General features: G+C 46.8%; 17 protein-coding genes across 17 annotated transcripts; 4 read left to right on the top strand and 13 right to left on the bottom strand.

The window, feature by feature from the left end:
* Positions 1 to 2,628: 2,628 nt before the first annotated feature.
* On the bottom strand, positions 2,629 to 3,027 carry N7533_010624 (ankyrin repeat domain-containing protein; the record flags this gene model as incomplete). The annotated part of the gene is made up of 1 exon (XM_057107274.1): positions 2,629 to 3,027. The coding sequence occupies one exon, from the start codon at positions 3,025 to 3,027 to the stop codon at positions 2,629 to 2,631; it is 399 nt and encodes a 132-aa protein (XP_056956491.1).
* A 2,816-nt stretch (positions 3,028 to 5,843) lies between these two features.
* Positions 5,844 to 8,984, bottom strand: N7533_010623 (CheY-like superfamily; the record flags this gene model as incomplete). Its single annotated transcript, XM_057107273.1, has 2 exons — positions 5,844 to 7,344; positions 7,411 to 8,984. 2 exons carry the CDS (start codon positions 8,982 to 8,984, stop codon positions 5,844 to 5,846), a joined length of 3,075 nt encoding a protein of 1,024 aa, XP_056956490.1.
* Positions 8,985 to 11,569: 2,585 nt separating this feature from the next.
* On the bottom strand, positions 11,570 to 12,400 carry N7533_010622 (uncharacterized protein; the record flags this gene model as incomplete). Its single annotated transcript, XM_057107272.1, has 1 exon — positions 11,570 to 12,400. The coding sequence occupies one exon, from the start codon at positions 12,398 to 12,400 to the stop codon at positions 11,570 to 11,572; it is 831 nt and encodes a 276-aa protein (XP_056956489.1).
* A 6,660-nt stretch (positions 12,401 to 19,060) lies between these two features.
* Positions 19,061 to 19,471, bottom strand: N7533_010621 (uncharacterized protein; the record flags this gene model as incomplete). The annotated part of the gene is made up of 1 exon (XM_057107271.1): positions 19,061 to 19,471. The coding sequence occupies one exon, from the start codon at positions 19,469 to 19,471 to the stop codon at positions 19,061 to 19,063; it is 411 nt and encodes a 136-aa protein (XP_056956488.1).
* A 1,531-nt stretch (positions 19,472 to 21,002) lies between these two features.
* On the bottom strand, positions 21,003 to 22,686 carry N7533_010620 (oleate hydratase; the record flags this gene model as incomplete). The annotated part of the gene is made up of 2 exons (XM_057107270.1): positions 21,003 to 22,068; positions 22,130 to 22,686. The coding sequence occupies 2 exons, from the start codon at positions 22,684 to 22,686 to the stop codon at positions 21,003 to 21,005; spliced, it is 1,623 nt and encodes a 540-aa protein (XP_056956487.1).
* Positions 22,687 to 29,546: 6,860 nt separating this feature from the next.
* N7533_010619 (VOC family protein) lies at positions 29,547 to 30,081 on the top strand (the record flags this gene model as incomplete). The annotated part of the gene is made up of 3 exons (XM_057107269.1): positions 29,547 to 29,763; positions 29,854 to 29,996; positions 30,049 to 30,081. The coding sequence occupies 3 exons, from the start codon at positions 29,547 to 29,549 to the stop codon at positions 30,079 to 30,081; spliced, it is 393 nt and encodes a 130-aa protein (XP_056956486.1).
* Positions 30,082 to 38,358: 8,277 nt separating this feature from the next.
* On the top strand, positions 38,359 to 38,625 carry N7533_010618 (uncharacterized protein; the record flags this gene model as incomplete). The annotated part of the gene is made up of 1 exon (XM_057107268.1): positions 38,359 to 38,625. The coding sequence occupies one exon, from the start codon at positions 38,359 to 38,361 to the stop codon at positions 38,623 to 38,625; it is 267 nt and encodes an 88-aa protein (XP_056956485.1).
* A 766-nt stretch (positions 38,626 to 39,391) lies between these two features.
* Positions 39,392 to 40,513, bottom strand: N7533_010617 (mitogen-activated protein kinase HOG1; the record flags this gene model as incomplete). Its single annotated transcript, XM_057107267.1, has 5 exons — positions 39,392 to 39,592; positions 39,845 to 40,201; positions 40,250 to 40,349; positions 40,401 to 40,444; positions 40,499 to 40,513. The coding sequence occupies 5 exons, from the start codon at positions 40,511 to 40,513 to the stop codon at positions 39,392 to 39,394; spliced, it is 717 nt and encodes a 238-aa protein (XP_056956484.1).
* A 34-nt stretch (positions 40,514 to 40,547) lies between these two features.
* On the bottom strand, positions 40,548 to 40,840 carry N7533_010616 (uncharacterized protein; the record flags this gene model as incomplete). Its single annotated transcript, XM_057107266.1, has 2 exons — positions 40,548 to 40,716; positions 40,785 to 40,840. 2 exons carry the CDS (start codon positions 40,838 to 40,840, stop codon positions 40,548 to 40,550), a joined length of 225 nt encoding a protein of 74 aa, XP_056956483.1.
* Positions 40,841 to 43,320: 2,480 nt separating this feature from the next.
* Positions 43,321 to 44,418, top strand: N7533_010615 (uncharacterized protein; the record flags this gene model as incomplete). Its single annotated transcript, XM_057107265.1, has 1 exon — positions 43,321 to 44,418. One exon carries the CDS (start codon positions 43,321 to 43,323, stop codon positions 44,416 to 44,418), a length of 1,098 nt encoding a protein of 365 aa, XP_056956482.1.
* Positions 44,419 to 46,233: 1,815 nt separating this feature from the next.
* N7533_010614 (uncharacterized protein) lies at positions 46,234 to 51,336 on the bottom strand (the record flags this gene model as incomplete). The annotated part of the gene is made up of 1 exon (XM_057107264.1): positions 46,234 to 51,336. The coding sequence occupies one exon, from the start codon at positions 51,334 to 51,336 to the stop codon at positions 46,234 to 46,236; it is 5,103 nt and encodes a 1,700-aa protein (XP_056956481.1).
* Positions 51,337 to 52,123: 787 nt separating this feature from the next.
* Positions 52,124 to 52,399, bottom strand: N7533_010613 (uncharacterized protein; the record flags this gene model as incomplete). Its single annotated transcript, XM_057107263.1, has 1 exon — positions 52,124 to 52,399. The coding sequence occupies one exon, from the start codon at positions 52,397 to 52,399 to the stop codon at positions 52,124 to 52,126; it is 276 nt and encodes a 91-aa protein (XP_056956480.1).
* Positions 52,400 to 53,701: 1,302 nt separating this feature from the next.
* Positions 53,702 to 56,029, bottom strand: N7533_010612 (uncharacterized protein; the record flags this gene model as incomplete). Its single annotated transcript, XM_057107262.1, has 1 exon — positions 53,702 to 56,029. One exon carries the CDS (start codon positions 56,027 to 56,029, stop codon positions 53,702 to 53,704), a length of 2,328 nt encoding a protein of 775 aa, XP_056956479.1.
* Positions 56,030 to 58,791: 2,762 nt separating this feature from the next.
* N7533_010611 (uncharacterized protein) lies at positions 58,792 to 59,337 on the bottom strand (the record flags this gene model as incomplete). The annotated part of the gene is made up of 3 exons (XM_057107261.1): positions 58,792 to 58,896; positions 59,091 to 59,210; positions 59,311 to 59,337. 3 exons carry the CDS (start codon positions 59,335 to 59,337, stop codon positions 58,792 to 58,794), a joined length of 252 nt encoding a protein of 83 aa, XP_056956478.1.
* Positions 59,338 to 59,728: 391 nt separating this feature from the next.
* N7533_010610 (uncharacterized protein) lies at positions 59,729 to 61,957 on the bottom strand (the record flags this gene model as incomplete). The annotated part of the gene is made up of 1 exon (XM_057107260.1): positions 59,729 to 61,957. One exon carries the CDS (start codon positions 61,955 to 61,957, stop codon positions 59,729 to 59,731), a length of 2,229 nt encoding a protein of 742 aa, XP_056956477.1.
* A 1,131-nt stretch (positions 61,958 to 63,088) lies between these two features.
* Positions 63,089 to 63,868, bottom strand: N7533_010609 (uncharacterized protein; the record flags this gene model as incomplete). The annotated part of the gene is made up of 1 exon (XM_057107259.1): positions 63,089 to 63,868. One exon carries the CDS (start codon positions 63,866 to 63,868, stop codon positions 63,089 to 63,091), a length of 780 nt encoding a protein of 259 aa, XP_056956476.1.
* Positions 63,869 to 65,417: 1,549 nt separating this feature from the next.
* On the top strand, positions 65,418 to 66,818 carry N7533_010608 (VTA1 family vacuolar protein sorting-associated protein; the record flags this gene model as incomplete). The annotated part of the gene is made up of 4 exons (XM_057107258.1): positions 65,418 to 65,520; positions 65,585 to 65,685; positions 65,755 to 65,882; positions 65,942 to 66,818. 4 exons carry the CDS (start codon positions 65,418 to 65,420, stop codon positions 66,816 to 66,818), a joined length of 1,209 nt encoding a protein of 402 aa, XP_056956475.1.
* Between the last annotated feature and the right edge of the window lie 2,582 nt (positions 66,819 to 69,400).

Below are 69,400 nucleotides of genomic sequence, written 5' to 3'. Positions count from 1 at the left end.
CTTTTCTCGGCGGCCACCCCGACAATCTCCTGCCACGCCTTGACATGAAACATTTCCGTGACCACGATGCGATCGGGTTTTGATTGCATAAGTTCAGGGACCCTTTCATATCTTCTTCTAGAGCTTGTATCGAATGTCTGCTCTGAAACACATTTGCAGAGCTAGTGGCCAAATCACGAGTTGTGCAGTCGGCAGATGGCTTGATACCCAACGCAACCAGAGTGATTTTGGGGAGCAGGAGCAGATCTAAGGATAAGAATGTAATTACTGCTTGGAGCAGATGGCACAGGGAGTTTGTGTTCCCTCGCTCGATCGGGATACGTAATCAGAGATGAAAATCATGTGATTTACCTGCCGATGATAGTTATATCTAGAGCTTGCCAAACGCGGGTTTGAGTTGAGTTTTCAATTTCTTTACCCGCCCACGGGCAACCCACCGCAGTTTTTGACCTTGAAGAACCCGCAAAATCTAGTAAAAGATATATCTTTCACTAGTCTTTGTGTTTCAGCCAATGAGATAATGACGTCATTATGTCCAAATTATCGAAACGCGTCATACCTAAACTACAGGAAACTTGAAATGTGATGCGACCGGTGCCAAGAATAAGCGGTCTTCAAGAAGCCGAGAAAGACCATTCGTGAAAAGATCTTGGCCTGAAAAAGTTAAAGGAAGACGAATTCCACGATCATCGGAGTATGGACGTTGCTGATATCATGAATAGTCCGACACGGAAATCTTTTTCGCACGTTTATGAGTTAGATGGGCATGCAAACGTCTCAAATGAAAATAGATCTTACGAAGCAGCTGGCAACAAGCAAATCAGAGCAGAGATGACCAATGTCAGACCAGCTGAGCGAAATTTGAGCAAAATAGCGATCCCACGAGTAAGAGTGACTGCCACGAAAACGAGGTGCAGAATCTCTCACGCTTGCACATCGTGTCAAGGAGACAAAATCAAATGCGACGGTGACCAGCCTCGCTGCGAACACTGTGTGATGTCAGGAAAGCAGTGTCATTATCGCCCAAGAAAGCACCTGCGTATGAAGGGGTAAGGATCCACAGTATCTTTTCAGTCTGAGGGCTTACAATCTCACACAGGGAGCTCGCCAGGCTATCAGCGGAATTATATGATTATAAAGCTACTTTGCAAGCGTTATGCCATTGAGCTGATGACGAGGATTCTAAGCTCATAAAAGGAGTTTTGACCAAATACTCTACTTAATAAATTGTCAAAGTGTCAGTTACGGAATCGAAATATGTGGAAACTAGCATCAATACAGTTACATATATCGTACTTTTCAGGACTGGGAGAAAAGCTTCATTTTTAATACAGTCAGATGCAGTCTTATCTCACTGATATACGGGAGGATTTAGTCCGGCTCATTTCTTGCCATACGAATTTCTACCACTACAAACCAATATATTCTGGTTCTTCTCGGCAATATGCATCAGAAAGATTTAGTTTTATTCAAACTTGTCTTGAACAAACACTGTTTCCCTATAAACCTTCGGAGTAGAAGCCAGTATCGCTCTGATATGCTATACTTTTTATCGGCATTGATGCCATACACATACGAGGCTATGATTTGAAGGAGACTTCTTCACGCGACGGAAACTTGATCTAATATCTATGCGCTGTTTCTGACATTCTAAATTTGAGGCTTTACCGAAGTAACCCAGACTTCTTCGTTCTGGAATGCCTTTTGGAGGTTCATGAAGACCGACTGCAGCCGCCCCATTGAGAGAGCAGAGGGAAATATGGGCGACATTATTAAGTTCTCATTATAGTAGAGAAGATTACATCCAGGCATCCCCTGTATAATCTAATGTTTGATCCAACTACACAAATAGACAGGGTGATTCATCCATCTTTGAGAGGAGCAGCCGTCGCCTAGGGATGCAATCATAATGATGATGTATTATTCGGACTATGGCAGCAAGCCGATGCGCGCTTGTTTCTCCGTCATATCGGCGTGCAAGCGGTGGCTGTTGATGATGATACGCAAGAGGTCAAGTGGTGCAGAATGCACTACGCCAACCTCCGAAATCGATGGTGAAACTGCATTTCTCGAAGAATAAATTTGATTGCAAGCAGCCCGGGACTTTTTCCGATGTTGCGGTTTTGTTCCTGGCCTGTGCAATAGAGGGGGAGACAAGCATGAAAAACGCATAGATTAATGTTAATGGAATAGAAGAAGATGGATGTACAGGCTGCCAGTGCCTACGGTGACTGTTATGCAAATCGAACTCATCGACTTCCAATTGGGGGTGCCGCGCGGGCGCGCGGTCGAAAGCACGGCTCCGAAATCAATGCATTGGGAGTCATCCACGAGAATTGTCCATGACAATATTCTTTTAAATGAAGAGCTCGGACAAGCCTTGATTGTCCACTTTCACCGCTCTGTACTGAACTGTTGTCCAGCTTCAAGCGAACACGAACAGAACAGCAAAGAGACGGTTCTGTCTGGCTGAGCCATTATGTGTTATTCCTTCTCAACGCAGAAATACAATAACGTTAGTGGGTCTTCTGTGGAGTTGGCCACAACTGGAGCAAAGAAAACGTAACACTGAATCTCGGCAGCGCTGGTCAAGTCGGGTATTTAACTGCTTCGCATTGGCCCACTCATTTATGTCACATAGGAAGCGACGAGCAGTCCCGACTTAAATCCCTCGCCGAATGAAGACATGAATCTGTTAGCTTCGAGACCCTTGTATTGAGGACTACCGGCATGGATCCACCATGTAAGTGGCGAGCAGTACATTTCATCCAGGGAATTAACCTTGGCACCGTTCTTCAGCAGAATTCTGGTGGGTCCGAGAGAACCATCCTCTGCGGCCCAAGAGAGAGGTGTTCGTTTATTACGATCAAGATCGTCGACAGGAGCACCGATGTCCAGCAGACCTTGAAGAAGCGCGGTGCAACCTCCAATTGCGGCATAATAAATGAACAACTTCTTATACGGGCCTCTGGGGTTACATATGCCCCTGGGTTGAATCTCGTTGTGTGTTTTATGGATATAATCCATAATGTCTGTTCAATTTTGTTCTTGTCGATCTCTTTCAGATGCTCAAACTCTTTATCAATGATGTTCATGGTAGTGTGTGAGGCCATGGGAGCTTGATTATATTGTATTGTGCTGACTCTGTCGGCAAGAATGATATTCCAGACGGCACCCAAGCTGGGATCGAAAAATTATAAGTTTTGATTTATAGCCTCTAAGATTTGAATCTTGGCATTCACCCTCAAGTTTATGCCTTTTAACTATGCCTATCGGATCTCTGCCTTATTAAAATGGTGTCTGATCCAGGAATGGCTAAACGCACCCTTCAGTTGTACGGCCTACTTCCGAAGACTTCTTCGCCGTAGAATCTTGTTTCCGACTAATAAAGAATTCCTGGACGATGCTGTCAAAAGCCAAAAATTTGCGGAGGTCGAAATAATTATGGAAAGGTGACACTGCTCAACGTGGAAACAACATTGCCACACAAAAATTGAGTCTCGCATGATTGACTCCCGGGGTGATAATTAGGTTAGAAACCGATGCCGTAGAGGGCAGCGACTATTAGTGGCAAGACTCATTAGCAGGCTATATTAGAAGAATTCTGGAACCCGCATAATCATCAGCCAAGATATTGATCCCAGCATGACCGCGAGCTCATCGGTATTAATAGGACACCCAGTACCGATGCTTACAGTAATCTCTTCAGAAGCGGAATTCCAATTGCTACACTCCTACGTATTGATTCTATGAAATAAATGAGCTACGGGAATAAGGGACTGTATCGCTGAGAGGGTAAGTTCAAACTCATAACGCTAACTTTACGACCTAGATTCGCGACCTAGCCTATGGCTTCCCCTGACCTACCACTCGATGGGGACTTTCAGCGGTAAGAGTTCAAGGTACACGAGGAGATATAGTATGTATAGGTTCTAAGTTACGCACACATGGGAGATTTATGAAAACAGCTGAGTCCGAGAAGCACACCCTTTGCTTGCAAAACCTCCTAAGGGACGTTGATCAGACAAAAGATCGTGAAATCCTTTGTTGTTGGCTTTGACAACAAAGCCTTTCCTAAATAAATTTTAAATTTGCGATTACCAAGCTATTGTATGTGATGTTTGGATATTCCCCTTGAGCCAGCACGTGCAGTAAGGCTCTGCAGAAGCGTAACTATCTTGATGATCTCCCATTTCCTAGCTTGGTCTAAGGGAGACACGCCATCATTATCTGGAATCTCGGGCTCCAGATCCGGCAGTTGCGCCAGTTGAAGGATCAGTCTTTTGTTGCTAGTATTTGCTGCATGATACAGTACCAAACAGCCTCTCTGGTCTCACTGATTTACTAGAGTCTTCCAACTCGAACGGAAAAGATCTATGATCTTATTTCTCTTGGGATTCAGGCCGTCGTATGCCATGGTAGCTAGAATAAGTACACTATTTCCCGCGGAATCGAGCTGGTTGACGTTAATGTGTTTGTGATCCAAGAGGATTTGTATTGCAATGGGGCCGTCATATATCACAGCCGGATGAAGTGCATTGTATCCTCAGTCATCTCGAGTGTCTATACTGAGTCGCGGATCTTTCAGAAGGATCCTCAAAATCTCGTATTGTTGATTTCGAGGGGTGTCAGGATTAGAAGTTGGGCTTTCGAACTCCGACCATTTATATTAATGTCATGTCGACACAGTAGCTTTCGGACGGTTGGCGGGTTTCCTTACATAATAGTAAAGGACAGGGCGGCTGAGCCCATTGATCGAAGTGAGCGACATCTACAGAATTTTTGTATGGCAACTGACCAGCCAGAGTCGTAGCTCCTTGCAGGGCTAATATTATCAGACAGGTCAGTAGCTGCCTTGAGTCTTCCTTATGCTTGAATAAGTAGGGGTGACTTACAAATGACAGATGGGTGGTAAGCCATGTTTTCGATAATGATAAGATTATCTTGCTATTCTGTTGTCTCGATGATGAGGATTTGAAGAACGGAGCTCTCGTTGCTGTATTTTGCGATGATTTTTATCCAGCACAAAGACATATAAGGTAGTATTTGTAGCAAGACTTTATTGCGAGTAGCTTTGATCTCAAGAATATTTGATCTGCATTCACATATTTTCACATATGAGCTCCCATAGTTGGTTTGCTCCAATTTTCAGTTCTACTTAGAGCTCATGCCATACAATTATGGACCGCTGTGGTCCTCAAACGAAATTGATTCCGCGGAGCAAGCTGTCTGCTCCTGGGAATATAGCTGTCAAGGGCTCACGTATCTGAAGATGCGGATTGTGTTTTTCGGAGCATTCACAACCAAAAGTAGGAACCCACAAGGTGATCTTAGAGACAAGACTTAGCGCGAGAAAACAAAAAGAAATTAGCTTCCTCTTGTTCATAGTAGCACAGATGAGCCATGTGGGACGGTATCCTGCCCAAATCGTCTATACTGCATGCCAGCCCTGACGCATTTCAACATAGTTCCTAGGAGCTCGATGTAAATATATAAAGGTCTCACGTATCCGTTGATGAGGAGCTTGTCTTCCAAATGAATAATCAATATTAAAGAAAGCTGTAGTCGACTCTAGATACAAGACGTAGTGCGAGGAAGCAAAAGAGAGATGGCTTCCTCGCGTTCAGAGGAACCCAGATAAGCTATGTGGGTCCGTGTCCTCCGCTTAGTGTGTATGACATCCCTGACAGGGTTCCCAGGGCCGTCGCATTAGTCCATAATAGAAAACAGACGCCCATCAGCATCTCGGTGGCCTCTATTAGACGCGGCCCTGCATATCTGGCAAGACCAACACGAGGATGCTGGCATTCCTACAACAGACCCATTAATTCATAGACAAGCCGTTAAGACGCAACAGTCGGCGAGGACACGATGCTCACTGTGGAGCATTTCAGAATCGTCCGCATCATCATCTTCGAGTTCAGCGGCTTGGATAGGTAATCGTCCATGCCGGCCTGGATGCACTTGTCTCGATCACCAAGCATCGCGTGCGCAGTGAGAGCCACGATGGGCGTGCGAGGTAAGTTGTTTACTTCCTCGTATTGCCGGATCTTGCCCGTCGCTTGGAGGCCATCCATGATCGGCATCTGGACGTCCATGAGGATCACATCGTACCGGCGACGCTCGATCTCTGTGACGGCCTGCAGCCCGTTTTCCACGACGGTGACTTTGTGGTTGTACTTTTCCAGGATGCGGACGGCTACTTTCTGGTTGACGTCGTTATCTTCTGCCATAAGGATTTCCAGGCATCCAGGACATTCTGACGGGGCGTGATTCGTACAATCCCCTAGGGCGGGTAATATGCCATTCCAGAGATCGATAGATCGGCAGGGTGTGGTGATGTAGGATGTGATAGCAAGCTCCCTAGCGGATTTAAGTGATAGAGATACCACCGGGCCTATCATTACCAAAGGGATAGGCGAGGAATTTGTGTAGGCGCGCAACTTTGCCGCTATGTCAATAGTCGATACCAAGATCGCGTCGAAGCTGCAAACCCATTTTGCCTGGCATTGGCCCGAGATAAACTGTTTTTCGGTAACGACCACAGGCTCCAGACTAAAGTCAAGCAACATATGAGCAGCAGGGAACCCAGCCACATAACCATCATCAATAAACAGGATCCGGCGGCCTCGGTGGGGGAGTAATTGCTCTGCAAATCCCATTGGGGCTTCGGCAAGCTTCACCCGACAGGTGAAGGAAAATTTGCTGCCGCCACCCATACGCGAGGTGACCCAGATATCTCCTCCCATGAGAGAAACAAGATGCTTTGAAATTGGGAGGCCTAGGCCCGTACCACCGAAACAGCGAGCTGTTGATCCGTCAGCTTGCTGGAACTTGTCGAAGATAAGTCCCAATTTGCTCTCATTGATTCCAATGCCGGGATCCAAGACCGAAAATTCAAATACGGTTTCATCGAGCGGGTATTTGCTGTCCTCGGCGAGCTTGATCGAGACGTGGATTTCGCCACGGTCGGTAAACTTGACAGCATTACCCACCAGGTTCAGTATGATTTGACGCAGGCGATATGCATCCCCGACCAGATAATCGGGCACAGTGTTGTCGACTGTGTAGACCAAGCTCAATGCTTTCTCGCCAGTTTCCACCTCCAGGGCTTTCAACGCACTAAGAACGGTGGACCCCAAGCTAAACGGCATCTTCTCGATAATCACTTGGTTAGCCTCGATCTTGGATAAGTCGAGGATATCATCGATAATGGTCAGAAGGCTATTGGCAAGGCTCTGCACCATGTTAAGAGATTCTCGTACGGTTTGAGGAAGGTCATCTGTGTCCATAGCTAAGCTCGAAAGTCCGATGATTCCATTCATTGGCGTTCGGATCTCATGGCTGGCAATCCCCGTTAGCATCGGTCATGTATGTTTTAGCCAAGATTCCCAAAGGAAAACCACGTACCTCATACTGGCAAGAAACTCTGATTTGCTGCGATTTGCCAACTCTGCTGCCTCGCGGGCAGCGGTGTAGTGCTGGATGCTGTCGCGCAGGCTAGAGATCATCTTGTTGATCTTTTGTTTCAAGTCATCTATTTCGCCTGATGCTGACACGGTGATCAATTCAGTGAATTCACCACTCACTGCTGCTTCCGTAATTTCTCTGAACGCTCGAACCTGCGAGGTGAGGTTGTCTGCCATTGTATTAACATCTTCGCTGATTGACCTCCAAATTCCATAAGGCCCCTCTGCATTCGCCTGCCCGCCGAGCTTGCCTCGGACGCCAACATCCCTCGCCACGCCTTGCAACTCTCTGGTGAAACGCCCGAGGCTGTCAATCATACTGTTGATCGTTTCTTTCAAATTAAGGACTTCGCCTTGGGCGTGAATCTCGATCTTAGTGCTCAAATCACCTCGGGCGACGGCTTGAGTCACTTCGGAGATCTGTCGAACCTGCATCGTGAGGTTCTGAGCCATTGTATTTACATAATCTGTCAGTTCGCGCCAACGGCCTTCGACATTCTCTACTCGGGCTTGTCCGCCTAACACGCCGTCGGTGCCTACTTCACTGGCCACTCGGCTCACTTCGAACGCGAGTTGGTTCAGCCGGTCAACCATCGCATTGATAGTAAGCTTCAGATTCAAGATCTCGCCTTTCACATCAGCAGTCACCTTAATTGTGAGATCACCACGAGCAACGGCGGTCGTCACTTTGGCGATCTCACGGACTTGCTCTGTGAGGTTAGCGGCCATTCGATTAACGTTGGATGTCAGGTTCTTCCATACACCCTCCAGGCCATGAACGACCGCCTGATCACCTAGTGTGCCGTTGGACCCAACGTTGTGGGCGACACGGCTGACCTCAAAAGTGAACTCGCGCAGCTGGTCGACCATCGAGTTGAGAATATTCTTCAACAACAATACCTCGCCCTTGCAGTCCACTTGCACCTTGCGAGTCAGATCACCCTTAGAGACGGCAGTAGTCACCGCGGTGATGTCGCGAATCTGCGTGGTCAGGTTCTTAGACATGGCGTTCAAATTGACGCTGAGCTCCTGCCAGATGCCCTCCATGCCCTCGGTCTTGGCCTGGCCCCCAAGCTCCCCATCAGTACCGACCTTGAGAGTGACCTTGGAGACCTGGCTAAAAATCTGCAGCTGATCCACCATTGTGTTGATCGTCTGCTTGAAGGTCGTGATGTCGGATGACATCTCGAGTGGATCAATGCGCACTCTCTGCGAGAGGTCGCCACACGCCACTTTTGTGATGATATCCCCGATCCCACGCAGATCCTTCTGAAAAGCCTCACTGAGATGGGTCTGTTTGCGAAGTTCCTTTCGGAGATGGGAGTACTCATGTTCGATTTCCGCGACGGACGAATCTGACTCGCGACGATAGATGAGTTCTTCGAGGATGGGAGAGAAGAAATCTCGGGGGACCGAAATCTGGGGGCTCTGCTTGTGCTGCAGGGCTGCTTGAGCCTGGAGAAGGTTTTCATCGCTGACCAAAGCTGGCCAAGCTGACTTCCCCATGGCGTCCATTGTTGACAGTGCAGGACCGACTGAGATGGTAGGTGATCCACTGTCATCCGCTTCGAAGGTTCTTCGTTACACTGCAATGGGGTAGCGATGCATCGTAAAATGGGGGCAATTGTCGAGCCTCGCGCTGCTGGGCGGTCCCGCAGCAATTTGCAGTTGACAGCTGCAGCAGCACTAGACCTCGGATCGAGTCGCGACTTTCTAGGTCCGGTCCAGGTTTAGAACCGCCAAGACCGGTTCCGGTCCCAACTCTTTGAGGTCGCGATCCGGTTCCAACTTCTTTAGAACCGGACCTGCAGGTCCGGTTCGAACCTGCAGGTTCTTCAAACAGTGCAAAATCGGGGAACCTCGTGATATGCATTAATTATGCAGTTTTGCTCTGTATTTTTGAGTATTCATCTTACATTAAGTAGAAAGTTACCTCCTAACTCACAACGAGCAGGATCTAGGTTAAAAATACGTTAAAACTAATCTCTCGAGTACCTAGAACTTATTTACCGCCCGATTTTGTTTGATTTCATAAAGGAAGTAGTTAAACTTAGCTAAAAGAGCCTATTCGCAAGGATGAGGACCAAAACCTCTATAAATAACAGTACAAAACTAAGATGAATCAGCAAATTATCCATCTGAAATAGGAAGTGTCTTGGCGGAATTATGCAATTCAGGTTCCTACAGGTGTAAACCGGACCGGACCTAAGATTTCTAGGTCCGGTTCAGGTTCCAGATTTTTGGAACCTGGAAACCTCAGGTCCGGTTCCAGGTTCCAATTCTTCGAACCGGAGTCGGACCACGCCGAGGTCTAAGCAGCACTGGGACTGATCAAGTGCGCTTGTTCACAATATCGATATGCTCGAGTCCCACGATGCTTTCCTACCTAACTGTAACAGACTGTCATAAATGGAGTGGCTGTTCCTGTCAGCTTGGTATCCAGTGGTTTTGGATAACGCGGGTTGAGGGAAGAGACGAAGGTGAGGATCAGCAAAGTGCGCCGCTTTGGCTTCTAAACCCGCCGATGGTTTGGCACACGACTCACATTAACGACACCCAAACGCGGACTCGACAAAATTTAATTGACGCATGTATTTCAATTTTACATTTACTCTAATTATTGATTTATGGTGGTATTATGATTATATTAATACGTGAAATAAAATATGTACAAAATCATTCAACCCTACAGTAATTTCTTTTTTTTAAAAGTGGTGAATCGGGTGGTTTGGCTCTGCAGAGTGGGGCACGCGTTTGACCTACGTCATCACATAACTCCACCTGAATATGTGCCCTCATCGAACAAACCCCAGAAAATTACCACAGGGCTCCAATCAAGTAAAGATGATATGTTCTATTCGGGATTGTTGCAGAGAGCCCCTCCCCCTTGCGTCGGGTCCACAATATTCCGTGCTTATAGCTTCCGCATAGCTTTGCTTCCTCCTTAAATATACGGAGTGCTACGGGCCCGACTGCAGCCCTCGCGGCGCTGTAGTCTTCTGTCAAGGAGACCCACATCACCATGTTCAGACTGCAGGTGCCCCGTACGGGCCAAAAATATCTCACGCGTCTCCATTGTAGCAATGTAGCAATCGTTGGAATATATATATATATCCCTTAGCCAGTGCTATTATGTACACTATCGGCGGTAAAACCGGGAACGAACCACCATAATAACAACGATAGAGAACTTGATTTTTCTGAACATACTTCAGTTATCACTTTGTGTCGGCCCGATCGAATGAAATACACTAGGGAAGCGGGAAAAGCTGATCTTGCTGGATTAGTGCCCGAGGAACGGCGGACATGATTATTTGGAAAATCGTGGGTATGATTGAGTCAAATTCGTGCGGCGGCACCTCCCCGTAATGAATTTGCTGCATTGGCTTTTTCGTAACGGCCCGGGTTCGATTCCTGCGGGATACATTCTGATAACCTTTCATCGGAAAGACGGATCAAAACCCGCTGGATTGTTCGGGTGATTTCGTGTTTTCTACGGTTGATTTTTACCGCTTGGCCATCTCATGATTAAAACGAAACCAATTTTCCGTAGTCACCTGTAGGGGTGTTCACGGTACGATATCGTCGGATTTTTGGCATATCGTTATCGTTATCGTACCGTCCGATTTTTGACGATAATTATCGTTTATCGTATCGTCGCCCTAAAATCTTGACGATACGATAAACGATAATTATCGTCGCCTTAAAATCTTGACGATACGATAAACGATAATTATCGTCATATCGTTTATCGTATCGTTTATCGTCAAGTGGTAAGGCCCTCATGTTGGCCGTAGTCGCCACTCCAATGGCCTCAGCTTCGCTACGATACGCTGAATCGCTCAAAAATGCAATAAAAACCAAAGCAGCCTCTGTTTCCTATTTAGGACTAGCTCTGACGACTTCCACAAGTTGAACATTGGTAGTGGTTACGTGGGCGGCAATCTTCATGTCGGCCATAATTGCGACCACCACCACTACGCTTATTCATCAACCACCATCACTACCACGCCCATTCAGCGCTGAATCGCTCAAAAATACAATAAAAACCAAAGCAGCCTCAATTTCCTATCTAGGACTAGCTCTGACAACCTCCAGCCCTATATAATATCATCCATCAACATCAACATTCGCATAGTATCCGCGTTCAATGAGTGTCGTCGAAGCCCCAAAAGATCACGACCCCCGCTGGAAAGACGTTCAACATCTACTTCAGAAGCTGGAATTGCAAGATAATCCCGTGCAGCTGCAGCCATCTGAGGCATACTATTACGCTGAGTATACCACCATCTAGATAGCCACTCATGATGAGATGTATCAATAGGAACTCGTGGTGAAGAAAAGTAGTCATCTATATCAGATCCCGCTGGCTTCTGGACAATTGGTGTTAAACGCTGCAACATCCGCATCTCAATACTATTATGATGGTTATCCAATAGGACAGCATTGGTAGAAGAGGTTTGAGTATCTACCAACTCATGACGATACTGCTCATGGATATTCTCACGAATTGTATTGATAATCATCTGTCCAGCCTCATTATCAGATAGCTTATGAAGCAGAATGTCTCCCTTCACTCTTGGATCAAGAATCAATGCAGTGTAATAAGCATCAGTATTATCCATAAAGGTATAATACTTCTGATATTTGATAAGACCATGATGAATTGCATCCACAATATCATTGTCCAGATCTGCAAAGACACCTTTTTTCTGAGCTTCTTGATTAAGCAGATTATGAAGCTTATAGTAAATAGGTATCGCTATACTGATTTGAGGCCTTTTTTCAGATACAAGACCTGTCAATTCATAGAATGGAGCAAGAACTTGATGTAACTGTGAGAGACGACGCCAATCATCTCCAGTAAACTGAGGAAGATCAGACTGTGTATGAATATATTGATTGATCTGTGTCTTTGCCTTCAATGCCATATCAAGTATAAGATACGTTGAATTCCAGCGTATATCGATATCTTGTGGTATAAGTCGAGTAGGAAGCTTCATAAAATCACACATATTTCTCTATGCCTGCTGTCGTTGACCACTTCGACTAATCCATATTGCAAGGACTCGAAGACGTGATAGAGGAGTCTCAGTCTGTGCTAGAAGATCTTTATTCCAGTTCTTCATATGATCACAGAGTTTTGAAGCTTCTTGCGCAGTACCAGAGTCTAATACATGAAGGATATCCTTAACAATTAGATTCAGGATATGAGCAAGGCAGCGAATATAACTACTAAGGCTATGAAACTGGGAGCCTGGAGGTAGTAGATCATAAAGGAGTGGAACCATAGCTTTGTTATTACTGGCATTATCACCAGTGATTGTAAGAAGCTTTGTCTGAAGATCAAGCTCTAACAGCATATTAAAGACTGTATGGGCAAGGTTTTCACCACTATGAGCTCTGTCTAGCTCTGCAAATTCAAGGATCTTATATATATGCATGTTCTGGTAAGCATAGTTCACAATGTTCCTGGGAATAGAGAGACTAACCTTTTGCTTGTAGGTAAACTCTGGTGTAAGCCAATGGCTGATAATAGCGATAATAGAGATATTGTTCTTGCTTGTCCAGACATCTAGTGATAGAGCAATAGACTTGCATGTCAAGGCTAGCTCTGTCTTCAATTGTAGACGCTGGCGTTGAAATTCGGCCTTAATTCTTCGTTTCAGTGTATGTCGTGAAAATAGTGCTGTATCATGCCTAAGATCGGTGAATATTTGGTGGAATGAAGGTGATTCAATAGTTGTAAATGCTACTTTATCCTTAATAAACCACTATAAAAGGCTCTCCTGAAGCTGAGCTATTGTTGATAGTTTAGGCTTCTTGTTTAATGATTTGATAATAGAAAGCTGGGTAGAAGTAGAAGACTCGGAAGACGGTGCTGTAATATCATGTCTTTTCTTGAGATGATACTCCATATTGCTAGTTGATCCTGATCGGACTGAATCATAGGTTTCCCAATTGTATTGCTTGCATTGAATAAGACGATCATGTTGTACTTTCTTTTTGGCACGAGTTATCCAGGGTTGATTAATTATAGTGGTTGTGAAGTAGGTCCATAGCCATTGGGTTGCTGCTATAGTTTTGCGAGGTCGTTTCGACGGTTGGGGGACTATACTCAGTGGTGATATAGTATTAGGAGCAATACTCTGAGAAGCTGATTCAGATGGTAGGATTGAATCGGGTGTCTGAATAGTATTATCGTAAATATCAGAAAAAGATATCTTAGTTGGAGTAAAATCGGTATATCGATCTTCATCTGGGACATTGTCTTCAAATCCAAGGTTCATTGTCACGTAGTCGCGCTGTGTATTTGCACACTGAGGTCGTGAACTTGCAGCCATAGTCGTATTTGTACGCCAAGGTCACAAACTTGAGGTAATAGTTGTTGATCAAGACGATAGTTGTGGAAGATGAAAAACTAGGGTGAAAATGTATCTTGCCTAGGATGTGGGGTGATTTGTAGGCGAAGGTGTGGGTATAGAGAGCTAGTCCTAACTAGGAAACAGAGGCTGATTTATTCTTTATTGTATTTTTGTAACGGGCCAGGCCCGATTACATTTCGCAGCTTTGCCGCTCCTGTTCACTTCATCACGTGCTACCCCGCACCCCCCTTATCCCATGTCTGTTAGCTAGTCTCTCCTTCTTCTCTAAGCTTAATATAGACAGTTTGTGACATCGCCCTGTTGAATCTAAGCTCGGCCATAGCCCTTCACATTTTTGGGTGATTTAGCGATGAACAGGCGACGTGGTGGCCGTTGTTGTGGCCGCGATCGTAGCCTACCTGCAAACACGATCGCGGCCAATGTGCGGAGTATTTCTCTCCTAAATAGGCTTAGTACATCAATTTTTACAATATTTTCATGAATAACTTCAGCTACTACTAAATCAGGCAATTTTATTGTATTCAATTACTATGAATTCGATAAAATCTGTTGAATTGCAGGTTGTAGGAGATCAGCGAGTTCATAGATGCTCTTTAGGGTTTACTTTCCCCCATTTGCCATATAAATTTATATAGTACACAGTAGAAAGTTTCACTACAAAGACACAGTGGCACTCACTATTGGCAAGCAACACCAGATATATATATTGAACATGGAGATGGGTAGTGCTACAAATAGTGCTCTCTTATTGGCCAGCACTCGCACGTGACAATTATCGTAACGATAATATCGTATCGCACGATAATTATCGTTATCGTATCGTCGAGACAACGATATTGACGATACGATAGCGATAATTATCGTCAAAAAATCGAATGAACGGTACGATAACGATATCGTACCGTCAAAATTTTTTCTCGACGATAAACGATAATTATCGTCGATATCGATATCGTATCGCATTATCGTTTTATCGTGAACACCCCTACGGGATAGCAAGTTGGCAACGGTCCTTGGCTTTTCGATAAAGGAAGTATTAAGCGCCATACGTCCCGCGTTTGTTGTTACGTTGGGTGATGTTTGTTGTGAAACGGGTGGTGGGATCCTGATCGCAGCCGATCTTAGTCAGCACATGCGTCAGCGGGTTTTTGACGAATTATGATATCATCTAGGATCAATTGATATTCCTACGCCAACATACCCCTCCACCAAATCTCAACTGCTTCTACAATTCGCTAGATGCCCTAAGATTTCTATAAAATTTCCACCAGAATAGTATTTAATTCGTCAGCTGAAATTCAGTCGGTAAGCTGATAAACGGAGATTCCATCAACATCAGGGCTGTAAAAAATTTCGAATGTTAATGTCAGTATGAGGAATTAATGTACTGGCTAGTACTGAACATATCCGATAGAATCAGATTATTGATTGATTGTTAAGATCGGTTGAACGATCTCAGGGTCTCTATATTCGAACTATGGCGTGTTATGACACCATACTAGGAGCAAATTGGGTGAACGATGAATAAGCCGGTCCCGAAGGGTCTTAGTTGTATTCGACCACTTCTTCAGTTCGTCAGGAACGATAACCAGGCTTGCAAGAGGAAAGTTTTTCCAAGAGTAGCTATTAATCCCTTAACGGTTATGAATCATGACCCAAGTGAAAATATGGGTTTAATAAAGGTGAAGTAAAACTAAAATAATCACAGGCATCATTTTGGTCGAATGGGAAAGTCAATGAAACAAAGTAGGCCCGTATTGACGTCCTTAACCTCTGTCTTAATAATCGCTCTCCCTCTCATTATATTTTTCGCTTCAGCTTCATCCCTTCACGTACGCATACTGCATGCTTTCAATAATCCCATGAATAATTAACTCCGCACCGGGATCGCAACTACTATATTCCTCTCCGGGGATGTGAGTCCATATTGAACCATTCAAGGCTTTCCATATCTTGATCTTCAAAATCAACAGACTGCGATCAATCAGAAGCCGTCAGGAATATCCAAGGAGGAGAATTGTTTTCCTGAAATCTTACTCTGTCAAAATCTGTTAAGACATATGGCAGTCTTTCCTTTGTCAAGCTCGGCCAGTATGAATTTGAGAATTGCTCCTTCTGCACCCTGAGCATAAGATAAGAACCATCATAATTAAAACCCGGATTATCGGGTTTAATTTCACCGTAGAACTCAAAAGAGCAAGTGTATCCCTCGTTTGCTAAGGATAGAGTCGTAACGGACAAAGTAATATTGGAAGGCACAATATTTTCACCTTGGAACACCAGGGTAATCATATTTTGCTCAGGGTCCGATTCGTGGCTGGTTTGGGACCACAGGACTAAATTTGAGTCAGAAATGAATTTAGATAAACGGTAGACGCCAGAGATATTTTGGATTCTTCTCAAGGGCGTACTATTAAGTTTGTTACGCACCATAGGGAGGTCTTGGCATTGTTTGGTGATCGGAGCGTACAATTTAAGTATCCGCCTTGATTTCGCTTTAGGCAAATTTGAGTTCACTTAACAGATGATAGAACGAAGAATTTCAAACTGTCGCAAATCCTGAAGATATGACGCGGTATCTCAATCGTTTGACACGTTTGCCTTAGATATAATCACATGCTCACCGCATTGACCATTTGCTTTCTGCCCTCCTGAGGCTACTTTTCCGTCCTTGGGGCTAGTTCACAATTGAGACTCAGGTTATAATATATGAACGATCTACGTACTATCGACAAAAGTTGATAGCGTCATAGTTAATTTGTTTGGTACGGAGTAAGCAGTGAAAACGCGCATTCTCCTCAAGAGTATTCAATATTCCAACCTTACAAGGTTACGTATGAGTTTCTGCACTTGTCATTATTACTACACCCTGAATGAATTACAGTGGCCACTGGCTGGTAATTCGAGGGTATTGAGAGTAGCGAGAGACAGATAATCGGTGAAACTACATCATTATGACGATTCCGAAGATTTTGTCCAATAGACAGACTTCCGCGTGGCGGCAACATGGCCTAGATGTTTACCATGAGTGGAAGAGCAAGCTTCTATTCACATGAACCTTGGTTGGGTACAAACAAGAATACTATTTTCCCTGTTCTCAGTCACATGAACACGGCGTCTGAACTGTTTGGTGTAATTACGATGTATCCCATCCAGTCGGAAATCGTATAAGATTTGCGGGCATCTGTCTGTGCCTTAAATCTTACCCGCTGGGTTCGCATAATAAATTTTGTTCTCATATACACCTACAGCACCCCAAGCGTATTTCCCCCATGGCCATGCAAATAAAATTATTGGGGGTTGACACATGAATACAACATGCATTCCCTTTGAATGCTGTGCGAAAGCGGTGGTATGCGGACCGTGTGCTCAATGTACGGATCCGAAGGATGCATCAATAATGTTGACAATGTAAAGGATACGATAATACACAGTCTAGTCTGGAGTCCTCCATGGAGCCCGAAGAACCGAACGAATTCAAGAATCTCAACCACAGCTCGAGATACATGGTTGAAATTGGTAAATGGAATGAAATTGGTGCTATAGGAGCAGTCCCTTGTACTATTAAGGAGCAATCTTGATATTGATTGAAGCTGGTATCTTGTTAATAAACTTTGTGTTCACCAGAAGCCCGCTCTGATGTTGAGCAGCGAATGAGGAAAACAACCAAGCTCCTGAATTTTCATTTTATAAATCAAAAGCTAGATCCATAAAATCTCTTACAAAAGTCATCTTGTGCCGGCCATAATGTGCATTGTGGAATTGTTTGTTATGAAAGCAGCAAGTACCAACTAGCAGGAATTGTTGAGTTAAGTGTATCACCCCAGTGATGAGTCTGATTGGTAGTCCACTTCTAGGACATCACGCCCACCCCTTAACATCATAAGTGTCATTGTAGCCATTACATTATCTTTGTCAATTCGGGTTCTCTCTGGAAAAGGGCTCTGCTGGTCGTAGCGTTCCCAGCGAACCCAGAAACCCCTCGGGCTCTGTCCGCATAAATCTGTCTTCCCGAGATATGTGCTGACCACATCCGAAAGTTGTGTGTATGAAATATCTTCGTAGACAATAATGGGTGTCATAAATGTTCCAACTTCGAGCATAATTGGTATACTGTTGGGCATTGCGGCGTATTAAAATACAATTGTTGGGAGGCCGATGGGAAGCGTTAGGAAGCGTTAGGATTTGATAAGTTGTAAATTAACACTGGCCAACTGTAAACACGAACAGGTTAGAACTTGCAAAATATAAAAATGATCATTGGGCTATATAGGTAAGAGTAATTGTGAAAAGTGGATAGAGCAATGCGTGAGGGAACATGTGATCGTAATCCAGACGTCAGGATATTTATTGGGGGATGAGACCTCTTTCAGTATAGGTTGAAACTTTAATTTGATTACTCATTTATGGCATTATATAACGCATTTAGAATACCTGAAATTTCCATTTCCATGCAGCTTAGGCCTATTATTTTTCTGAGTTTCCTAACTAAACATAGCACCCAGTAATTTACACGTCTGGACGAGATTGCACATAATAAACTGACTTTACAGCACTCCACGCACCAGATCACAACGTATAGACACCATTTTGCATAATATCTCCTCGGGAAGCGCCCGAGACATGAAAGCTGACATATCGTCACTGTCTGTAACGTTGGCGGAAAATGACAAGGTATAGATTTCTCCATTATATTAGCGTTCAATGGTATTTTAATTTACTGGACTTCCCACGATTATTCCGCGAGGCAAAGTAATTATCTGTTACGTGGCATAGGAGCCAATACACACCGCAGCCATTGTAGCAACAGCTTACAGAAAAGGAACCACCCTGCGCAATACGGTTCTTCCATGCAACGAGAACCGATCAATTGAGCAGTACGGGGGAAGTTATTCTTTAATCACTCAATGATGCGTCGGATCTCTTAAGAAACCATGGGAATGAGTCCTATTTATCTTCAAACAGAACAGTCTTCCAATAACTGTCAACGCAGAAAGATTATCCGGATTTGTCACACCTAATCTCGTCTCTGTTGGTTGCCTGGCCAGTATTGTTCGTATTTCATCAATAATCCGCAGTAGTAGAGAACGGTAGCTGAGCGAAATTGCCGATTTATCGATTTTTCTAGTGTATTGCGGACTTGTTTAATCCGTATTTGCCACCAGCTAGGGGTACGATCTAACAACGAGAAGCTTTAATCGTTGATTAGTTGGCGAGATAATCTCCCACTGCTGTCAGACTCGACAGAGCGACGGTCCCTTGATTGGTCTTTTCACCAAGTACTATTGTGATGACACCGGACAGACCCTTCGGGTAAAGCTGCAAGCGCATATCGTACACATAAGGGTTGCTATGTGAGAGCTCTCTTTTGGATGAAGCTAGGGTCACTTGAATTGGAGTTGAAGCAGGCGCATCCAGGATGATATCGCAAACAGTTTCATCGCCTGATAGCTGCTTGGCCTTGAACATTGTTTGTGTATGTTCCGAGATGGTGGTTCCGGGGCGAGGAATCGCGTGTAGCTTGACGCCAGGGGAGCCAGTGGCTTCGCACCAGCTGAGGCGGTCAGTTGCCCCTGCGATACCTCTCACTTTGAATACTCCTGTAGTAGTTTGCATGGTCGATGATATTTAGGTTTTCCAAGCCTGAAAAGGGGAGATAGGAGTGTAATTTGATCCAAGAGAAATCCTCCTAGGCATACGTGGGCAGGCGGGATGAGAGATGTCATAGGCCGTCACCATCACGCCACCGTCACTCAGCGTCATCTTTCCCGACGGGCTTCTCTACCATTACGAACAAATTCATCGGGCAAATGAAACCAGGTAATGATCAAGGACTGGCGAAGAACACTGAGCAGTTACAGCTACCAAGTGTGACTGATTATCAATAAAGCATATAAATTGTTCATTTTCTCACACGATTCAAATTTACTCTAAATTTTGGCACATGTACTGAATTATAAGTATTTCATACTCAGCACACACCGATTCTTTTTTTCACGATGGTAAGAGGTCCAAATTATCATACGATATCCAACTCCTGCAACAACCCCCTCTATCAATCATTCAAAGACAATGCTGAACTTTCTGTAGCCCACCAATAAATCAGGATTGTACGAAAAATACGAACCTGAATGGTAAAGAAGGCCGGTGACGGTGTAGGTCATGGCTCAAACCTTGTGTAAGTTATTCACAGTCACTAAGCTTCCCATTTCAGAATGAAGAAAGTGACGGTTAGAAACCCTTCCAGCTCAGCCTTTCCGAATGTTGTGGCAAAAATATATGCGGATACTCATCACTGATAGGTATATTTACTTGGAATGAGTTCCAAAAGGTGCTTTCGGCTTTGGTTGTGAAAGAAAACGAGGCGAGAAGCCAATTTGAAAGGCTAGATGCTGATGGTGATGGGGCTATCAGTCGGAAAGGTATTTCGATCTACACGAAATCGACTCCATGCGATAAGAACTGGTTTTCTTCAGAAGATAACAGCTCTGTGTGACAGTTCAATTAGCTGTAATTATAGCTATGTGTTAGCCTTAGATGCTTCTTTCCAATACCCCATCTTATTTGTGATTTAAAATACCACCTCAGCACATGTTAAAAGCGACTTCTTGAAGATCTACTTGGGCAGTGATCCAAGGTATTCTGCTGTAGTTTCACAAAGGGGATTCAGACTGACAGCCAGAAGAGACGTACTTATTTCGACTTCAGTGATCCCGCACTTTCCGCCGCTCATCAAATCACCGATGACGGCGCTATTAAAATAGATATGCCTATCTCCGTCGCGAGAGCTTTTCCCATCCTTATGCCCGGTCCCCAATACCAGCAATGTTGATAGGATGCCATCGGGAACATGTATATGGGGGAAAGCGTGAGTCTTGAAATAAAAGGCTCTCTGGATCATAGAATACATATTGAGTATAACAGCTCAACTAAAAACGAGGAGTAAGGAGAGACTACATCACGCGTTGAGGAATAACACGGCTTTCGTTATTCAGTTGATTTTGAACAAAGCATCTGAAGTTCAGTAAGTAGATAGTATGCTGCTGCTATACAGCAGCTAAATTAGGACTGTTCATTTACGGTAGGGTGTTACTGTACTGTATTTTTTCAGAGAATGATGTTAGAACTGTATCTTTTGTCTGCTCCATCAAACCCACAAATTCAAGAAAGGAAAACTAGGTCTTTTCCTTGCCTCCTCTGGTTGCTTAGGAAGGCCCATCAAATGGCTCACTGCTAACTGGGCTCCTCGCACACCATAATCCATACTGACGGTTGTCTCATCTGGTATTTCCACAAATTGGCCTATCGCAGCGAGATTTGTCATCTCGTCTATTATTACCGTTGGCCGATCTCCACGAATTCGGGGCAACAGTGATGCTGTCCGTCGTGGCATCACAGATGGGATTGTGATGGAGTTGTTAAGAATTGGTTCCAAAGGGAAGCCCAGATGCCATAGCAGTTCGGCCATTATGTCCTCTCCAGAGCAAACAAGCATCGGCTTTTTCACGAGATTTCCCTCGTGTTCCGGAAAGAGGCCATAGCCCCAGAGGATTTGTACGTTGTCAGGTTGAGAAGAGAAAAATGGCTGGCGGGGTATGCAGACGCTGATCTTCCAATTGCTGTGTTTTAGAGATATCAAGTGCCCTGCCCCCGGCTTGTCGTATGTGAGTTTAACGAGACGATAGAAGAACTCAGCATCCCTGAGTGTAACCGTAAAGGTCTCCAGCCTAGACTCGGTGAGGCGAGTGCAGAAATTGTACGGATCTCCAAAGCTCGGATACTTTGTTCCCAGATTCAACCAAAGCGACCAGTTTTCATCTAGCTCATCTTCGGCTATCATTGTCTTCAGAGGTGGCGGGCTTGTGTTGGAACCACTCGACGAGCCTGATGTGACAGATCCGAGGGTGACGATGATGATGTCATCAGGACGAACATTTAATGTTTCCTGGGAGCTGTCACGCAATATACTAATCGCTGAAACAGTTTCTTTACCACGGTCTGAATGTGTTACAATATCCGTGACCTTGGTGCATAGTCGGAAATCAACGCCTTGGTTTTGAAGAAATTGGATCATTGGCATGATAATTGATTCAAATTGATTGAATTGAATGCAGTCTAGTGGCTTTTTAGTGTTTAAGTTTCGAAATTCGTGGAAGTATCTTCGAAGGCATCGGCGGAATTCGGCAGCACTGTGCCATGGCTGGAAGGTGAATCTGATATTTCATTCTTAGCATCTACGCGATCTCTTCGTCTTCTTTTCGTCAAGCAGCTCACATAGTAGAGAAAACAATCCAAAATATGCTGTCGAAAAAAGGCTTGTTGAAAAGTTGATCAATTCGCTTTCTGGTCAACCTTTCCTCGGATCGCAACATGAGCATCGTCAATTTCATTCGATCTTTTAGGCCGAGGCCGAGTTTCCGTATTTCCATTCTCTTCGGCCCGACATCTGCCTGAGCCAAGATGTGTGTGATAGGAACGTCTTGACAGTCTTCATCGTCATGCAACTTTTCGATATCCTCTTTGACTGTTCTTCCGGTGCCGCTGGGGGAAGGCACCAACGCAAGCAGCTTTTCCATGCAGACGTCATTGAAACTTGGCAAGCATCCTGGCCTATGATCGTATCCGTTCAATGGATTGCCAATACTGGTTAAGCCATCTCCAGGTGTGCTTTGAGACTCGAGTATATGGATATGAGAGGCAGGCACATTAGCATCCGAAATTAAATGAACTGCCGACGCTAATGATGCAAGACTGCTCCCTAGTATCCAAGCGTCGATCATGTTAGGCGTTCGATGGGTTTGGGCTAGGGTAGCGTGATGTTGTCGGACCATCGTAGACGCGAGTTTATTAAAGTGGGAGGCTCGGTCGTGATATTCTCTCAGAGATACCGTCATGTATTGGCCATCTGGTTGTCTCAATGATGTATTTTGGAGAGGAAAGTGATGACGCAAGATCTTGAACAAGCCGCCAGCTAGAAACCTTAAATATCTAGTGTGATGGGGAACAACCCGACATTTTTCAATGCCCGATGGGTAAGGCACCGTTTGATTTTGCATTATGATAGCATTGATTCTGTATCACAAGTTAGCATAGTTTAGCAACTTTCATATATCTGGCTCCTTCGAACGGTGTACAGCTCTTTCATAGTTCCACCCAAACCATATTCTAATGAAAATCCACAATATTTTGTGCTATCTAGTGCTGGGACAATACAAGAGACGTTCAGTCGTGTCAATCAGTATAAAGGACAAGGCAAGTTGGAGGAGAAAGTAGTCATGTCTTTCGCCCAGAGTCGAGTAGGGCATGTTTTCAGAGCGACTGCTGTGGTGGCGATAGTTCTGGACTCGAGTATTGATGGTGTTGCGGCCAGTCTTATTGCTTACACAGCTACAGTCACCTTTGGGTATTACGATGGTCCCCCGACGGAGCTAGCTCTCAGATTGTGGCCTCTCGATGTTTTTCACCATTGAGATTGTGCTGCTTTCGGTGGTACTGCGGTTTTTACAACCGGTGATCAACCATGCCAGGCTCATTTTGTTGCGTGTGGCAAAACCATTCCCACGTTAATCAACTTTAGAGCAAAATACCCATTGATCCAACACCACTACCCCCAGAACTGTTCCGCTCTTGGTGATCATATACATCCGATTAAAAGGTGATGGCTTCATTCGACATGTCCAACATTTCGAACCCTCACAGACATTCGTCACCGCTGGCCATATTATCAGATAGAATTGTCTAGGGTGTGTTACCTTCTATCCTTGCCCTTGCAAACCGAGGGCTAATTGTTCATTCACAAACAGCTTTCCTTGAGATCCTCCTGGGTCCGGATATTTTGTCAGCCGTGCGTCTTCTCGAACACCCTTTAGGTACGGACATGATCGGCCTTTTTTATTGGCTGATTGAGCTGACTGTACGCTTCCGGTTCCACTCCATAGGCTTGTACCACTCAGTGGTGACATCGAGAAGGAGGCATTCGGTCGGCTTGCGGCTGCATTGAGCATAATATGTTTGGGGTAAACGGTCATCTTCATATGAGCGATTTAGCAGCATGGTTAGTTGGCTCCCAGAATCTCTTGGTGACGAAAACGCACTTTGCCAGCTTCGGTTCATCAAGTAGGTCATGGTGGCAGCTTTGAATCGACGGTTGCATTGGGATAAGGCCAAAGCAGTTCTCCGCTGGATATCCTCGATCTACCATCAATCTTCAGTATCTGGCACACAATGGACCTCCGCAACCCACCGTGCTCACGGCTTTAATGGGATTCTAATGCCGGCTATGATGCATTATATCGATTGGATTCGTAGGAACGGCTGAAATAGGGCTGAACTTCACTGCTTCTCCACATCAGCATGATTTCCAGTGTCTGAGGGCGGTGCGTACTTGCCATCAATGTAGTTTGACATCGCGCATGGGCGAACTAGAAACGAGGTAGGCGTTAGCTCGAATATATGTATACGAGGGACCAGGATTAGTTTATACCGGGGGGGACTGGATGTGGCCATATCTTCCAATATCTAGCTTTATCGATTTTGCTGCTTGCGCGGACATATGCGGTGGCCAGGCGAATGTACAGTCATGCTAGGATAAAGAAACTCTAGTGGACGACAGGTTTTGATCTTTCGACTACCTCATGCTAGGAACTGACCTCAAAGCGACTGCTCTCGCGGCGAGAGGCCTGGGGTAATTCTGGCGCTGCGGCCTGCCATATTGCTTGCTCAGCTGCGACTGGGCTCTGACAGAGCTTGCCCTCAGACCGTGCCCAGTTACTAGATTCATTATTGGTTGATGCTGCCTCAGGAAAAACCGTGGTTTTTCTCGGTGGTATTCAATGCTAGGCTTCTCTTCGTTGCCGGCAGATGCTGCGATGGCTCACTCGGTCTAGCATGGGATTGGGCCATGGCTGCTGACGAGACTTCGGATCGGATGTGGGCAAGAGGTCCATAACCGTCGGAATACGGCAAGTTCCTAATGCAGTGACAGTTAACCCTCGATCGGACAGGATAATGCTGGAGAGATGAAAAAACTTTGGAGTGTTAACGTATGGCTAACCGGAGGGCATCAAGCCTTCCTGAATTGGTCCTGCTAAATACGCCAGGCGAAGTGGCCGTTTCAACCAAGTCTTTAGAAGCAACGAAGGCGCAAGCATACTGGGAGCCAGCGGCTTGGCCCATCAGGCTGGTGCACCTGGCTTAGTTTCAAGGACGTTTGGGGAATACGGCTCGGTCGTGTCTAGTGCAATATTGACATTCGCCCTATCACGAGAAAGAGACATCAGCGATATTTTCCGAAGAACGGAGAGCCACAAACAGATAGACTCTGCAGTCCCGGGCGTTGGGAATAGGCAGTGGCAACGCATGGGGCAACTTACAAGACATGGGCTGGCTCATGGTAAAACAATCAGCTTCCTGTACACAGAGTCGTCAGAACAGGCTAACTACTATCAAAACGGCCATACTGATCGAAACTTACTTTACCAGCTACTGCTGCGCACGGCATTCTATTTTGTCAAGTCGGCTTAGTAGTGGATGGTTTCGGTCTATGATAAACCATCAGTAGGTAGCTTATGGGGACCCTTCATAACTCACTGTCTTTGCAACCTGAATTTATTATCGAGACCATTCCAGGTACGTTGATTGAATTCCCAGATGAAAAGCCGAGACGGAACTGATATTACACATCTTCCACGTTAGCATGGTCTCAAATGATCGGACAACTAAACTTACCTGCCGTTAACAGATTCCAGTGTCGAGTTTAGACGCACTAGGAGCGATACAACAGGTCAGTTGGATCACAAGTACATCACAGTTTGGGGTCGGGTCAGTGCATACTGGAGGAGAGTAGCTGGCGAGGTCGAGAAATGTTCGATATTCTTTGTTCAAGGACGACAAGGGAATGCGTGAGAACTACCGTTCTGCTGGCGAGAGTTCGGGTACTTATAGCATTGCACCCAACCCTTACTCTCGAGTCGATGTAATAATCCTTGCGAATTGTGAGGGTCTCAACACCGCTGACCCTCAGATTTCATCTGGTTCAACATTTCACCATTGATCTGATGCAGTATTCGGAGGCATCGCTGCTTTTCCATGATGGTTGACTATATGAAAAACTCTTCCTCACTGTTGGCACCGTTTCAACACCCCCGGCGGTCCGCAGAAAAGCGCCGATGACGTGTTTTAACATTCATCAACATGGGTGTATACTTTATCGCTACCAGAGGTGGCACAACAGCGGCCACATTCAAATCTATTCACTGATCATGGGCAGTGTTTCGCCGATCAAAACGGTGAATGATGTTTACGTTGGCGTTGTCGTCGTCTTTTTCTTTCCTTTTTCTTTTGTTAGGGTTTCATGCTAGATCGAGGTCTGATTTGCATGTATGTGAGTGGCTATACGCAGTGACGGATCTGCCCATTTTGACAGCTTTTTTTTTTCAGGTTGCTTTCTGCTATCGCTACGGACCAGAACTGTGCTATATGCATTGCTTTTTGATATTGCTATTGTTTCTTGAAGACCAGAAAGTACCTGTTTCGCTCAGTTTCATTCCTGAGCGATAGACGAGGTTCCAAATTTTATTATTGTCCGGATATGATGTTCTAGTGCACTTTTCCAGCCCGGTCAAGCCATTGTCGAAGAAATATGGGTAATCTGTTATGGTGTTATGGGGCCTTTATTAGTACCAGGGCTTCTCAAGACTAAGAGCATCTTAAGACGGTCATCTCAAAATGAGAACTCTCTCAAAACAGGTCTCTCATTCCAGTACTTCTCCCAGGTACGAGTCATTCATATGAAGACTGATCAGTTCCACACCCACGACTGTCAATGTTGCTTCATCTGGTCACTGCCCCAACTACAACTGGTGAAGCCATTGAAACCAACTGTTTCTCCTTACCAAATCTTCTGTCAGCCACGAGCTAGTTCTCTTCGTGTGCGGAAATCAAGAAAATGGCATTGCTGCCATCGGCTGTGGCTGCACGATTACAGTGGCCTGGACGGAGGCTGTGTAGGCTCACATCATAGAGTGCATAGCCTTTGCATGAGTACTTCCGTGCCACCCGCTCCACGGGCGAGAGATCCGACCGGTCTACAAGGAGACAGTCTGATTGATTCCACTGACCTCGCTCGAGTGACCAGAATTTGGCTTCAATGTACTGTCCGAGTTCTTGGTCTGGTACATCTTGCATCGGAGGCTGGGGATTGTTGGGTAGACAACCCTATGTTTGTATGAGTATTACTTGCGCTGGCTGGTCACCAGAGGCTTGCAGTCACCAAATTTGTATAGTCTCTGGTCGATACCCTTCCCCGGGTGGAGGCTGATGATGAAGCGGATTGAGCTCTTCGTTGAGACGCTCGCTCTCCATCCCTTTTTCCAACCGCCCTTGCTCCTCATGGGCCTTCCTCAGGCCATCAAGGAAGTCCTGAAGACCTCTAGTTCTTCCGACCTGGAGGGACTGCACACCACTGGCAGACTGCTCGTCACTAAAGAATATCTGACTCTGCTACTCTCCAGTTAGGGGCCATATGGCTGATAGGGATCTCGGAGAGAGAGAGAGAGAGAAAGAGAGAGATAGAGAGAGAAAGAGAGAGAGAGAGAGAGAGAGAGAGAGAGAGAGAGAGAAAGAGAGAGAGAGAGAGTGCCGATGTTCCGAATAATCAGAAGATGCTGCAGTGGTTGCAGCCTGCACGCCCCTCGAATGTCAGCGCCAAACCCCTTTGGGAAAGGTTTGCCGTGGGGTGGGCTCTTGTGAGTTCGGGTATGCTCGGTTTGTCCACTGCCTTGGCACTCCCTTTCGGGCAGTTGTGATTCATATTTTCCCATACAGAGTTTTCTCTTGCTGTCCTTGCTGTCCTTGCTGTCGTGGGTCGAATGCAGGAAAGAGAGGTGAATCAAGAAATTTGGGGCCCAGCAACAACCATGCAACCTTTGCTATCGCTGCTAGAATATACGTGGCCAACTCTATCAGAGAGATCTTACTAAAGCATTATTACCAAAAAACTGGATTTTCAATTAATTGGGGCTGTGTCAAGTATACGGGCTAGCCAATGCCGCCTTTTACGGAGACCTGGTCGAATTCGTTCCAGGGCGATCCGCCAAAAGGATTTCCAAGAACAAAGTATTCCTCAACCCTGGTGGAGGGACTGGAGGGCCTAGAGTTTGCGGAATTGAAGGCAGGGGGAAAGGACAAGGGAAACAGGGGAGAAAGAGGTAGTAAAGGGAATCTCTCATTGTTGTACTTTTTGAGGCGGTCATGGCGTGACAGCTTTCGTGTCTCGCAGAAAGCATGGCCTGCTACCGGAAACTCAATCTCAAGGGCGACCAACTAGAACCACTGATCAGGCTATTTTGGTCCTCTCTAACGCTATTGACCGAGTGTAGTATACACACGGAGTTTTGACCTTAGCAGCTTTTAACTTGAAATGTGCCTTCAATGGAGTCCAGAAAGTGAGCCTGAATACCCACCTATGTGCAGGGCGAATCCCAGTCGTGGCCAAAAAATGAACTACGCGCTTCACGACTAACCGGCATGCTAGCATTGGATTCAATGATCTCCGGACCGAGGTCACGTTTCTGGCAAATGCAGCACTAGCACAGGGTCCACCCCTCTCGTCTATTCAATTTCTACTCTTCAACTATGACTAGTCAACCAACCCGTAACCTTCCACGTCGGCGGAGGGGCATTGCTAGGGCATCTCGATCAACACTGCAAGGTTTTGGCGTACGTACAGTCCTGAATGGGCAGTTTTTCCGGACATGTGAATGAAAGAAATCGTCAATTAATATGTTAACTCCATGGAATGGAAGCGAAACCCAAATGTATCTGAGTGTAAAACGGTGGTACAAACCGTCTCCGTGTTTTCCCATACATCCATATAGTTGCCTCAAACCTGGATACTCCACGCCAGGCATTGTATCAATGCTGCTAAACCCTTGAGAGCCTGCTAAATCAGAATGATCAGCTTGTTTCCATTTCATCGACAGAATAGCCAGTGCATCACTGTGGTCGTCTATGCGTTTCATCGAGCCTATAAAGTTTTATTCGAGAGTAGAATTCGGCATGCACTAACACGTCGCTTCTCGGCCCCTATCTGAGAAAACACTAGTCTGTATTGGGGTACTGTAGGACTGACCACAGCCCAAGTGCTTGGCGTCGTATAACGTAGAAATACCTGGCGCTCAATGAGTGATCGTTAAGTTACTGCTTAGGATATCCGAAGCATGGTTTCCGATTGGCTGGCGATCCGTGGATCTAATCCTCTCACTTTGGTTGACACAATTCCCTCCAGAGGTTCGATGGGGTTCGATGGTGTATAGATGTGAACGACAGCGCCCGTGAAGTCTATACATCACGAGCCTTGGTCAACCCGCTTACGGGCGCCGAATCCCCGCTCAGAAAACCCCTTTCTTCTGGGGGAAAGAGGGGAAGCTTTCTCCGTAATACCGTCTATGTGATGGGACGCTAGGACATTGTATCGTACTCTCCTTGTTATAGACAGGAAAGCTGGTAGCAACATTCACAGGGTTCATGCTGTTTGTGGCTAGTGGTGCTCGTATTGTCCAGGCAGCATTGTGGTCCGTGCTGTCCTTGGTTATATACCGAACCCATGTTCCCCTCCCTTGACATATAAAAAGATGGCGAAGGAATCTCCTCAAATATGACCTGACTTTTTCTAGATTACTCAACAGCCAGGATGTCCAGCAACATCGACCATCTCACTATCACTGCCCCGGAAGAACACTTCGAGCCTCTCATCGAGTGGTATAAGAAGGCTCTTTCTCCACTAGGTTATAAAGAAATCATGCGTTTCCCAAATATTGTCGGACTGGGCAGCGAGATCCCTGACTTCTGGGTCGCCCAGAAGGAGACACATATCCCGTCGGGGTTCCATTTTGCCTTCACTGCTCCTAGTACGGTGACCTCTCCTAGACATTCCTCCTATGGACGGCTTTCTTGCCAAGGCCCCAAGATATTTGTGTTCATGAACTGACCCGAGATAGACCGTGCTGCTGTTGATGCGTTTCACACAGCTGCTATCGATGCTGGGGGCACCTGCAATGGCAAGCCTGGGTTGAGACCAGAGTATCATGAGAATTACTACGGGGCTTTCGTTTTGGATTTATTGGGGAACAATGTGGAGCTTGTAAGTCCAGGTACCTTACTTCCGCATCTTCCTGGCTCATCTGGGGTTCTAGGTTGCCCATTCGCCTGAAGGACAGAATGAATAATGCTCTAGCGGAGGGGAGGGTTTGGTCGTGACACTACATAGTCGGAAAAAGAATGGATTGGTGTTTCTCGTCATTTTGCCCAGGATAACCAACCGGCTACTACGTGTTTATTTTCATATTAAGTTTAGAAAATGACATGACCTGGATGCAAACACCACTTTAGAAGAACGTGATGGGTCCGAGTATTAGGTCTCTTGTAGCTTGATGCACTGCAGTAAGTGAGGTATTGTGACTCAAAATCCAAGGCACTGTGAAGATTTTTTAAAAAAGAAAGAAAACTTGCGATTTAGCGCTTTACCCTTTGTCATTCTGGTGAGCGGGCTTTCTGGGCTAGCTTTTAGACTTTTAGACACGAGAACTCTAGTAACGTGTTTCACCACCGAATCGGCAGCCCCACCGAGTCGGCAGCACCTCAAAAAAATCGCGTCGCGCGTCGTATCTCCCTCTTTAAACCACCACTATGCCACCAATTCGTACCGCACGAACGCAAAAACGCGTTGAGCAAGAAGGCCGTATTGAACTTGCTATACAAGCGCTAAGAAAAAAGAAACTAGCTTCTGTCGCCGAAGCTGCGCGCGTTTATGAGGTACCCCGCTCAACATTGCAAGATCGCGCCCGGGGGCTCAGTTATCGCGAAACCACGCGCGCAAATTGCTCAAAACCCAATAAAATTGAAGAGAATTCGCTTGAACGATGGATATTGGACCTAGATATGCGTGGCAAGGCCCCTACCTTAGCCATGGCAAGAGAGATGGCCAATATTCTAATTGCTGAACGTTCAACCAATATCCCCCCCCCCCTTACCGGTCGGTAGAAACTGGATAACCAGATTTGTTGCACGTCGTGAGAAGCTTAAAATGCATTTTTCACGTCGTTATGCTGCGCAGCGTGCTGAATGTGAAGATCCGAATGTCATTCGTGAATGGTTCAACAAATATTCCAATATTATTGCTGAACATGGTATTCTTGACGACGATATCTACAATTTCGATGAAACTGGTTTTGCAATGGGGATTACTAGTACTTAAAAGGTTATTACTAGTCGAGAGTGGCAGGGGAAACGAAAACTCTTACAACCAGGCAACCGAGAGTGGGTTACTGCAATTGAGTGTATCCATTTGGATGGTGTTCTCCCGCCGACCATCATCTTCAAAGCAAAAGTATTGATGTCAGCATGGTGTAGTACTGTCCCGAGTGATTGGCGCTTCGAGGTCAGTGCTAATGGATGGACAACTGATGAAATTGGTATTTCGTGGCTCGAAAATTCCTTCATTCCATACGTCAAGAAGCGTCAACGTGGTGCCTGGTCTGCCTTGGTTATGGATGGTCATGGGAGTCATCTTACCCCCCAATTTGACGCTTTGTGCATGAAAAACAATATTGTGCCAATTTGCATGCCAGCTCATTCATCACATCTATTACAACCGCTAGATGTAGGTTGTTTTGGTGTATTGAAGCGCTACTATGACCAGGCAGTACAAGATCATGCACGTGTGGGCTCTACACATATTGATAAGCTTGACTTTCTCGATCTATACCCTACAACACGCGCAGCAACATATAAGACCTCTATAATTGCTAGCAGTTTTATGTCATCGGGTATTATTCCCTATTCACCAGAGAAAGTACTGTCAAAACTTGATATACGCCTCCTATCACCTACATCACCACCATCGCGTGGTAGCGCTAGTAGTCATGAATTTGTCCCTCATACACCGTCAAAAGCTATCAATTTTCAACGCCAAGCATCCTCGATCAAATGATTACTAGCGTATAGGAATATTTCGCCTGATAACGACATATATCAACAATTGGAGCAGATTGCCAGGGGCTCGCAATTACTGTCACATCAGGTGACAATGTTGACTACTACATATGAACGTGTAATGGCAGAGAATGGTCGGAAGCAGCGCAAAAAGGCCTTACCTAATAGGCAATTACCCTACGAAGGTGGTATAACCGCCGAAGACTTGCAATTGCGTGTACAAATTGAGCATGAGCACCAAATGGCAATAAACTGGTACCGCGGCGTGCTGCGGTTACTACAGAGACGACGGTTGAGAGGCCTAAGCAGCGCTGTACCAATTGCAGAGAGCCAGGGCACAAGCGCAATAGGTGCCCAGTTGTGAATAGTGCCTAGTTTTTGCAATATATTGTATGGTGGTTGTGTTATATTCAATATATATAGTGGTAATGTAGATAGGGTGCCGACTCGGTGGGGCTGCCGATTCGGTGGTGAAGCACGTTAGTTACTTACTAAGCGGCTGTGTTCCCCTCCCGCAGGCCCTCTATCCTTTCTTACCTTCGTGAAGTTTTGGCTGGCACCTAGTACAACCCTGTGAAACTTTTCTAGTACAGAGAAATTCGAAAACAGTTTCCCCTCTGGACACACACATGTTATTTCTCGGGTTTTACCCGTTACGAAGCTAAACCGGAATAGGATATACCTTCGAGATGATAGCCAATCATTGCTAGGATAGTTTATGGCTAGATCATTCCATTGTAAAAATCGGTTTAATTACATTCTGTGAGAGAAAGTCCGAGTCTCCGCAGGGGAAACTGTTTTCGAATATTAGTGTAAACAGATGAACCGAACCAGTATAGGCTCTTGACGACTGTATTCAATCTTAATCGTGAGCACCTGGAAGACCCTGTAACCAAAGTGGGAAGCGCTGTATCCATTGCGAAAAATGTCGGGACGGGCCGCGATGCGAACCCCTGAACCCTCTGACCGCGACGATCACGAAGACCCACCACCGCGACTGTTGAGACCGAGACGCACCACCAGACTACCTAACAACTATGCTTAAGAGCAGGAGAAATGCACTGAGCAGAGAGAGACGCGCTCCCAGTAGAGCAAGAGAACCCAAGACAAAACAGTAGCCTAACGTGACGCGGTAGCTTCGGACGACTCGACAGAGAGTGAGGACCTGAATACCGCCAAACTAGTGAAGGAGCTTGTCAAACTTAGGAGAGAGATCAGACAGCGAGATGATTTGTATAGAGAAGAGATCCAGAAAGTTCAAGAAGAACTTTAGAAAGTCAAGGAAGAATTTGGTGCTACCCTCGCAGAAGTTCAATATGAGCTCCAGAGCCTGACGAATATGCCCCAAACACCGCAATTGTACTGCGAATCATGCTTACAGAACAGCTACGATGAGATCCTCCGCGAAATTTATTCCCTGTGCGATGCCATCAGCCCTCCTGTTCCCACTGGTTCCCCGTCCTATGCAGATGTCGCCCGTACCCCTCCAACCAGTCAACCGAGTAACATACGAACTCTCTTATTATCGAATACGACACCGACCACCTTTACTGATACGTTATATTGTACGATAGATACCTCGAAGATGGCAGACAATGAAAACGAGAGAATGTCCGCAGGCTGAATTAGGGCGGTGGTTGAGACAGAGATCCGGACGATGGAAGGCCATATGTACTGGCGCTGTCGCGCTGTTACTGTGGACCCGAAGAACACTAACCGGATTAGGGTAGCTTGCCGAGACGAAGCTGAGTATCAGCTGGTTAAAAGGGTGGCGGAAGCAAAGATCGGCACAGGAGCTTGGGTGCTTTGTGACGAACTGTACCCGATCAAGGTGGACAGTGTCAACAAAGCCGTAGTGCTAGACGAAAAAGACGAGATCCGAGTTGGAGCTGTAGCCGCTTTTAGTGAGGAGAATGAGGTGGCCGTTGCGAAGATTGTATGGCTCAGTAGAAAGGGAAGTGCTAAGGTCTATGGGTCTATGATCGTTTACCTAACTAAAGGCACCGATGTATAGAGGCTGCTGGCCGATGGATTTTTTCACGCTGGGGGAGAATCTGGTGTGACCAGTGTCTTTGAATATCGACCACGACCGATGCAATGCTACAATTGCCAGGATATTGGCCACAAGGTATTTCAGTGTAAGAACGGCCAGAGGTGTGTAAGATGCGCTATGGAGGGCCACCGCCATAGTAACTGCGCCCAAACGGTTCCAAAGTGCGTTCTATGCGGAGGCCTATATGAATTATATAGCAAAAGTTGCCAGAAGCTGTATCCGCTACATTATGAATAAAACACTCCGAATAATCCAACTGAATATGAGGAAACAGGGAGCAGTATATGACAGTTTAATGAACGACGAAGAAACTCAGGGGGCAGTAGCACTAGCGATTCAGGAACTCTAAGCGAGAAGAATCTAAGGGCGGCTCCTAACAACCCCGATGGGACATCACAAATGGACTAAGGTGGTTCCCTCCACCTGGAGGGAGGGCTGATGGGCGATCCGAAGCATGCTTTGGATCAATAAGGAAGTGGAAGCAGAGCAAGTGCCGATCGAGTCGCTGGATCTGACAGCGGTGGTCATCCGCTTCCCCGAGCGACTGATTTTTATGGCATCGGTTTACGTAGAGGGAGGGGATGCCTCGGCGTTGGACGACGCATGCGATCACCTTAGAAAAGCAATCACAGAGGTACAGCAAGATTTAGGGACGGTGGTGGAGGTTATGGTTGTAGGGGACTTCAACCGCTATGATCAACTCTGGGGAGGAGACGACGTGTCTTTGACAAGGCAAGGAGAGGCGGAACTAATCATCGACATCATGAACGAATTTTCTCTGAGTAGCCTACTCAAACGAGGCACAAAGACATGGTACGGTGGAGGGCAGACTGGGGACTGTGAGTCCACGATCGACCTCGTCCTGGTCTCGGAAAACTTGACAGACTCGATGGTCAAGTGTGCAATACACGGAACAGAACATGGCTCGGACTACTGTGCCATTGAGACTGTTTTTGATGCGCTGTGGCAGACCCCCCAGCATGCGGAACGACTTCTGCTGAAGAACGCACCATGGAAGGAAATTAATGCCAGAATTACTAGTACTCTAGCCACCACTCCGTTAGAAGGCACAGTGCAGCTGAAAACCGACCGCCTCATGTTTGCGGTGTCGGAGGCAGTGCATACTTTGATACCGAGGGCTAAACCGTCGCCACACGTAAAGCGATGGTGGACGGGTGACCTAACACAGCTCCGTCAGATATACATATATTGGAGAAACTACGCCCGCTCGCAGCGACGTGTAGGGCGAAAGGTGCCATACCTGGAGAAAATGGCCGCAAGTGCGGCGAAACAATACCACGATGCAATTCGGAAACAAAAGAAGAAGCACTGGAATGAGTTTCTGGCTGATAACGATAATATATGGAAAGCCGCGAAATACCTGAAGTCGGGAGACGATGCAGCGTTCGGGAAGGTCCCGCAGCTCCTCAGGGCAGATGGAACTATTACCACTGATCACAAAGAGCAAGTAGAAGAACTACTGACCAAATTCTTCCCGCCCCTGCCGGAAAATATCGATGGGGAAGGAACTAGACCACAAAGAGCGCCGGTGGATATGCCGGCCATCACTATGGAAGAGGTCGAACGGCAGTTGTTGGCCGCAAAGTCTTGGAAAGCGCCGGGTGAGGACGGTCTACTGGTGATAGTGTGGAAGATGACGTGGCATGCGGTTAAATACCGGGTTCTAGAATTATTCCAGGTATCTCTGGACGAAGGCACGTTACCGAGGCAATGGAGACATGTGAAGATTATACCGCTGAAGAAACCGAACAAAGAGAACTATACCATTGCGAAGGCTTGGAGGCCGATCTCACTCCTGGCGACACTGGGGAAGATACTGGAATCAATTATCGCAGAAAGGATCTCACACGCGGTGGAGACCTATGGCCTGCTTCTAACTAGTCACTTCGGGGCCCGAAAGCAGCGGTCTGCGGAGCAGGCACTCTTACTCTTGTAAGAGCAAATCTACGCGGCGTGGCGTGGCCGGCGGGTCTTGAGCTTGATCAGCTTCGATGTCAAGGGGGCCTACAATGGGGTTTGCAAAGAACGACTGCTCTAGAGGGTGAAAGTGCGAGGGATACCGGAGGTCCTACTCCGGTGGGTCGAAGTGTTCTGCTCGGAGCGAACGGCGACTATCCAGATCAACGGGCAAGTATCTAAGGCGTGAAGCCTCCCACAGGCTGGTCTGCCTCAGGGATCACCCCTGTCCCCCATCCTATACCTCTTCTTCAACGCAGATCTCGTACAACGACAGATCGACGGCCAGGGAGGAGTGATTGCCTTCGTGGATGACTTTACTGTGTGGGTGACCGGACCGACTGTGCAGAGCAACCGGAACGGTATTGAAGCGATCGTCAATGAAGCACTCGACTGGGAAAAGAGAAGTGGAGCGACCTTTGAAGCAGAGAAAACTGCCATTATACACTTCGCCCCCAAGGCCCACAAATCGGACCCGGAGCTATTCATCATTAAGGGAGAGACCGTTGAACCTAAAGACTATGTTAAGATTCTTGGCGTGATAATGGATACAAGACTCAAATACAAGGAACATGTCGCGAGAGCGGCGTCCAAAGGCCTAGAGGCAGTGATGGAGCTTCGGCGACTCCGAGGTCTGTCCCCAGCGACAGCGCGGCAGCTCTTCACAGCTACTGTGGCCCCGGTGGTGGACTACGCCTCCAATGTCTGGATGCATGCTTTCAAGAACAAGAATATCGGGTCGATCAACCGGGTTCAACGAGTCGGAGCGCAGGCGATTGTAGGAACGTTCCTCACCGTTGCGACCAGCGTGGCGGAGGCCGAGGCTCACATTGCTACTGCACGATATCGGTTCTGGAGACGAGCCGTGAAGATGTGGACGGACATTCACACCCTACCAGTAACCAATCCCCTCCGCAGGAGTACAGCTCAGATCAGAAAATTCAGAAGATACCACCGGTCGCCATTGTATTAGGTCGCAGACGCGCTGAAGAGCATCGAGATGGAATCACTGGAAACTATCAATCTATTTACATTAGCGCCATGGGAGGAACGTATACACGGCGATAGACAGGATTCATCAGAGACATAGACCGAAACGGGCGGAGTCATGCGTATTGCGGTCAGCAGTTCAGCACGAAATGAGAAGGTAGGATTCGGCGTGGCGATCGAGAAGCAGCCACCTCGGTATCGTAAGCTGAGGCTGAAGACCTTCTCTGTCACACTGGGCGCAAGAGCAGAGCAGAACCCATACTCCGGCGAATTGGCAGCAATGGCATACGCACTGGGTACGCTACAGGGACTGAAACGGTGCAGGGTCACGCTGCTCACCAGCAACAAAGCGGCGGGACTTACACTGAGGAATCCTCGACAGCAGTCAGGCCAGGAACATATCTGCCAGATATACAAGTTGACCCAAAGACTACGGAGACACGAAAACCGAATGGATATCTGCTGGGTTCCGACCAGCGAGCATAACCAATTGTTGAGCCTGGCGAAAGAGCAGGCCAGAGTCGCGACACAAGAGGATGCTACCCCTCAAGCACAGGTCCACAGAATGAAGTCAACCACCCTGAACATCGCACGGTCCCAAGCAGTCACCAGCAAAGGCTTGTCAGAGAATATAGGGCGACATTCCAAACGAGTAGATGCAGCACTCCCAGGGAAACACACCCGGCAGCTGTATGATCAATTATCGTGGAAAGAAGCAAGCGTGCTGGCCCAACTCCGGACTGGCATGGCAAGACTTAACGGATATCTTTACCGAATCAGCGTCGCCGAGACAGATCAATGTGCATGTGGACAAGCAAGAGAGACCGTGGAACACTTCCTCTTTTGATGTCGGAAGTGGACCGCACACCGGACGGGAATGCTGCAATGTACCCATGCTCACCGAGGGAATATATCCTTCTTCCTGGGCGGAAAGTCGCCGTCAGATGATCAGAACTGGATACCGAATCTAGAAGCAGTGCGAGCCTCAATACGGTTTGCAATCGCCACGGGCCGACTGGATGCCACTTAGCCATGTCGACCAACATAAACGAACCCCTCCCCCCCGAACTAACCCCCACCCACCACCTCGTGCCAGAGACGGTAGACGCGCTTTAACTGCCGAGAATAGGATGTTGAACACTTGAAGAAGCGCCTTCAAGCCAGCCTACTAACAAAATTACTATCCCGCGAGGATCCACCACGATAATGACAGTTAAGATGACATATACAGAAAGTAACCATGTATGGGCTGCAAGGAGACACGGCATATACTAGGGACATGTATTGATAAAATAGTGATAGTTGCCCTTTCGGCTTCGCCGCCGGGCGTTAATGAATTGTGTGTGTGTGTGTGTGTGTGTGTAAACAGATGAAAAGATTAGGTCGATATGCCACCTCGAAGAGATATCCGACTCCGGCCCTATCTAGATGTTTCTCAAACACGACACCATGGTAATATATGGAAGTAGCTCGAAGAATAGAATGGCTATTCATGCTTTACTATTCAGGTGCTGGTAGTCGAGAAGACTGGATTGAGGTTGCTCTTGAGAGTATTGGATACGAATTCAGTATGCTCCAGCTTGAGAGAAACAATTTAGCCAGCATGCTTCAGCTCTATGAACAAGACATGGGCCACTTGGACGACTGCATTCAACATGTGGAAGAGATTGCAAAACAGCGGAATGGGACTTTGATTCATAAAATTGAGGATCTGGAAGCCAGACTCGCGGTTGGGGAAGTCCCAGGGAAAAATAGTTAAGTAAAAATAGTGGGCATGCACTACTGAAAGAATGTCTTCTTTGCAGTTTGCTTCTAACCGTGGCAACCATAGACGTGCCCTTTATGTGGAAAGTTAGCATTCTAGAGAGATAAAAACACTCTATTATCTTCGACGCAGGAGCCGGTGTCGCCCTTGTGGATCTTGTTGTGTCGTCGCAAGTTTGTGTACACGGAGACTTGTCGTCTGCAACGTTCCACGTCACATATGAATGCTGGAGTCGCGTCAATCGTTGGTCCTCCACTGCTTCATGCTGTCCCGGACTCACGCTTCTCGCCGCTGTAGCTTTAAATAGCTTGTGAGAGATCCTGAACTTGCGGTTCTTCTTCATTTTAAAGGGTATCTCGAGGCTAAACTAGTTCAGTATGAACTGCGGTATTGACGACACGCTGCCAGCAAGGAGCAATGGCTTAGTAAACCACGAAAGAGCAAATTTCTCGGACGATAAAGAGTTATAGTACGACACGGCTGCCCACAAGTAGTTAATAAATAAAGTGTTGTTTCGGCATGGGAGTCTGTATATCTAATATTTAAATCGAGGAATTTTAAGGCCCAAAAAGTTGGTATTCGTCTCCTCTTGCCTTTGCTGACGCAAGTAGGTTGCAACTCAATCACCTGCGCCTTATTGGCGATTAACCACTGAGGGACCAGTTTCACTGCCATGAAGCCATCGGTGGACGGCCGCTCTCAAGACCTCTTCCTTATGAAAATCGAGTATTTCGCAATGCCTTATGTCATGATCAGCATTTCAATTCAACATAAATTTAGATGGCCAGGCATACAACTCCGCTTTCCAAGCGTCAACTGAATGATCGGCGTTATTGAATGTCCAATCGACTTTTTCTTCAGCCTCCGGTTCATCTGTAGGATCGTGATAAAGAGCTAGGTAGGCAAATTCCAAAGATTCGGGCGCAGTAGCTCTCCCTTGGGGGTCAAAAACAAGCATATTCTCCAATAGTTCAGCGGCTGATATTATTAGCATCTAGGTTCACAAGAAACGGAGGGGTGTCCCTGGATAAATCAAAACGTACCTTTTGATCCAATGCCAGGAAGTTTTTCCGACAATGGTTGACCTTCATTGCTCGGAAGTGTCTGGATGAAATCGATAACCTATAACGCAGATTTGTTAGAGGATACTGCTATACCATAATGAACATCCCGTGCACTCGTGGCCACAACAAGATATAAAGCATAGACAAACATTTCCATTGGTCATCTTTTTCGTGACAGTTTCAGACGGTGTGCCTAGCAGCTCCGTGATCATATGAAATTGTTGAATATCATTTTGGCCAGGGAAAAGAACCTTTCCCTGTAACAACTCGGCAAATATACAGCCTGCACTCCAAATGTCAACTGGCTTGCCATATTTTTGGCCTTCCAACATAGCTTCGGGGGCCGTATAGTGTTGGGCAGAGGCATGGCGAGTGATCCAAGGACCGTAAACTCGCGGCTGTCCATATCCCTTGATTTTGAGGTCACAGTTATGGCTCACCATAATATTGCTTGGCTGCAGGTCACCATGAACGACGCCGGCCGAATGAATATATTTGAGTCCACGCTGGAATCTTATTAGCGACGAATGATTAGCAGTGGTTGACAGACGAACCATTATCTGGTACAAGAAGTACTGGACAAACTCTCCTTGCATGGGCTTTGTTCTCAAAAGTGTTTGAAGATTGATTTCCATTAGCTCCGTAACAAGGTAACTGGAGACTGTCAGACTTTGACTTTCAAGTTTATTTTCTGAAGTGGCATACACATCGTGCGAAGGAGAGATAAATATATCGACGACAGCGGCAACCTATTCTTTTAGTGGAAATCCTCAGGTGAATGTATAGAATCTTGCTCCACGAACATTTTCATGCTTCATATGTCTCAATAATTTAATTTCCCGCAATATATGCCTAGTCTTGCTTGCCGTTGAAAATGGGTCCAAATATTTTTGCACCGTGACACGCTGATGAGATTTCCGGTCCTCGGCAGAGCTTGAGTGATACCTTGGTGAGTTTCAGCTTTCGAGGTTCAAAGATAGAAGACCAACCAGACAAGCCCGAAGACACTACTTCGCAAAGGCTGTATTAAAGAATACCTAGGCCGTATTAGATTCAGTCGTCTTCTTTTGGGGAGCAAAACTTCCGTACCGCATCGTCGTCTCAAAGACTTCGCCCCGGAACTGATTTTGTATGAACTGTGCCATACGGGGAAAGGGCGCGGTTAGTGAAATTGCTATACGTTGTCGCTGAGACCAAGTTCAGGAGGTCGAGGTGCCGCCTCTGTCCCAGATATTCGATCTAACTTAGTACAGCAAACAAGGAAAGCAAGAGGCAACTGTTCGGGGAAAAGCTTCCAGCCATTGGGGACCGTCGCCAAGACTTTTAGTGGATCATGGTGCGGTAATGAAATGATTAGCTAATAAAGTCGCAAGCGAATACCACGTCCATCCTACGCGTTCGCGCACGTCCCGTCCCCTCATTCTTTATCCCAAGTCGCGTGAGGCAGGGCAAGATCCTCAAGGCTCAAATTCACAGAAGGGGTGTCTAACCCTTTGACGCGCTTTCCGATGGGTCGGTAGCTTCCGCACTAACCGACACGCTTCAATCACCGTCAAGACGTACTAGCAAGGGGATCTATCGTTCGTGCTGCGAATCCCTGTGGTAACCCGCTCTTTGTTTTGGTGACCGACCAAGAAGCCTTACTGAAAAGATCCTACCAACCGGTCTTCGGAGAGCTTTCGATGATAGTTGTAGTATTGAACCTTGATGCGGGGCTGCTTGGGGCGCGATCTGTCATACATTGTCACCAGAGAGGAGGGGGAGCTCTCTGTATCATTTCCTATTCTCCCCGCTGAAAAATATTCCCAAAAAGAGAGCAGGCACAGATATTGATTGGATTCGTTAGAAAGCTAGCAATAGGGCCAATTATCTAGGAAGCTATGAAGTCAGCGTGGTGTCAAGTGCCGGCATCGATGCACATACCTGCCATGAATGGAGCCCTCCATCAAGCGTCAGCAATCTAGAGGTGGTGTATCAGGCGTCAGTATAGTCACCAGTTGGAGGGATCAGGTCCCGTACCATCAGAATGAAATTCTAAGGTGAAGGTCAAACTCCGATGCAGATTTGTGCCACTCGGTGTTCTCTCGTTCTGTTAATATATAGAGGCCGAACTTGATATGTGGAATCGCATCAGCACAAAAACAGGCAAGGCGGAAGAGAAATTGCTTATGTCTTAGACTGGGCTGACTGGGGGTGTTTTTGAAATGATCGTTGTGCTGAGCCCAGGGACATCTTTATAGAGTTGCAACCACCACGTCGCTTGGGTAGCTGTGATCAAGTTTCTGAATGAATTGAACCTCATAGTGTGGCCTGTTGAACTGTTTCACTCTTGAGTGTATGTTGTTGTGGGTGGCACCATGATTTTCATCTCGATAAAGATCTATTCTGAGGTCATATTCCACGACATCAACGTCGCTTCAACATTCGTGACGCAGTCACCACAAGTCGAAACACCAATGAGGCGCCGTGTCAACATTCATAAACACCAATTTCTACCTTTCAAAATACACACTGGCTATTTCTTCTACATAAGGCAGTCCCAGTTAGCTTGTTCTCAACGATGATGATTGCTCGTTTCGATGATGAATCTCTGACGACCAACGTCGCATAAACTGATTCGGTATGCAGACTTGTCGGCCGGGCTACTTTCAATGATGTTGTTAAGTGTTTCACTTTTTCTGCCTACATTGGAATCAATTTATCGTCTCATGGGCTAAGTTACTAATAAAGGGTTGATTTTTAAGAAAGAAAGGAAAATCGTATTCCTGAGCCCTGTAAGTAACTCTGATTTACGAGGACAAATTTCCCAGCGATTAGCATGGTCAAGCCGAACGCAAGCGAGGACAAGTAAGCAAGAATTGACAGCTTGATGCAGCTATTTTGAGTGTCTCTTTGAACCTTCCATGGAACCTCTTCTGAAACAAGCAATTAATGAAGCTGCGATCTTTTTCCGCTCATCCCTTTTGCCGGTTAATTTTGGGTGATTATCCCGGGCCGCTTGCTAGACCGGTAATTACCTAGAAACACGATGTACCAAAACAGCCGCCTCAGGACCTACAGAAACATAACAGGCACAGAATGTCGCTCAAGAGCACGCGACAAAGCTCGAACCGAAAGAACGTCGCACAGAAGAGCGGCTGGAGTACAGATAAGGATACATTCTACTATACACTTCAACATAGTTTTTGAATTGGCAACCTAAGTTTATTGCACTTTCACGCAACCCTTGCTAATAGTCGAGTTGTTTCAGAAATGAGACTACAGACTAGCTCATTATCTCATTCGTGCGTGTTACTGAGGTTCCAAGCGCGTTCGAACAAATGAGGGAATCTCAGTGGCAAATCACAGCTCTAAAATCTATGATTCGTTAGCGCATGTCTCGACCATAGAACATATCAATTAAGCTTCATCCATGACTCATCAGGAGCAATAAATATATCGGGAGTAGACCTTCCCCAACACTGAAACAATATCGATGCCATACTTTATTTCCCATTCATGCATAATCTAAAATTGTGCATCATCATTATCCCAGGTAAAAGCTTTTCGAATGACCACTGTGATCACCGAGAAGTCAAACAGCCTTCAGAATACTTAGATCATCAGCCTGTCATCACTAGGTGATATGTCCCTCAATGACATTGGCAGTGCTCTTGATTCTGAGCTTCCCCTTCCAGTCACCTATATCGTCTCATCATTCTTGTCAGTCGCCATCTATAATGTAGTCGAGCTAACATTTACTCTTTTTTTAACTTTCAAACGACGAAACGGCCTCTATTTCTGGAGCTTCCTCGTGGCAACATGGGGAATTGCTATCTACTCCATCGGGTTCATTCTCAAGGATTTCAACCTTGCAAAGTCTATCTCATATTTTTACGTTACATTAATAATCACTGGTTGGTGTATGATGGTAACAGGCCAGTCAATGGTCCTGTACTCTCGTCTTCATTTGATCGTGCATAGTCACATCATCCTCTGGTTGGTTCTAGGCATGATTATCATCGATGCGATCATACTGCATATTCCGACTACAATCCTCTGCTACGGATCTAACTCTCCTCTCTTCGTCCGTTTCTCTGTACCATACGCGGTATACGAAAGAGTTCAAGTTTCAATATTCTTTGTTCAAGAGGTCATCATTTCGGGTCTCTACGTGTATGAGACAAACAAAATGCTTCATTCTGAGGAACCCATCAGCGAAATACACGACAACGCCGGCAAGAGACTTCTTCTACATCTTTTATTCATTAGCATCACAGTGGTAGTGCTGGACATCTGCATCTTGGTACTCGAGTTTGCGGGCAGATACGCGTCACAAACAGCAGTCAAAGGATTCATATACAGTGTGAAATTGAAGCTGGAATTCAATATTCTGAACCGATTGGTTGAGTTTGTGCAGAGGCCGAGCAACCCAAATTCAGATTTGATTTATGGGAGTGGTTCTCGACACTATTTGAACACGCGGCAGGAAGAGCAAGACACCAATGGAGTTCGTCATAATCGATGCCGTTATTCGTTGCTTCTTTTCGGCCGCAAGGTTCAGCATGAGCTTGGCATCTCTGCTGAGAAATATATGCGGAGGGTTCTTCACATTACGCAGAGGAGGGGTGTTGTCCAAGAATGTGCGGATTCGGGCTCCATTATGGAGCCAGAAACAATGATTCCAAATCTGGGTAATCAGCCAGCCGATGATTACAGGCTTCGAGGTCAAGCTGCCGAATGAGAGGAATCTAGTTTCGTTCAAGATGGTCTTGTAATGATGTTAATTTGATCTGCGGCATGCCAGACTTCATGAGTGTCTGGAGACAGCTTCTACTAGTCGACTTCCGCCAAGTCAAGTGATCCCGCGCTACAACCATTGGTTGATTCCCGAATGCCTAGCTACGCCTTTTCGGAAGACAATAATGCTGAGTTCACGGAATGTCACCACCAAAGAATGTCAAACCTCCCGTGTCTTCACAGTTCATTGCTGATTTAACGACCGCAATTGAAGTCACTGGGACCGCGCCGACATTATATTGTTGGCATTTGTTGAGAGCTTTGAAACTGAGAGAGACGCGCTAAGTGGCACCATTGACCCGGACCCGTACTTTTTGGGCTCGGCTTTAACTTTAACTGTCGAGAATACGGGTAAAGAATAGCAGCCGAACAGAGCTAATACGAGACGGAAAATTTGGCTTATGTAGTGATTCAATATACTTAAATTGTTTAGATTGTAACTATTGGGTACATTAAAATAGATAGGTACCATCAAGTTCCCTTCCGCACGGTCGAATGCCTGGTGACGGGATCTAAAGAAAGACGTCGGGCGCAAGCTAAATAGCAGGCGCACGTACTAGGCAATACTTTAAACCAACAAAATTTTTTCCTCCTCAAGAAATGCTCCCTGTTCGCTGGGATTATTCATGGGTAGGTTGGATTTTGCCGTAGGTTGTCGCCCGATAAATGATATGTTCTATTCGGGATTGTTGCGGAGAGTCCCTCCCCCTTGCGTCGGGTCCAAAATATTCCGTACTTGTAATCGCACACAGATGTTGCTCGTATATCCTCTCCTTCGAAAGGAACATCGCCGTTCCGAAGGAGAGTTGGGCTCTCTTCGCAGCGGTTTCTTCCCGCCACCGCAGAACCCCTCATGTATGTACTAAGTATGTAATCATATTTTATGCGCCTTAGTGGCTAGACTGGCACATGAAAATGTGTTGTATGGCTCTAGACTGTGGATTTCACCGTCTAAGTTCGTTGGAGGGCCACTCATAGCTCAATACTTATGGGGGACAATATTATGATAGCACACAAACAGCAACACTTATTTTCCCTGCTCCTTTACGTCGTCCATCTTAAAAAAGCCTTTGTGATTCTTCATAGCTATAGGAACGGGCTCGGGGCTCGAGGAAGCGCGACTTAAATCCTGGGAGTAGGATTGAAGGCATGCCGAATCATGGCATCCTGTGACTCCTCAGCCGGGGTATAAGTATCCAACGTGCAGTCAAATCAGTGACCATCATAACCCATCGGACTCTCGATTAACGTATACCCGCAAAAGAAGCCTGCTAAATGGCTGGCAAGACGAATCCCAGTTCGTATCTCAAATTTCATCTTCTTCCATAATGTATGAAGTCTTTTAGACTACAAGCTCTGGCAGCCTTGGACCTCGTAAAAGACTGTGTTGGTATCACCAGCTAGGTCCTGTGTACACAGTTAAGTGAACAGTTTATGCTTCTAAAGCAAATGTTGATTGATTCGTGTATGATAGATGTGTGTCCGGTCAAGGCCAAATACCCCTGAATCCATGCGGCGGGAGCCGCAGCTTAGCAAGATTACGTACAACATGTCTTTGCTTATTCTGACGGGAGGATATATCCCGACACTGGCAACTTTTCTTTTGTGCAAAGGCCCAGTGTCCCCAAGTAGGAAATGGACGAAGTAGGGAATGAACGAACGAACAAAACGAATAAAGCGAACGAGCAAAAGCGAACGAACAAAAACGACTTCGATCATACTGTACCTTCCTTGCATCTGTAGGTCTCACGATACCATCCTATTGTCTCTCCACCCACCCCTCAACTCGCACTCGTAAGGTGTTTGTGCTGATGAACTTCTCCAAGGCCTTGTTGGGGTCTGCTTTGGTCATTGCATCCGCTGGGTTGTCGCTCCCGTTGATCCACCTTATTTCCATTATCTCTCTTCGCTTGTATGACTGGCGAAGTGACATGATGTCGATCATGAGGCGCTTCTCCTTGGTGGTTCCGAGTTTGATGAGGCATTCGTAGAGAGAGTATGAATCCGTGCATACAATGGTAGGGATCTTCTCAAAACCAAGTTGGTCCATGATTATCTTGATTGTTGTGCCGATTGCAATTGCCATGTCGACACCTCCCACCATCCCATAGATCTCCAATGCTAGGACGCTCCTGGTGACGCGTTTGCTCTTGGTTGAGCTCCAATGGATTAAGTTTCCGGTGATCTCAAATTCCTCATTCTTTGTGGACTCGTTTGCGAGGATGATCTCATATCCGATCTGGGAGCTGAAATCTTTGTTGTTTGCGAATGATCCATCGACGAATACGAAGAGCTTCGCAGTTGATAGGTCTATCGCGATGTATTTGATGCCCCTGTCCAGGTTCTTCATTTGCCACATGATGCGTTTGTTCAACGCGTTGACGTCGGCTTCCGTAGGATCCTGGTGTTGGGCGGCAACGGATAGGTCGAATGCAGCTTCCGGCTGGCAGATCGTTGCAATGTACGCCCCGCGAGCACGTTGTTCTATGTATACGTGCTTGAAATCCGTAGATTTGTGGTCGATGGGCTTGAGTCTCTTACCCTGCTCCTTCTGGCGTAACTCAACGGCAACGTCTCCATCATTTTGTGTCAGGACGCAGCCATTGAATATCAGCGGGTCCTCTGGAGATAGTGTATCCTTGGGCTTAGCGCTGAACTTTGCCTCCACTAATTCCTTTTCTTCAAGTTTGGCAAAATCGTCGGACCCTAAAATCAGAGTGTCATCGGTTTGCATTCCGACAACACCGAAAGCTCCTTTCGCTGTTGAGATCAACAAGCATGGGTCGTAAGTAGATATGACCATCCCGAGCCTTTCCCGGTGGTGCTTGTGGTATGTTGCCCACCAATGGGTTCCGGCTTCAGGGATTCCATACAACGGCTTCCGCACTACCATGATTGTGCCTGTCGGGAACTCGCTCTTGGTCTCCTTAGGGAGATGTGCCAGAATCAGTCGGTTCAATGAGGTCGTTGACTGGACATATGCCTGTGTAATGTCCCGGATCGACAGACTGATGCCCTTCTCTCTCAGTGACGGGGCCAGTGCAACGATAACTCGTTGGCTGGCTCGCTGGATGGTTGGGGATTGTGTGAGAATCATCCCCTTTCCTTCATCATTGTAGGCCTGGATAACAAGTCGTGACTTCTCGAAGGGCGCACCCGTAGCCTTGCCCTTGATCTCGTTGACTAGGCGCGAATTGAAGATGCGTATGCCAGCGTGCTTGATTGGGTCGTATTGTACGAAGTCGAACACGCCTCTCGCTATCAGTCCATCAATCTCCTCGTTCCGAGATTGATCGAATGGTAATCCTGGGGTCGTGATGACCCCTTCGCCCCTCAACTTGATAGACAGTTCCATGTCGGCTCGTTCCTTGTTTGTCATGAGCGCCATTGAGACATCCTGTTCTTCCAGGATAGTATTGATGAACTGATCCTCGAGATCTTGATGATTAGCAGCATTCTGTCGAGTGCTCCGCCGCACGGTTACCTGCGGCTTCGGCTTGTTCTTCGATCCTGGCGGTCGTCCTCGGCCTCGCCGTTGGGTCTCAGTCGGTTTGTCGGGCTCTTCCGTGTTTTTCGCATCAACGGTTTTATCCTCTTGGTCACCGTCTTCCCTCACATGTCGTTGTCCTCTTTCCGCCTCTGGGCACTCTTCCCTGTAGTAGGGCTTGACAATGGTTGACCGGAAATTCGTAGGACCGTGTGGCATATCAACGGTGCAAGTCTCTCCATTCACCGCTAAGAGCTTGTATGGGCCCTTCCATCCACCTTTCTCGCGCCAGACTCGAACATCTGATTGTAATGGTAGGTTCAACGTAGTGATTATATTGGGCCCGTTGCGGATGGCAAGAGCATCATTCACCTGGCGTTCCGCATGTAGGCGACGGACCTCTTTGGTTGCAGCACGGATAGCCTCAGCTCTCTTGACTACCGAGGGTGATGGTGGATCCATTTCGGTCATTCTCGGGTATGCCCCAAAGACAAGCAATGTTGGAATAATTCCATCCGGTCCGGCTGAGTCGTTGACAGCTTTCACAGCCATCTGCAGAATCATTTCCCTGTCAATATTCTCGTCCTTGAGCTCTTCCCTGAGAATTTCGTAGGCGCGGCGCAGTGGTGCATGGTATCGTTCCACTTTCCCCACGCTGTTGTGGGCTTCCACGGGGACCTCCTTGACCTTGATCGACATTGAAGATGCAAGCTGCTTGAACTCTGTAGATATGAAGTTCTTCCCCGCGTCGTGTACAACATAGTCCGGTGGTCCCTGGTAGGTATCGATCCAGCATGCACGAAGTGTGTCCCAAGAATTGCGTGCAGACATATCTCTCAGAAATCTCGCAGCGCCAAACGATGTGGCTGCATCGATGACTTGTAAAACGGGTTTTCCTTCGAGGTATAAGACGTCGACGATAACTGAGTAGTTGAATTCATAGTCATCTTTCAGGGTAAACTTGAATCGTCCTGGGGATTTACCTTTCATCTGGCAATGGTGGCAGAATTTCGTGAGATAGTCCACGCACTGTGAATTTACGTCGTGCCCAGCGCGTTGAAGGATTCGAGTTAATCTCCGCACTGATGGGTGTCCGAAACGTCGGTGGAGTTGTCGTAGTTCCGTTTCGGTAAGGTGGCTCCATGCTGCTATCTCCTCTAGATTGTGCAGCAACATCCATGGGTGTCCCCATTTACGTACGATGGGTACTCTCTTGTCTCCTCTCTCGAGCACGTTTTTCTTGTTTCGGAGCTCCACCCCCATAGCATCCATGTCCTTGAGGCAGAAGAGGAATGGTGTGTTCGTGGGTAGGATATGAAACGTAATGGTGCCAATCGGGGTATCGACATCAGCGGTCCCTAAAGAGGGTTTTGGATCCCCGTCTCCGAATTTGATCTTCTGCTCCGCAGCCCGAAATGTATTGAGCTTGACTTTGGGGTCAAGCTTGCATAATGCCCTGAATTGAGGTTCTCCAGCGGACGAAACCCCAGAGGCTCCAGTGTCTGGCATGATGCCTTGGAACGTGTCGGATGAATATCGGTTATCGAGTGTGAACACTTCCATAGCCTGCCCGTCGGCTTGTCGCTGCTGAAAAATGTCGTCCTTGGTGAAGAAGTGGTATACTGCCTGATCGTTCAGGATGGATATCATTCTTGTTCCATCGACGTCTCCGAGTTCAGTCACGAACCCCTCGTGCTCATCATCCTCAATAGTTATAGTTGCAAGCATCTGGGTAGGGTCATGACTATCGCTGTCGTCTAGCCCTTCGATCTTCTCCGTGCCTTCAAAGTCGCTGATGAACATTTGGAAGTCCTGTGGGGTGGCTGTCTGGCCCGTCGTGAAGTAGTGTTGCTGGCGGAAATTGTCGAGGGATCGTTTTCGTTCTTCTCCGGTATGATACTTCGACCAGCATCCTGGTCGTCCACAGACATAGCATCTCCCTTGGCGGGATCCTTGATTGCCCCGTGGACTTCCGCGGTAGCCTCCTCGCGGTCCTGATCCACGAAAGGGAGTGAGTTCACGGTTGCTCCCGTATCCATAGCTTCCTCTGCGCTGGTTGTAACCTCCACGGCTGTACCCGCGACCTCTCCCTCCGTATGTGCGGTCAGTCCAATGTTGATCATGCACGTCGTACTCCTCATGAGCTTGAAATTGCCCCGACTGTGATGAAAGAGTCGCATTGGCAACTGCTGATCGCAGTTCAGCTTGTACTCCTTCCAAGGTGCTCGCCGGCCTATATATAGAGAATTTGCATTCCTCGACACCTCTGCAGGCATTTATAGTTTGTTCCCGTAGGGTCGTCTCCGACCGGTGTTCTGGGGGCAATCCTGGCTGGATCTTCTCGAGTGTTTCGAACAGTATCTCGAGGCATTCCGAGCGCGACTTCTCCGGATTCTGTGCAATTATTCTCGGAAAGGTGGCCTCTCTCCATTCAGTGATAGATCTTTGACGGTTTTCTTCTGTGTCAAAGTGGGCCCTCATCATCTCTACCATTGTCGGAAAATCTTTTGCCTTCCCCTTGATCCTTGTGAAATAAAACTTCTCTGCTTTCCCTTTGAGCATAAGCGAGAACGCAATATGGAATTGATGTTCCCGTAGGCCGATCTTTTCACAGATGTCGTAGAACCTGACCAATTTCGTGTTGAGGTCGTCATACAGTCCTCCACCGTACTTGTCGTCCGTATTACTATATTGCCTCGTGATTGCTTCGACCATTCTCGGTAGCGGCATATCTTGGGTATTTTGTTGGGCTCTGTCGTAACTAGGTTGTTGCTGTATGTGGCTGCCCGTATAGGCTGTGTCGAGCGTTGTGGATCTGGCTTCTTCCCATCCATGGTCGGTTCGCTCGACGTGTGGTTTCGCAATACTAGGTTGTGGGGTTTGGAGATCTGGTAGGTTTACCGAAATAGCTCGTGCTGCTGGGGCATTTAGGTGGATAGTCGATGATTGGCCGCGTGCAGGGTTCCATCTGGAGTTGAAGTTATCTGGGTGCTCTTTCAGATGGGCCTCGATGTCTTCTTTAGTCCATTCGTGTTGAGTGTCCTCCTGGAGACAGTCATACAATCCCTTCGCGTATGATACCCCTATAGCTATCTTGATCCATACTCCATTGGTTGTCAAATGAAGTCGAAGCATCTTTAATGCGGTTTTGCTTGCCACCTTCAATGTGTCCAGAGTCCATCCATCGAATTCTTCGCGAAAATCGTTCCATAGGGCACGGTTGGTAATGCGCATCATGTTCCATGCCCGTAGTACACAAGTTATATGGCCGTTTAGTATTCCTTCCGTTTGGTTCTTTTCATCCAGTGTATCGACGGATTTCCCCCATGTCTTCTCCTCGATGGGATACGGGAGGTTGTCCGGGATTGGCAGCATGGCTGTTCAGGCGAGGGTAACAGTGGGTGGAATGGATCAACGAATTGAGTGTTAGGTTGCGTGTCGTGACGGTACTGCAAGTGTTTCCCGTTAACGCCTTGTTCGCGTGATGGACGCAGATCTTCGTTGCGGTTTCAACTGTAGATCTTTTGGAAATCCTCCGTGTCTCAAAGATACTGCATCCGTTTCCCAGTGAGATACTTTGATATCCTTTAGCACACCTTCCGCAATGAGGGTACTGCAACCGTTTCCCCGTTCCCTTGCGGTCAATGCCTCTTCCAGGTCGTGTAAACCGAGCTGTTCTGTGGTTGTAATCAACCACTGATCAGTGTTGGTATCACCAGCTAGGTCCTGTGTACACAGTTAAGTGAACAGTTTATGCTTCTAAAGCAAATGTTGATTGATTCGTGTATGATAGATGTGTGTCCGGTCAAGGCCAAATACCCCTGAATCCATGCGGCGGGAGCCGCAGCTTAGCAAGATTACGTACAACATGTCTTTGCTTATTCTGACGGGAGGATATATCCCGACAGACTGTTTCCGACTATTTGTACTGTATCGCTGGAAACTTGAGGCTAAGAATGTCAACTGTGGCTTCAATCAGGACATATCATGGCCAGAAGACACCTTGGTAGCCTCATTCTCATCCTCAGAGGAGTCGCAATTTATTAAGTATCCATGCGCGTTTTGCACCCTTCGTAGTGGCCCCGTTCTCTTTGAGGTATGATCTGGTAGCATCAAGACCCTTGTATTGAGGACTACCAGCATGGATCAACCATGTAAGCGGCTAGCAGTACATATCATCCAGTGAATTAACCTTGGCAGTTTTCTTCAGCAGAATTCGGGTGGCGCCGAGCGAGCCATATTCTGCAGCCCAGGAGAGAGGTGTTCGTTTATTATGATCAAGATCGTCGACAGGAGCACCGATGTCCAGCAGACTTTGAAGAAGCTCGGTGCAATCTCCCATCGCGGCAAAATGAATGAGCGACTTCTTATACGGGCCTCTGGGGTTGAATATGCCCGTGAGTTGGATCTCGTTGTGAGTTTTATCGAGGTAATTCATAATCTCTTTGTTCCCGCATATTCTTCAGGCGCTCAAACTCCTTATCAATGATGCTCGTGGTAGTTTGCGAAGCCCTGTGATCCTGATTATATTGTATGGTGTCGACACTGACGTCAAGAATGACATTCCAGACGGCACCCAAGCTGGGATTGAAAAATCGTAAGTTTTTATTTATAGGCTCTGAGATTTGAATCTTGGCATTCACCTTCAACTTTATGCCTTTCTATGCCTATCAGATTTCTGCCTTCCTGAAATAGTGTCTAATCCAGGAATGGTTAAACGCACCCTTTGGTTGTACGACCTGTATCCGAAGACTTCTTTGCCACAGAATCTGTTGCCGACTAATAAAGCATTTCTAGATAATGCTGTCAAAAACCAAAGTTTTTCGGAGGTCGAAGTAATAATGGAAAGGTGAGACTGACCAATCTGGAAACAACATTGCCTCATAAAAAATGAGTCTCACATGATTGATCCTCGGGGTGATAATTAACTTAGAAACCGATGCCGTAGAGGTCAGCAAATATCAATGGTGAAATTCATTATCAGGCCACATTAGGAGAATTCTGGGACCTGCAAAATCATCAGACAAGATCTAAGTCCAGCATGACCGCGAGCTCGCCGGTATTCACGGAAATTTCATTCCCCGAGACGCGCCAGGTCAATGTAACGACACCCAGTGCCGGCGCTTACAGTAATGTCTTTAGAGGCGGAAGTCCAATGGCCACACTCCTATGTATCAACTCTTTGAAAGACAGGAGCCCAGTTGATAAGTGTTGGTATCACCAGCTAGGTCCTGTGTACACAGTTAAGTGAACAGTTTATGCTCCTAAAGCAAAGGTTGATTGATTCGTGTATATGATCGATCTGTCTCCGGTCAAGGCCAAATACCCCTGAATCCATGCGGCGGGAGCTGCAGCTTAGCAAGATTACGTACAACATGTCTTTGCTTATTCTGACGGGAGGATATATCCCGACACTGGCAACTTTTCTTTTGTGCAAAGGCCTAGTGTCCCCAAGTAGGAAATGGACGAAGTAGGAAATGGACGAAGTAGGAAATGGACGAAGTAGGAAATGAACGAACGAACAAAAGGAATAAAGCGAACGAGCAAAAGCGAACGAACAAAAACGACTTCGATTATACTGTACTTTCCTTGTATCTGTAGGTCTCACGATACTATCCTATTGTCTCTCTACCTACCCCTCAACTCGCACTCGTAAGGTGTTTGTGCTGATGAACTTCTCTAAGGCCTTGTTGGGGTCTGCTTTGGTCATTGTATCTGCTGGGTTGTCGCTCCCGTTGATCTACCTTATTTCCATTATCTCTCTTTGCTCGTATGACTGGCGAAGTGCCATGATGTCGATTATGAGGTGTTTCTCCTTGGTGGTTCCGAGTTTGACGAGGTATTCGTAGAGAGAGTATGAATCTGTGTATACAATGGTAGGGATTTTCTTAAAACTAAGTTGGTCCATGATTATCTTGATTGTTGTGCCGATTGCAATTGCCATGTCGATACCTCCCACCATCCTATAGATCTCCGATGCCAGGATGCTCCTGGTGACGCGTTTGCTCTTGGTTGAGCTCCAATGGATTAAGTTTCCGGTGATCTTAAATTCCTCATTCTTTGTGGACTCGTTTGCGAGGATGATCTTATATCCGATCTGGGAGCTGAAATCTTTGTTGTTTGTGAATGATCCATCGACGAATACGAAGAGCTTTGTAGTTGATAGGTCTATCGCGATGTATTTGATGCCTCTGTCCAGGTTCTTTATTTGCCACATGATGCGTTTGTTCAACGCGTTGACGTCGGCTTCCGTAGGATTCTGGTGTTGGGCGGCAACGGATAGGTCGAATGTAGCTTCCGGCTGGCAGATCGTTGCAATGTACGCCCCGCGAGCACGTTGTTCCATGTATACGTGTTTGAAATCCGTAGATTTATGGTCGATGGGCTTGAGTCTCTTACCCTGCTCCTTCTGGCGTAACTCAACGGCAACGTCTCCATCATTTTGTGTCAGGATGTAGCTATTGAATATCAGTGGGTCCTCTGGAGATAGTGTATCCTTGGGCTTAGCGCTGAACTTTGCCTCCACTAATTCCTTTTCTTTAAGCTTGGCAAAATCGTCGGACCCTAAAATCAGAGTGTCATCGGTTTGTATTCCGATAACACCAAAGACTGCCTTTGCTGTCGAGATCAAAAGACATGGGTCATAGGTAGATGTGACCATTTTAAGCCTTTCCCGGTGATGCTTGTGGTACGTTGCCCACCAATGGGTTCCGGCTTCAGGGATACTGTATAATGGTTTCCGCACTACCATAATTGTGCCTTCTAGGAACTTGCTCTTGATCTCCTTGGGGAGATGCGCCAGAATCAGTCGGTTCAATGAGGTTATTGACTGGACATATGTCTGTGTGATGTCCCGGATCGATAGGTAGATGTTCCTTTCGCTAAGTGACGGGGCTAGTGCAACGATGACACGTTGGCTAGCTCGCTGAATGGTCGGGGATTGAGTGAGAATCATCTCCTTTCCTTCGTTATTGTAGGCCTGGATGACGAGTCGTGACTTCTCGAAAGGCGTACCCGTGGCTTTGCCCTTGATTTCATTGACTAAATGCGAATTGAAGATGTGTGCGTCAGCGTGCTTGACTGGGTCGTATTGCAAGAAGTCGAACATGCCTCTGGCTATCAGTCCTTCAATCTCCTCGTTCCGAGATTGATTGAATGGCAATCCAGGGGTCGTGATGACACCTTCATTCCTCAAGTTGATGGACAGTTCCATGTCGGCTCGTTCTTTGTTTGTTATGAGCGCCGTTGAAACTTCTTGTTCTTCCTGGATGGCCTTGATGAACTGGTCCTCGAGGTCTTGGTGATTAACAGCATGTCGTGGAGTGCTTCGCCGCACGGATGCCTGCGGCTTCGGCTTGTTCTTCGAATCTGGTGGTCGTCCTCGGCCTCGTTGTAAAGAAGTGTTGCTCGCGGGAGTTGTCGAGGGATCGTTTTCGTTCTTCCCCGGTAAGATACTTCGACCAGCATCCTGGTCGTCCACAGATATAGCATCTCCCTTAGGGGGACCCTTGATTGCCTTGTTGACTTCCCCGGTAGTCTCCTCGCGGTCCTGATCCACGAAATGGAGCGAGGTCACGGTTGTTTCCGGATCTGTAGCTTCCTCTTTACTGGTTATAACCTCCGCGGCTGTATCGAGCGTTGCGAATCTGGCTTCTTCCTTTCTCTGGTCGATTCGTTCGACGTGTGGTTTCGCAACATCGGTTCGTAGGGTTTGGGGATTTGATGGATCCACCGAAGTAGCTCGTGCTGCTGGGGCATTTGGTTGGATGGTTGGTGATCGGTCGCGTGCAGGGTTCCGTCTGGAGTTGAAGCTATCTGCGCGCTCCTTTAGATGGTCCTCGATGTCTTCTTTGGTCCATTCCTGCTGAGTGATCTCTTGGAGACAGTCGTATAGTCCCTTCGCATAAGATATCCCTGGACCTACCCTGATCCATACTCCGTGGGTAGTCAGGTGAATTCGAACCATTTTCAATGCGGCCCTGTTGGCCACCTTGAATGTGCCTAGGGTCCATCCATTAAACTCCTCGCGAAAATCGTTCCATAGGGCACGGTCGGTAATGCGCATCATGTTCCATGCCCGTAGTACACAAGTTATATGGCCGTTTAGTATTCCTTCCGTTTGGTTCTTTTCATCCAGTGTATCGACGGATTTCCCCCCATGTCTTCTCCTCGATGGGATACGGGAGGTTGTCCGGGATTGGCAGCATGGCTGTTCAGGCGAGGGTAACAGTGGGTGGAATGGATCAACGAATTGAGTGTTAGGTTGCGTGTCGTGACGGTACTGCAAGTGTTTCCCGTTAACGCCTTGTTCGCGTGATGGACGCAGATCTTCGTTGCGGTTTCAACTGTAGATCTTTTGGAAATCCTCCGTGTCTCAAAGATACTGCATCCGTTTCCCAGTGAGATACTTTGATATCCTTTAGCACACCTTCCGCAATGAGGGTACTGCAACCGTTTCCCCGTTCCCTTGCGGTCAATGCCTCTTCCAGGTCGTGTAAACCGAGCTGTTCTGTGGTTGTAATCAACCACTGATCAGTGTTGGTATCACCAGCTAGGTCCTGTGTACACAGTTAAGTGAACAGTTTATGCTTCTAAAGCAAAGGTTGATTGATTCGTGTATATGATAGATGTGTCTCCGGTCAAGGCCAAATACCCCTGAATCCATGCGGCGGGAGCCGCAGCTTAGCAAGATTACGTACAACATGTCTTTGCTTATTCTGACGGGAGGATATATCCCGACAGTTTCCCAGAGGAAGGGTGGGTCGGGACTGATGTTAGACATCTCCTCGTCGTCAGGTGCTGCGATGGCTCGCTCTGTCTAGCACGGGTCCGGGTCATGGCTGCGACAAGGCTTCAGATCGGACATGTGACAAGAGGTTCGTAGCCGTCGGAATCCGGCAAGTTACTAATACATTGACAGGTAAGCCTTGATCGAAAGGGGTGATGCTGTAGAGATGAAAACACTTTGGATTGTTACAGTATGGCTAACCGGAGGGCATCAAGACTTCCTGAATTAAGCCAGCTAAATACGCCAGGCAATTGGCCGTTTCAACAAAGTCTTAAAACGAAGGTGCAAGCTTATTCGGAGTCAGTAGCTTGGCCCATCAGGCTGGTGCATCTGGCTTCATTTCGAGGATGATAGGACCATCCGGCTCGGTCGTGTCGAGTGGAATATTGAGATTTCACCTAGCTGAGAAAGGATATCAGCGGTATTTCTGAAGGAAAAAGAGCCACAAACGGATAGACACCGCACTGAGTTTCAAAACGCAGTCACGGGCGTTGGGAATAGGCAGTGGCAACGCTTGGGGCAATTTACAAGACATGGGCTGGCTCATAGTGAAACAATCGACTTCCTATACAGTGAAGCGTCAGCACAGGCTAACTACATTCGAAACCGACATATTGATCGAAACTTAGATTGCCAGCTACTGCTTTGCACGAATCCTAGTTTTGGTCGAGTCGGATAAGTAGTGGATGGTTTCGATCTATGGTAAAACACCAGTAGGTAGCTTATGGAGGCCCTTCATAACTCATCGTCTTCGCAACCTGAGTTATTATCGAGACCATTCCAGTCCCGTTAACTGAACTCCCAAAGTAATAGTCGAGATGGAACTGATATCAAACATTGTTTACGTTAGCATGGTCTCAATTGATCGGGCAACTAAACTTGAGTGCCGTCTACAGTTTTCATTGTTGAGCATAGACAGACTAGGAGCGGTACAATAGGTCAGTTCAAGCACAAGTACATGAGAGTTCGGGGTTGGGTCAGTCCATACTGGAGAGAGCAGCTGGCAAAGTCGATAAGTGATCGATATCCTTTGCTCCAGGACGACAAGGGAATGACTAAGAACGACCGGTCTGCTAGCGAGAGTTTGGGTACTTATAGCATTGCATCTAACCCTTACTCTCGAGCCGATGTAACAATTCTTGCGAATTGTGAGGGTTTCAACACCGCTGACCCTCAGATTTCAGCTAGTTCAACAGTTCCGCATTGATGCTACGCTGTATCCAGACGCATTTCGGCTTCTTGATGATTGAGTATATGAATAACCCTTCGTCACTGTTGGCACCATTTCAACACCCTCAGTGGTCCGCAGAAAAGTGCTGAGAACCTGTTTCAACATTCATCAACACGGGCCTGCACTTTATCGCTACCAGAGGTGGCACAACAGCGGCCACCTCATTCAAATATATTCACAGATCATGAGCATTCATTTCGCAGTTCAAATGTTGAATGATTTCTACGTTGTCGTCGTCTTTTTTCTCCTTTTTCTTTTGTTAGAGTTTCAGGCTAAATCAAAGTCTGAGTTGCATGTATGTGAGTGCCTATACACAGTGACGGATCTGCCCATTCTCCACGGGGCAGCTGCAGTTTATCCTGATAAGCTCTCAAAGCAATCGTGCAGCGAAGAAATGCAGGACACTTTATTGGGATGCCAGAGAACTGAAATCAGCATGCAGATAAAAATTCGTCTTATAAGGATTACAATCTCTGCAGCGTACAGCCCAGCTTTTCAAGCTATGATCACACGCAGTATAGAAGCGGAGTTACACTTCCTCATCTGAAAACGTGATTTGGAGGTGTTCCGACATTTAACACTCAGCGATCGTTTTTGCTGATGTTGACTGATGTTGACTGAAGTCCTACTACATTCAGCAGCTTTGGCAATCTCTGAGGTAATTGGTCATTTTCTAAACACCGTATTCTCAATCATTCATAACTTTTAAAAGAGTAGTCATACTTCTGTGCATGATGAAATTGATAAAGCAGATTACCCCGCATAAAATGCATGTGATCTCGTTTCATGACAATTACTTGATCTGCCAGGTCTATTTCTGCTCGACGTCTGGACTCTCCTCCTGATCTGATGCAACTTTGTAGAGCTCTTTACTTTGGCAGTATTCTGACTTAGGCCCGAAATGATCATCATGCTTCTGTGACATGAACATAATGACCGTACTATTATAATTAGTTGAGCCAAGCTTCATGGATATTCTGACTGTCGAGGAGGAGACAAACCCAATAACACAGAAAACCCAACCAGGTCATGCGAGGACAACAGATGCAACGGCTTTTGGATTCGTACGGTAGGCTGAGTACCAGTTAGAAAAACTCTCGCCATACAAACGTGGGCAGAGGAAGGTAAGCCTTTACTCAAAGCCGGCTTCTTGGCGGTCTCGCTCCAATATTCCCGTGCCAATGCAACATCCGTTCCAGTGATTTCTGCTTCGTGCATCACAGTGATTACCTATCTCGCCAATTCATGATTAGCGACCGGAACGGGGAAAGAATCGTCTGGCGCAGGAATAATATGTTCCCTTGGGTCGTGGCATTGGTGGATCTCGTACCGAAATGGTCAGAGCAGAGCCCAGCATCATGAACGTACTGATCACCGCACATATTCTCCATGCTAGTCGAACGGCCCGGCTCTCATGCCGTTCGGGCCAGAAGAGGTCGAAGAAGAAAGCAGCTCCGAATACCCATGCGACACAGATTCCGACAAAGATATTATAGGAAAACCCGCCAATAAAATCATTATTGTGGATTTTAACGCCTGGGTGCTGGCCTTGCAAAGTTGCCACCATGATATATTTCATGAAGGAAGCTGGCCAGTACGTCCTCATCACAATATTTTGAAGACCAACTAGCAATGCTGTCGAGTCTCCATAATGATTTTGGCCATTTGCCCCCACTGCCACGCTCAATGCAACCGGAAACCAACCGAGCCTCCTCGATTTCACTACCAACCAGCACCGACCAGGAAGGTTATCCTACAGGACGCACTGGCCAGTACGTGAGGGACCTTGACTTTCGGCGAGGGCGATCTGTTTCAACCCCCGCGTGGTCCTGTCGATATCCACCTAAGGACTGTACGGGAGAAGACGATTCCGGCGGAAGGTAGTCGCTAAATTGGGTTCCGCACCACTTCCAAAGTACATTTGCCAGCTGCTGCCGATGCAGTGGTTTAGCGACACTGTCACTCATGCCCCTGGCCAGGTAGGTCTCGGCATCGCCCTTCAAAGCGTTCCCTGTCAGCGCAATGATAGGCACAGCGGCATTCATTTTGCGAATATGCTCTGTCGCCGTCAAGCCGTCCATGACCGGCATATTGATGTCCATCAAGATCAGGTTGTAGGCGAGTGGCTTTGATTTCACCATTCGCACAGCTTCTGTACCGTCCCAGGCGGCATCCAACTGTTCAAATCCGAGACTATTCAGAAGCTTCAGCATGATAGTGTGATTGATCTTGTTGTCCTCGACTAGCAGGATATGCGTCTGCGGGGCAACCACCTGGAGAAGGGCAGAAGTATCAAGGGGCGTTTCGTCTTCCCATGAGCGCGACTGAGTTGCTTGAAAATTCGATGTATCGACGCGACCCATCTTTACGGCCATCCAAAATACGTTGCCCGGCCCGTCGGGATTCGCATGGAAGCCAACCGTTCCATTCATCAACTCGGCTAAAGTTTTGCAGATCGAGAATTCCAGCCTAGTAGCCGGAAAACTCTTGGTGGCTGAGCCTGCAAATTGGGTTAAGGGTTCGAAGAGAGAATTGATTGTATCATGTGGGACGCCGACTCCGGAATCCACTACCCGAGCCGTGATGATATATGTCTCAGGATCATCCTCATCCACGGTGTACGTGACATCGACGCGGACATATCCGCGTTCTGTGAATTTCACCGCATTGCTGACCAGATTCTGCAGAACCTGCCGGAACCGTAGCCGATCGCCTTTTACGTTTTGGGGAAACTGGGGGGCAACGGTACACCCTAAGGCTACCCCGGGCTTTGTCCCCGACTTGCATTTGCGGGTCACCATGCTGACCTCGTTGGGAATACTGAAGATATCGGTATGCAGAAGTAAAGGATCCGACGACATTTGGGAGTAGTCCAGCAAGTTGTTTATCACCTGCATGAAGAACTTGACTGAGCCCTCGATCATGGATGCATATTCGCGCTGGTTGTCATTCAACGGTGTATCCATAAGCATGGCCAGAGCTAGAGACATCCCGTTCATCGGGGTACGCAGCTCATGCGACACGTTGGCCAAGAAACGAGACTTCAGATTGGATGATTCTTCGAAAGCATCGATGAGGTGCGCTTCAGCTGCTTTATGTCCAGTCATGTCACGGGTGACCTTCACAAATCCCACATGGCGGCCATATTGATGGGTCGCCGTGATCATCACATTGGCCCAGAATCGTGTGCCATTTTTCCTGTAACGCCATCCTTCATCCTCCACCTTGCCCTCCTGTAAACAAATCTCCAGCTCCCGAGCGGGCTTGTTCTTCTTGCAGTCCTCGCGCCCATAAAAGATGGAGAAATGCTGGCCGATAATCTCTTCGGCTGTGTACCCCTTCAAAGTCGCAGCCCCCGAGTTCCAAGTCGTGATGTGACCCTGTGTATCCAACATGAAAATTGCATAGTCCTTCACGGCGTCGACGATAATTCTGTACAGCTCGTTTGGATAGACCTGTTCCCCCATGACATTCAATCCAGCCATTTCACGCTTCGCCTTTTGCACCTCCATGAGTACGTATATCATGTCATCGCCATCAAAAATCGGTGTTATGCGGAGTGCGGTGTCTACCTCGTTCTGCCCGACGCGAAGATTGTCGATCACTTGAACGGCCCGTGTGGTGATAGCCATACCCAGCGCACGACTTAGCGATGCGATGTTTGGAGCCAGGATTACGCGTGGTGTCAACGCGTACACGCTGATGTTTATTATCTGGTCCCGAGGCGCATTGGACAAAGCCTCGTAGCTCTCAGAGACTTCCACTACTTGCAGGGAGCCGTCTAATACAATCGTTGGTGTCGGTGTGCAACGGTAGATCCGTAGAATTGTATGACCGATGCATGTGCTACTCGGCACGCCGGCCGCAATTGCAGGATTCTGGGGAGCCTCGTGCTCAGGAGCCACTGTCTGGGCCGTAGGTTTGGCAGTCAAGGTGACATTTCTGGCCCCAAAGTCTTCCTCTTGGTCCAAATCCATCGTCGGATCAAATCGGTCCTAACCACTCTGAGGGAACAGGAGTCGAATGAGCGAATGACTGTGATTCGTTCAGTCAGTTGGTATCAAACGGTCAGAAAGAAGGAATATTAGCTTGGGGTATAAAGAGACTGGCGAACAAAAACGGCGAAATGCCAAGCACGCTAATGTTATGGGATAGCTCGGTTGCTGGAATTTTTTAGCGAGGGCACAGCGAAGGTCGTGTGCTCAGTGGCGTAACCAGGGGCCATGGACGAAAGGCCTCCTGCGCATATTTTCAAAGGTGGCGTGCTGCTGGTGCTTGGGCGGAATTAACTATCTAAACCGACTAAGAACAAGTCACCAGACCCCCAACGAATCACATTTGCCCAATGCCAGACTCAGAAATCCAAAGCTCAACTTTCGGGTTCCATCATGTTCCAGACTAGTTTTACGGAGCTACATTAAGTTAAAACTCAAGCTAGGCTACATATGGCCACGGGGACATATTGGCCCAGTGCCAGAAACTGTATTTAGGTAATTTGATGATCTACCAGAAATATATCAAGAAAAAATATTGGAACTTGCTTTGACCATATTCGGTTTGGCGCTAAGTGAGTGGGGCGCTAGGAAAGAAAGCGTGAGTGACAAGGGGGTAATCTTTTTTTCGAATTCTACTGTAGAAACTATTGTAGTTCAGAGGTATGAATTGTTGTTTTACTCTAGGAGGAAAGATGAGGCTATATATACGACGTGTAACCAAGTTGATTTCCAATCAACTTGGTCTTCTGTATAGACACCACGGAGTTAATTGCGATGGTTCGGCTTGATTCCTGATCTGCACCAGCCTCATATCACAACAGAAACAATATGCTGATACGAAAGGATAGTTCGGGAAAAAAGAAGGCATAAGAGAAAGGAAGAAGAAAAGAATCCGGGAAAGATAACGTTAACGCAAGAACAAAACTCAAAAAGGCTATTAATCTCCCAAGTTAAAAACCATCCCATAATAAAGCTTCGAATCTATAGGCTAAACCTAGCATGTATAGCCGCTCAATCTGCCTTCCCTGGTTTACCAAGATAGAGAGATATAACTGCCGGCAACGACATGATTCTTTTTCTTTGTTATTTGATGAAACCACAGTAAATTGCCTGTTAAACATCACTTGCAGTATCCTCACGAAGGACCCTTCCCGTCATCTGCTCCACGTACCGCTTGATGTACCCCTCACACTGTGAATGCTTTAGTATTTCAAGTCGCAGACCCAACACCTGGTATTGTAACCTTTTGGTACCAGCCAACAGTTCCTTGTTCCTAGCGGCTTGTGTTTTCAGAGTCAATTCGTCCTGCTGGTCCTGCAGTTTTCTTTTTTGACGGCATCGTTTCGCTGCTTGACAGTTACGTTTAAGCAGCAGTTCATGATGGGCTAGGGTCATTAATGGTTTTGATGGTTGCATGGTTGATTCGGTATTGGAGGTGATGCTGCCATTTATCTGCTCAGGCTTTGGCTTAGTATGTTCGATAAAAGTGATGGAGCTTTCTCTGTCCTTATTCGGGCCGTTGCATTGTGTTTTTATATTCAAGGAGGTGTATTCTTGCGCGGTCTTTAAAATTTCGGTCTGTCTTAAAGCCGATGGTGCAATGCACGATATGCTAAATCTCTCATTAAAACAGTTCTGTGATATGTTCTGTTTGAGTTGGAGGGGAGAATATAGTTGTATTGATGATGCGTCCAAGCTGAGGTTTACTGACTTTGGGAAGATCTGATTGAATTCTCCCGGTGACAAAACTGGCGGTGGCGAAATGAGGGGTAAACCGCAGAGTGAGTCATCTTGTGACTCGGTGGTGATGGTGTCGAATGGGATCATGTTCAAGTCGTCGGGGCGTAGACTGTCAATTCCGTTGAGCCACGTAATGTTTCTGAGGTTCCCCATTGTCGTCGTTGCTGTTGCCGACTCAAAATCCGAAAGCTTATGGAGAGTTCGAATTATTATGTGCTAGGTTTAAATGGGCTGAAGAATCTTTTGATTTGCCTGGCCATATAAGTAGTTCACGAGAACTAGCAATGTAAGCCACGGCGGAATTTCGTTTCATATATACCAGTTTACTATAGATAGTGCACGAAAATTGCTGGACGAGCCAATTAATCTATAACCCTGTCAAGTCATTGCACAAAATAGAATCAATTATTTGCTGGGGGTCAAGATTTCAATCCAAGTAAAACACGTCCTCGAATTTCCCCGCGCTGTCCGGTGACTCACTCTCTTAGGACTTTCACAAAAATCAACCGGATATTTGGGCCATCGAGTGAGAAGGCTTGGGAGCCTAGTCACCTACCTCGACCCTTAGAGTTTGCTTTCTTACTAGACCAAAATACGAATACATATGTACTTAGCCTAGTGGATGGGGTTTACAATCAATCGCGGAGCAATACGCAGGCTACAGCAATTGTATATTTCCATGCACACACATGTACGTTGTAACTACTACTTCCGAAAAACAGACTTAGAGCTTCGTCAAATCTTGTCGTGACCGAATTGCCGTTCGCGTTGTTAGGCTGCCCTCGTGGCGCGCGGCTTCGAACTCGTCGTGACGCCTCGGCGAAGTCTAGAACGGCCTCGACCGCCCTAGCCCGGGACATATGTGCCCATCAACCTCTCAGTCACCACGCTCTCTAACTCCATCGCCGTCGCTGCGGCCTGGCACCATATTCACCGCAAATTCGTCAGCATGTACCCCGAACGTGACTTATCTAGGTTTTGTTGGTATATTATGAGGAAATTGTCAGCTTTGAAGGAATACAAAGTGGTCTCCGGTCACACTGTCAGCTCGGATGGGAAGTGGGACCCTAAGAGCCGAATCGCTCGATTTTTTTTTTTTCATTTTATTTGATTTTATTTTTACTTTACTTTAACTCATTTACTAAAAAACCAAAAAAAAAATCTCTTTATTCATTTCAGCTATGTCTGCCGAGTAGAGTCTCCGAGTTTTTTTGGCGTTGGCAATGAAAACACATTTTTCTACGTCTTAGCGGAACGCAGGAAACGGCCACACCCACCACCTTTCGCCGGGACTCATTAGCCATATATCAGCACTTGCTAAAAGTGTATGGACTAGTATGCATTCAGGACGATTAAGACAAAGCGGAATCAGTTCGGGATAAAAAGATTGACTGATTGAATCGAAATAAGCATTCGATCGAGGGCAGGTTGGAATACCTCTGTATGTTGCGTATACTCGGTGGTTAACACATCGAGGTTCCTAGTTGAATCAATTTACCATACAAAACACAAGCAAATGTGGGTGCCTGGTGAATCAATCGCTTCCTACTGGTAATTTACCACTCCATGCGCTGACATGTAAACTCGGGCTCCTGAGAATTGGAGCTTTCGCCTCCGCAGGCAATGATGTCATCGCTATCAACCACCATGATCAGGCGCCTCTCCTGGGTCTCATTCATTCTTCCTATCCCATACCTTGGACATGGCGAAAATTATTCCAGAGGGGCTGAGATCCACTGACATTGGCCTCTTTGCCATGAGAGCAGCCCAGATCGAGAAGACCAAGCCCGTGATTGCCTACTGGTGTGAGTCTCAACCCCCTGGATGTTGCAGTGCATGTTGGAGCTTACTGAATCGCCAATATCGCAGGCAATTTTCACATAGTAAATCAGATCATCGGACGGGGCCTTCATACTTCCAACGATGAAATTAAAATTTACACCACCAACCTGGTGGATAAGCTTGAGCAGGTTCGCCGAATCCCCCAACTCGACCCCTTACCTGCTCTTTACATGACTGACAACGACACTGTGGAATAGTTCAAAATCGAGCATTCTGACGATGATTTGGTGGTGGATAGCGTTGCGGCGAGTGCTCTAGTCGAGCGCTTTGGGTCGGAAATCTTTGCTCGCGCTGAGGCTGCTATGAACGTTAACAATGTCACGAAGTGAGCTCTCAACTGTTGCCTGTGGCTACCAAGATGCCTCTTCGCTGATTTGACACTAGGCAAACTGCAGATACATTCCAGGCGGCGGCTCTATTTCTCCAATTATGTCAAATCTGGGGAGCTCTGAGCCCGAAGATTGCCGGAAGGATCAAGTTTGGAAAGTATCATGCAGTCCGAATTGTGAAGGCGATCAAGAATGGTGAAGATCCCAACATGACGAATCCTGTGCCAGAAGAGGAAGAAAACGAATCAATTGCCACTCAGGAGGTTGAAACATTCGATGGGTCGGTAGCCGAACGGCCCTCTCGACCCAGACAGCCGCCAATCGAGCAATTACCAGAAGAACCCGACCAGCTAAAAGGGCGGGAGCTAGCCCAGCAATGGCCCCTTAATGAGCCGCTTCAGTGGCCGCCTGCAACCTCGACTTCTGATATTCCTTTTGTACTCGGCGATGTCCCTGGTTCTCCTGCGCGAACAAAGGACATTGGCAACCCACACCCAGGAGACTTAAAACCTTACTCAACCCCGGCGAAAATTGGGTGCTTGTCTTCAGTGCCGAACCTACCAGGTATGCCCAGGGCCTCAGCCTTCGGCAGAGCCAATGCCACGCGCTATTCTCATGCCGTGCACCCTTTCCCACCACGAGCTGCGAGTTCTTCAGTCGCCGTACTGGCCCCAGCTTCGTTCCATGACCTATCGGGTGCTAGCTCTGATCTTCTGCATCCTGCAACTATACCACCTGCAGTTGTACGTGCACCTGTCGCTCATGTGCCCGCTGCACCATCAAGTGAACCATCACAGTCGGTTGACGACCAGTCTATCTCTATGGCACAGAAACATGCTCACTGGGCGCTCTCTGCCTTGACGTTCGATGACGTTGACACGGCCATAAAGGAGTTCAAGAACTCTCTGAGACACCTGGGTGCAACGTGTTAATATTGCTCTTTTTGCAATGCTCCAATTCTTTGTTCTCGCATGAATATACTTGTCTTATTTATCTCAGTGACGTTGATATTGGCTTTTATGGCCATACGAGTCGTCATATTGTAGTCTTTCTCCGGCATTTTTTCTGTGTTTATGCCCTGGTCTGCAACGTCGCCCATTCAATATTTGAGGATATACAAGTGCTCTGGAAGACGACCTGGATGGTCAGTAGTTGAGAGGCTTTGAGAAATCACTGACCAAAAGCAGTAGGCGAGAGACGCTTGAACCAAATGAAGCTCCCAAGGCGCATGATCCAGACTTTGAACCCATCAGTGAGGATTATGAGACCACTCGTCGGGTGAACGAAAGTCATGAGGCCGCAGATGAAGGGAAGATTGGCCAGATATCGTACTGGAAAGTATCTCCTTTGAATGATCACAAGCAGGATATTGGCAACGCAGAAATGGCAGTGAAGGGACATTGCAGCCACTTCAACCACACAGCTTAGTGCGAGATCCCAGAAGGGGCCTTGGTTCAGAGTGTGGATACCGTCTACTATATTAGAGAGCTACAAAATATAATCCAGTCAATAAAGTAAGGATCATAATTAATACATAATTTTTCCAAATGTCTACGAAAAGAGAGCCAGTCAGATCAACACTCACAAATATTAACGCCTACAAGTATTTCGGAAGGTCAAAACATCCAGGAACGGTTCAATATAGTGGATAGGGACAACTAGTTTGCTCTGCGGGTTATAGCGGGAGCCTGTTCGGGCCTTGTCTTAGGCCCTTTCTGGGATTCGGTGAGGCCTAGCGACGAACGTAACCATGGACTCTACAGATTTAAAGCCAAACTGTAGGTTATTAGATACACTGGCAAAATCCCCAAGATGGAGGCAAGGGCACTGAAAGGGCGCAATCATAACGTTCATATTAAGCGCTTAGTGGCAGTCTTGACCGGGCTCCGTGCGGTAGCCGGAAATACAGAGCCTTGGTTGGCCCGAATGATCGTCTGCGTTCCGTCGATGCATTTGGTCCTAGCTTTAGCGACGATCGCTCTAGGCCCCACTCGCCCACCTAAACCGTAGATGACGACAGACCAGTCACGAGGACTGTTGCAATAAAACTATAAAGCAGCAAACGTAGAGACATTTTGCGAGTCAAGTGGTGGTAGTAGAAACAAGTATGTAAACATGGCGAGGGCAAGAAAATGAAGCTAAAGGGGAGGGGTTTGTTGAGCTTTGAATCTTTTTCGTTTTCAATGGTGCTATAATACTTTCTACATTATTTGCCAGTTTTGGTCTTTTTAACAGGCACTCTGGAAAAATGTCTATTGTCTCAACAACTTCATTGCCATGCCATGAGCCTCATCTTTGGCATTCTCTTGAAGAATCCCTGCCTCGTACTAGACCTGTACATGGGCCGGCCCATGGGTTTTCTTGGCGGCCCATGGGCTGGCCCATTTGGCCCATTTAGCCCCCAAATTTGCATAAATTATATGCAAGATATTCAATATTAATAGTGGTATTTGATAGTGTTCTAATTATACAGCTTTAACTATGGCAAATTACTAAATAGATTACCATTCACCAAATATATTGTAAGTCAAAAGATATATATTTCTTTACTCGCAAGCTAGTAGGCCTTCTTGCTTTGATCGTTTGTGAATTCGATGTAGTTGAGAACTTAGGTTTTCCTAGATTTTTTAATACTATAGGGAGCGCAGTAGTCTGATTCGATTCTCTATATTTTTAAATTAATTAATACTACTTTGGTGGTGGCTTAAATCCATTAAAATATTAACATCGGAGGGTGAAAAAAAAATTCGATGCCGACATCTAATCCGCGGGGGATAGCACTTCACGAATATCTAGGCTGAATGGGCCGGCCCATGGGCTGGCCCATTAAATTAACCAATCAGAGACCCTTAATATGGAGTCTCCTGGCTAAGTTGCTAATCAGACTAGAGCTGCGTACACAACGCGTCCCCCCTGAGTCTCTGCTTTATTGATCTTTCAGCTAAATAGAGAGTATGTACTTGTAGAATAAAATAGTTCGTAACCTCTTTCTCTACTCTCTTCTATCTATTCAACAATCCTCGTTCTTTAATTAATTGCCTATTCTTCATTATGCCTGAAATCCAATTACCAGAGATAACCCTTACAGATGATAGCGAGGCATGTGATGTTGATGATTCATCTTTCCTGGATCTTTACTCTGACAGTATTGCGCCTGAGCACTCTGCAAGTCAAACAACACAGTCTTTCCAACCTATCAATATCCCAGGGTGTCTTAAACCTATCAACAACCACATAATATTCGAAGCAATGAACAAGGAAGAGTTTGTTGAATGGTGGCTTCGTACATCTGCTGGGCAAGCTGAGGATGCGAGAGTATGGGATACAAAGGGCTGCCGAGCAGATATCTGGGCTTCATTCGACCAGGTTGCTCACTGTGTTACTGGGAAGCCAATGATGGTGTGCAAGCGATGTGGTGCTATTCTCCACCACCCAAATGCTATAAGTCGTTCTAGTAAGAGCGCACATGGAACTACTGCGTTACGCCGCCATCTTACACGTCAAACATGCCAGG

This window comes from Penicillium manginii (genome assembly GCF_028828005.1).
Source record: "Penicillium manginii strain IBT 31320 chromosome Unknown utg000007l:1.0-2284322.0:1.0-2285126.0, whole genome shotgun sequence".
NCBI lineage: Eukaryota > Fungi > Ascomycota > Eurotiomycetes > Eurotiales > Aspergillaceae > Penicillium > Penicillium manginii.
This window is presented reverse-complemented; position numbering and strand designations above follow the sequence as displayed.